This window comes from Trachypithecus francoisi, unplaced genomic scaffold (genome assembly GCF_009764315.1).
Source record: "Trachypithecus francoisi isolate TF-2019V2 unplaced genomic scaffold, Tfra_2.0 Contig01436, whole genome shotgun sequence".
In the NCBI taxonomy this organism is placed as follows: domain Eukaryota; kingdom Metazoa; phylum Chordata; class Mammalia; order Primates; family Cercopithecidae; genus Trachypithecus; species Trachypithecus francoisi.
Genome location: NW_022681430.1, coordinates 2,655,587 through 2,727,675, shown reverse-complemented (window position 1 = coordinate 2,727,675; position 72,089 = coordinate 2,655,587). Strand labels below are relative to the sequence as shown.

The 72,089-nt window shown below is 40.3% G+C and overlaps 1 protein-coding gene across 1 annotated transcript; it reads right to left on the bottom strand.

The window, feature by feature from the left end:
* Positions 1 to 25,148: 25,148 nt before the first annotated feature.
* Positions 25,149 to 64,165, bottom strand: LOC117091605 (1-phosphatidylinositol 4,5-bisphosphate phosphodiesterase epsilon-1-like). The gene is made up of 2 exons (XM_033224147.1): positions 64,072 to 64,165; positions 25,149 to 26,730 (listed from the first exon to the last, which is right to left on the bottom strand). Exon 2 carries the CDS (start codon positions 26,364 to 26,366, stop codon positions 25,149 to 25,151), a length of 1,218 nt encoding a protein of 405 aa, XP_033080038.1. The 5' UTR covers positions 26,367 to 26,730; positions 64,072 to 64,165.
* Positions 64,166 to 72,089: the final 7,924 nt, after the last annotated feature.

The following is a 72,089-nucleotide window of genomic DNA, read 5'->3' as shown; positions in this document are numbered from 1 at the left end:
TGGTTGGTTGGAAACTTAACACAGTTGAAATCACAGGAACCAAATAAATTATTGTTAAGAAGACTTCAAAATTATAAAAATTCCTTCAAAAACATAAAGCAAAGTTATATTTTAAATGGCTTATAGGGTATGGAGAAGGGCTTCAAAAGTAAGAATGCATCATGGGGTAGACAGAGGTCATGATCAAATGGCCTTCCTATACAGCGCTGGACATACAGAAGGCATCTATCTGGTCAACATTATTAAACACTGTTATGTTTGAGAATGACAGTGGGGACATCTGGAATTCCTAACTGCAATCATAGTTTGATTTCACTGAAAAGCAGAGGTTTGGGGGGAATAAAGAAATGGAAGATTCAGTAAAGATGAGCTCGGGTAAAGATAGCACTGGCCATCAGAGGGGAAGGGGAGTAGCTGCGAAGTTGGCCTGAATGTGGGTGTCTCTTTCTCCAAACCCTTCCTGGAGCCCAGGGCTTAGCAGGGAGGATCTGTCACCTCTTTGTTTACAGAACTGTATGCAGAATTTGCATTGTTTTGACTTGCTGAGGTTTAATTTCATTCTCATTGGCGGGAAGATCAGCAGCGTCTGCAGCTGAAGCTCGGGGAGTTGCCTGTTCCCATCCCTCAAGTTGTAAGACTCACTTCCTTAATTATGTCAGGAGACTCTCAGACTTGCATTTTTCCCTTGATGATTTGATAATTTCTACTGACACTCTTACTGCCTGTTTCTTCAACCTGGATTCTGGCAGTTTACAAATCTGAATCTCAAGTTCTGAACCATTTACTTTTTAATAATTTAAAATATACAATTTAAAAAAATAAAGAAAAACTAATCTGGCCACCCTGAAAAATGAAATAACTTCTGTTTTCCAAATCTGTTCTACTTTTCAACTTCATTCAGCGACTGGAAGGCTGGCTCTCACTATTGTGACTAGCATCTTGGCAGCTCCAATTCCTGGTTGAAATGCCAAATCCCAAACCCTAGTCCCGGCCCTTATTCAACTGCTGTGAGGATATTTCTGAGACAGAGACCTCATTCTGGAGGAAGCTGGATCCCAGCCCTCCACCTATAACTTCCCAGTGCATTCAATAAACCTTTCTTGAGGACCTGCTAAAGGCAAGGCATTCTGAGTCTACTGGAGCATGCAACGGCTAATCTAGAAGAACTGCTCCCTTTGGCCAGGAGGCTTACAATCTAGGAGGGGCAACGGACTATAAATGACCACATAGCAAAATAAAAATGTCATGCGTGCTAACAAATAAAGACTGTGGCAATGTGCAAAATATTTGCTCAGACATAAAGAGCACATTCCTGTACTAAAGATCTTCACAATTCATTCTTATGATTAGTAGTCATAGAGATCATAATGACAATAGCAGCAGCTAAAATCTATTGAACAATTTCTATGTGCCATGTTGCTTTTTCAGATACCCAATCCTCATGACTCTCTAGATTAGATGTTATTTTCATGATTCTCATTATACAGGTGAGAAAAACTGAGGCTTAGAGAGATTAAGTAAATTGCTGAAGGCTCCACTGCTAGTTAACGGTGGAGCCGGGACTCCTTCCAGAGCCCAGCTCTTAACTGCTCACTAGGCTGCCTGTATAACACATTCCACTCTTATGAAAACTCAAAGAAACGAAGGGCATTCCAAAAGTTTTCTCTTCAAAAAGCGTTATTTGGGACAGTACGCTCAGGTTCAGCAGGAGGATTTAAAAGCATATCCAAGGCAATTAATCAGAAACGGCAAGTGGCTTATTCCACTCCAGATTTTTTCAATTTGCAAGCACCAAATAAACATTTTGTCATGGAATCAGAGGATAATGCAATAAAAATGAAACAATGGGGAAATAATATGAAGCACACCTTAAGACTATATTTTTTTTAGTCTTCAAAAGTAATTGCTCTTTGTATGTAAAGGGAACTACTGATTAACTAGAAATGAGATATGATGCTCACTACCTTTATTCCCAAAGCAATAATTAATTTTTCTGTCCAAATAGGAAAAAAAAACTTTGGACTTTCCTCATTCCTTTTTTTTAGCTAAAAAAAAGAAAGAAAGAAAAGGAGGGGAAAAATAGTTCCTTTTTTGCTTAAGGAAATAAAATACATTATGTTTAAATTTGCAATGTGGAGTCTAGATACACTTTTACCAGCATAATTTCAACTTTGTCCAGCAACATCTGCAAAAGAAATTACCAATAAAAATGCTCCACAGCAAATTTTACAGTCAGGCAATACAGAGTAACAGATTTATCCACTGCGAGGACACCTCTCCTGTCTTCCCCAGGCTCTCTTGCCTCATGTCTCTCACTCTAAGAAGGGTACTGAAGTAGGGAGGAGGGACTCACACTTACCTTTTCTCAAAGATTTGTTTATTATCTCTTTGTGAGTTGGTATTTAGGGGGAAGGAGGAAGTAGAAAAGTAGCAACTAGAGCGCTCCTTTAAAGGTTATTAGTAATACTTCTTGTCAAATGCAACTGAATTGAACTATGAAAACATTGCTTTTTGGCTTGGTTACATGCCTCTAGGTTTCCATGTGGGCATTCTCCCCTCCAATCCTTATTCAATCAATCATTAGTCAAATAAGTTATGTACTGAGAACTTGTTTTGTGCAAAGCACTATTCTGCATAAAAATAATCACAAAATTAAATAAGAAATTCATGCCCTGAAGAAGCTGAAAACCTAGACAGAATTCATAGGAAAGTGTGAAACCAGAACCAATGAACTGTTTGTTCACCTGGTAGGAGAAATTGGAGAAGAAGAGGTTACTTTAAACGTTTTATACACCGATTTTTCTTTACAAGGAGAGTGTATTACTTTTGTAGTTTTAAGTTGAAAGCCAAGTTAGGTAATATTAAACAAATACAAATGAAGGCATCCAAGTAGTGAGTAACACGATTACAAGTAGGTATGTAGGTGTGTACTTGTCACTGTTCAATTTTAATCACGTTGATGAGAATACCGATGTTTAGCAGGTTTAGAATCTGTGGACTAGATTCAGTTCCAGCACATTTCAATTCTGAATCCAGGCCTATTTTACTAACAGCCACTTTAAGTTTCAATCTTAGCAGTAATTTTACAATGCCCACTGGCCTCCAACATTGCCAAGTGTTTGACCGCATAATCAGAAATTTCCGGCTAGTTTTGGGATGCATATACTTATCTACAAAATTATTTGCATGATGTATCCTTTGGATGGGCATGGCTTCTTTTTTAGATGGATCAGTTTCTTTTACAATGAGCTTCAATGATGAAGCAGATGTTTAATCATCTAACTAGACCGGAGCAGCTGGCAAAATCTTCATGCATGGTTCTTATACATGCAAACTGCAAATCTCTTCTGCAATTTCCATTTCTTCTAAGTAACTCTGGAAGTCTTATTTGTTTGGCTTGAATTTTGCTTTTATCTTAACATTTTCTAATTCAGTGTATTCAGATATCTTGTCCCATAGGTAAGAAAATGATGCATTTCAAACCACTACTAAGTCACATGGCTTTTTGGTACCCCAAAATCCTTAATCTGAAAACGTAGTTGAGGAGACCTTTTCAAGTTTCCATTGCCTAGTGATCTGACAGCTTCATAAACTAAATATTGATACCCTGCTTCAGCTCTTACAAGTATCCCATCCCATAAACTGGCCAGAGTTAAGAGCAGAACCATGTAAGTCAACAATCTTGATCCTTTTCTCCATCACTTCACGCTGTGAACCTAGCCTACACTTTCTTCTGAAGAAAGATGAAATGGAAGTTGGTTATGTCAATCACCTCTTTGAATTGAACAAACTCTTGGAAGCTGTTTCTTCCCTCCTTTCCTTGCATATGACTACAAGTAAACCCAATGTTTACATGTTTAGGAAAAACTTTTCTTAATTCATATGTGCTAGAAAATTATTTTTTTTTAATTTTTATTTTTTGCAAAAAAACCTTCCAAGTATTACACTTATAGTCCAACTCATAAGCTACAAGGTTAGGCACCCTGACAGAGAAGAACTTAGTAGATTAGGGTAGTCTAAGAGCTCTTCACAAAAGGGATGGGATGTACTTAGGTTTTGTAAAATGGCCAGGATCTTAAGTAGGGGAGTGATATAGTTTGGCTCTGTGTCCCCACCCAAATCTCATCTCTAACTGTAATCCCCATAGACCCCACATGTTGAGGGAGGGTTCTGGTGGGAGATGACTAGAGATTGGATCATGGGGGAAGTTTCCTCCATGCTGTTCTCATGGTAGTGAATAAGTTCTCATGAGATCTGATGGTTTTATAAGTGTTTGACAGTTCCTCCTTCGCATGCTTTCTCTCTCCCCTGCCACCTTGTGAAGAAGGTGCCTGCTTCCCCTTCCGCCATGATTGCAAGTTTCCTAAGGCCTCCCCAGCCATGTGGAACTGTGAGTCAATTAAACCTCCTTTGTTTATAAATTACCCAGTCTCCAGTAGTATCTCTATAGCAGTGTGAAAACGGACTAATATGTGTAATAAATAGAGACATGACAAGAAGAGGGAACTAGCTCAGGCAAGGACTTAAAGGCTGGTAGGAAACAGACTAGCACTATTCTTAGTAGCCCCAAATTGTGAACAAACCAAATGACTGTTAACAGGGGAATGAATAAAGAGTGGGATATTCATGAAATGAAATGGGAAATAGCAATGAGAATGTACAAACTATAACTACATGCAGCAACATGGATGAATCTTACAGATATAATGTTGGGTAAAAGAAGACATACAAAATGTACCAACTATGAATTCTTTTATATTATGTTCAAAAATAGGCCAAGTGAATGGTGTTAGAAGACAACGCTAGTTTGTTTTGTGGGAAGGAAAGAGACACTGAAAGGAGATACAACAAAGGCTTCTGGGGTGCCAATATTCCATTTGTTGGTTTGGGTGCTGGTTAAATCTGTGTTTACTTTGTGAAATACATTGACCTGTACACCTTGTGTGATTTGTGTATTTTTCTGTGGATGTGTTATACTTCAACAATAATTATGAGAGAGCGAGACAGACAGACAGACAGACAGACAGACAAATAGGGTAACTAAAGGGCCAAGAATAGTAAAGACATTTCTTTAAAAAAGTTGTTAGGACTTCCTAATGTTACTGGCACAGTGATGGATAAATTAACCAATGAACTAAATTAAACAGCTCAGAGAAGGCCCATGCATGCATGAAATTTTTGTATATGATAGAGGTGACATGTTAGATTAGAGCTGGAAAATGGATACTGACACAGAAAATGACAATGGATTCCTCCCTACCTCACACCATATACAAAATCAAAGATTTAAATGGGTTAGGGAATTAGATGTCAAAAATAAAACTTTAAAGCTTCTAGCAGAAAAATATAAGTGAATATCTTAGACTTTAGGTAGAGAGAAAACATTTAATAAACAAAAAGCAGTGATCATAAAACTTTAATAAATTTGACTATAAAATTTAAGAATTGTGCTTATTCAAAATCTTACAAAAAAGCAAAGACAATTTAAATCTAGGAGAAAGTATTAACAATATACACAAACAAAAAAAGATAATATTAAGAATATATCTGGCCAGGCACACTGCCTCATGCCTGTAATCCCAGTATTCTGGGAGGCTGAGGCAGGAGCATAGCTTGAGCTCATGAGTTCAAGACCAGCCTAGGCAACAGAGTGAGACCCCATCCCTACTAAAAATAATTTTTAAAAAAAATAGCCAGGCATGCATGCCTGTAGTACCAGCTACTTGGGAGGCTGAAGTGGGGAGGATCTTTTGAACACAAAAGTTTGAGACTGTAGTGAGCCATGATCCTGCCACTGCACTCTAGCATGGTTAACAGAGTAAGACTCTGTCTCTCTCTCTCTATATGTACACACACATTATATATATACTATATTAAATATATAAATATATTATATATATTAAATCTCTCTCTCTATATATATATAGATATATATAGAGAGATTTAATAAATCCTACAAATCAATAAAGAAGCACAAGCAACCCAACAGAAAATGGGCATTTTACACACAAGAAAACTACATGGCCAGTTAAAACACGACAATATGATAAACATCATCAGTGATCAGGAAAATGCAAAATTAAATAGATAAATATTTTTAATTCATTTGATTGGTAAATTAACAAGTTTAAACATATAAATTATTAGAGAAAATGTAGATTCAAAGACTATTTTGTACATCATGGTGGCAGGGGTTGGGGGGTGTGTAAACTGTTGCAACCACTTTAGAAAACAGTTTACTACTATCTCCTAAATTTGAACATTCACATACCCTGTGTTTCAACAGTTTGCCTTCTAGGGATATATCCAAGAGAAAATTTTGGACACATATAACAAAGAACATATACAAAAATATTCATGGGTGGATTGTTTAAAATACCAAAAACATAGAAACACTCAAAATGTCTATCAACTGGAGAATGTACCAGTAAAGTAAGATATATTTGCATACAGGAATATAATACAGCAATCAAAACAAATGAACTACAGCAACCTACAAAAGTATAAAAGAATCTTAGGAATATAATACAGTATAAAATAAATCCCAAAAGATTGTACATAGTGTACCTTTATATAAACTTCAAAACAAATAAAATTTAAAATCTGTAGTTTTTTATTGATGTGAATTCACATAGTAATCACCATTTTTAAGTGTACAATTCAGTGGCATTTATTAAAAATGTACAGTTCTTAAGAATACATGTAGATGCACTAACACTGTATAAAAAGGAAAATAAGGGAATGACAGAAACAGAATTAAGGAAGATGGTACCTGGGAAGGGAGGGACAGGCAGAGGTTTGGGGTGGCCAAGAAGGGGGAAACATACGGCTAGGCATAGGGTTTATCAAGGTTCTAGTTTTACTATTGGCTGTTAAGTTCATCGGTGCTTATCTCACTACGGAAAATGACCAACTATATAAACAAAAACTAAATAAAAATAAATACATTGGTCCCCTTTGCCTCACATCAACAGATGCTGGCAACAATTTCTGCAAAGTATAGAAGGCAATTTTTACAATAGATACTTTGAAAACAAAACAGGAAAATTTCGATTCTATTGAGAGCAATTATATTCCTTTAAATTGTATATGAAGTCATAAAAGGGGGGAGGAAAAGAACTGGCTAAAACAAAATGGCAAAAGGGCCTCAGAAATCAATATTATTTTTGGAATAAGTCCCACGGACTCCTGTGAAAGAAAATGGTGATCAATTTTCTTATGGCAGAACACTTTGCCTTCTCACTGGTAAGGAGACAAGTAATTTTGGCCCCTGGCAGAACTAATATCCCACGTCTCCCATAAAGCCTTCTAAAACTACCCAAATCCGCCTGCCACTCATATAGCACTTAACAGACAGTATCCCATGTTTTATAGCTATCTGTCGGGTCCCTAGAGAAAAATCTTTATTTACCTGGAGGTAATATAGCATTGTGGTTAAAAATCAAGACAAGAATCAGAGAAGGCTGGTCCAATGGTAGTGGGTTATCAGAACTTATTAACTGTGTCACTAAAGTTGATATACAAAATCCACTGCTAAATTTGGCTTTTTATTTTTTTAAAGGTTATTTATTTTTAAAAAGGTTATTTATAAAAAATAACAAAATTTTGAAAAAAGAATAAAAGGAAACAACAGCTACATAGTGTCAGCTACTGTTCTAAATACTGAAAAATTTGTAACATGTTTGTTAACATGTTAACATTTAACATATAAAAGTCTACTAATCTTTACAACAACTCTAAGAGGTAAGTACAACTATTTAGAAATAAATAGAGACAGAGAGAGGGTAAGTAACTTGCATTAAGCCTCCAAGTTATAAATAGTAAGTGCAGGGTCAGAATTTGAAACTAGGCATACCTCCAACCTCATACCCTTAATCATTATGGAGCCTCAAGCCCTCGATTACTTAGATGTTATAATTTGATCAGTTCAGCTCCACACCCAATGGGTCAGAAGTAGTGCTTGGCATCCTGGCACAGGGCAGGAAAGTTGATTTGAGAGCAACCTGGGCTCCAGGCCTGGCTCTGAAACTGATGCCTGACCGGACATGTGAAAGGCCATTGTCTCTTTGAGTCTCAGTTTCCTATTCAGAAAATGAAGGGTTGGACCCGATGGTCTCTAAGGCCCTTGCAGTGCTGATGTTTTATGAGCCTGGGATTCCTGGCTCAATTCCTTGCAGCCCAGACCATACTGGCTCTTCCTGGGCCAGGTCTGGCCCCTCCTGCTGGGCTCAGTGTCTTGCATTTGGCTCTGCTTCTCACAAATAAAAGAAAAAGAACAACGGGAAATATCCTCCTGAGAGACTGGGAGGGATCCCATGGCTGCTCTGTATGCTTTGAAGCACTCACACTCATTAACCAGAGAGAACTACCTGCCAAGTGAAGGATGGAAAGAAACTAGACTAAGGGGAGAAATGAACTCACAAAACCTGGCTACATCCAAATTAAAAGGGCATCTCTGAGCACTTAAAGAATTGACAATGTTATTGCAACAAGATGTGCCAGTTTCTTAAAGAAATGAAGACAGGATCATCCAAGAAAACCGGAATGGATCAGAGGAGGCAGGACAAAGCTGATAAACTATGCACCAACCAAGGTTATTTACAGCCTGGGAAGAGGATGAAATAAATGAGACAGACATGTCTGCCTCCACTATCCCACCATGAACTCTTCCAGGGCTGGTGCTGTGTTTCAGGAAACTGTGCATCCCAGGAACTGTAAAGGCATTAGGGTTCAGAATCTGCCAACATCAACAGAGAACCTACTAGGTGACACAGCTATTTGTATCAGAAATGTATTTTTATACTATTTTAGAGATGAGGAGAGAGAGTCTATAGAGACCTTGATTCCAGTTCTGAATCTTCCATCATTAGCTATGTAAACCTGTTCAAGTAACTTCACCTCTCTAGGGCCTTGGCCAGTTTATCCATAAACCGAGGGGCTGAACATGATTATAGAAGATGGGCCAGGCCAGACACCATGGCTTGTGCCTGTAATCCCAACACTTTGAGAGGTCAAGGAGGAAAGATCGCTTGAAGCCAGGAGCTTGAGACAAACCTGGGCAACAATGTGAGACCCCACCTCTACAAAAAATATATATTTTAATTAGCCAGGTGTGGTGGCACAAGCCCATATTCCCAGCTTCTCAGGAGGCTGACGCAAGAGGATTACTTGAGGCCAACCTGGGCAACAAAGCAAGATGTAGTCTCTAGAAAAATTTTTTAAAAAATTATCCGGGCATGGTGGTATGCATCTATAACCCCAGCTTCTCAGGAGGCTGAGGCAGGAGGACTGCTTGAGCCCAGGAGCTTCAGACTGCAGTGAGCTATTATTGCACCACTATACTTCAGCCTGGGTGACAGAACAAGACCCTGTCTCTAAAGAAAAAATAATAATAAAAAAAAATTTTTAAAAAGGTGAGCCAGCTCAAGAATCTATAGTTTATAAAGTTACCAAATAATTATTTTATATTCATGTAGAAAACCATTCACCTGAATTAATTTAATGTCTTCATATTTTAGGCCATTGGAACTCAACGGACTCCACTATTCTGAGCACATAATGTATGAATCCAAGAAAAAAAACAATCGAAGTTTTGGGGTTCAGAAGCTCTTCTGCATCTGTTCCATGTGCTACTAGCTAGCATGACCATACGGGGCTGGGCATGTTGTGCCCTGTAGAAGGGCATCTAGCCAAAGAAGGTGGAGGAGATAGGGCTAAATTCCAATCTGCCCTTTGGCATGAGCTTTGAAACCACGAGGCTCAGTACAAACCAAAGCTGCATTCTGAGTTTGTGAGTGCCTCTAAACTGTCCATCAACACTGAAGAGAGCCATGGCCAGGACTGTGAAGCAATGGCCAATTCTGTGTTCAAGTTTGTGTTTTGTATACAAAACATATAGTTTTACCTTTGCTTAAAATATTTCCAGACACCTCCTTTCACCTCCATTCAGTTTTTAAGATCTCCAATAAAACCAATCCTGTCCTTTATAATCACATGTCAGTATGGACCCAAACCAGCACTAGCCAGGATGCTTGAATGGATTGTTTCTAAAAATCTCAATCCAAGGGTTGAGGCATTGTGCATAATGGCAGCATAAATGGAAAGTGGGGGCAACCTTTCAAGGTGATTCCTTGGAAAGGGACAACCCTTATTTAGCTGAGCAAGATCTGGAGTTTAAAATAAATCTATTTCATTACTTTCACATTTCCAAAACATGGTAGCTGCTAAATGTACTTGGAAAAAATATAGAAAAATGAAAACTCTGAGAAAAACAAGTCACTGGATTATCTGGGCATCTAATGTGTTGTCTTTACATGTAGATAGTGGTTCCTTGCCACCACTAGCAAGTCATTCATTTTGAGGCTCCTGACTTTTCTAGCAACCAATTAGATTTGCACTGGTTCATTCACATTCTTTTTCCTTTATGCTGTGATCAATAGCTACCAAGACCATTCATTCTGGATTTCCTGGATCAGTCTCAATTTCAAATATTCTGCCCCTCTTCCCTCTGAATAAAAAGTTCCCAATTTTTTATTTGGAAAATATGGTCACCATAATAATGGCATTCTCCTCACAAAAATATTAGTCAGGCCAGAGTCATACCATCATTACACTGCCCATATTTGGTTTGTGGCCATCAAAAGGAGAACTAGCTGGTTCAACCAGGGTCTGAGGCCATTTTCTTGGTCTCATTAAAGAGACAAATAATGCATTTGCTATTAAACAATTTAGAATTCAAACTCAAATAACCTTTCCCCTTGTCCTGGAAGAGAGTTTCTCAAGGCTAAGGAGTTACTATCTGATGGAAGGGTACAAAAATCTGGAAAAAATGAAGCTATGGGGCTTTCCAACTGCCAAACTCCCACAGGCTGGCTCCCAATGCACATCACAATTGCTATTAAAGTGTCACCATTTATAATTTGGTGCTAAATCTTTCTAAAGCTAAGCTACTCAACATGGTCTACCAACAAATTGATTCTCTATTCCTTATTCTATTAAAACACAGGGATAAAATGAAGTGGGTGTTGGTGATAAAAGTTATCTAATCTCAAGTTGAAAATGAAGTTATTATTCATTCATGCCAGCACCCTGAAAGGGAAACCAAAGCGTCAGGTTTCCATAGCGGGTTCGACTCTGCGCTTGCAGCATTTATGAAAGGAAAACAGGCTGCCTCTGGTTTTGTTTTGTTGCCTCCTCTGTAGTTCTGTGTCTGTTTTTCTTCTGGGTGCCTCACTCTGAATCCTTTAGAGCATGGAGTAAGGGGAGAAAAGTTATACTTGCAAGGAGGTTTAAATAGTGTTTGCCAAGCACTTTAATATACAACACGCTTAGATGTTTTTTCCTCCCGCCTCACAACCTTGTGAAGTAGGTGAAAACTTCATTTTAATGGTGTGACTATGGAAAGAAATGCTACTGAGTCATGTCTTTCATACTTAGGTCAGTTGGTCAGAACCCTGGGAGATCACAGAAAACTAAATTAAAATGGAAAAATACTAACACATGTTCCCAGTAGTTTTGGGTATCTCAGCATGAGAGTGAATAAGCTATAGATTCTGACTCAAGATGTGTGCAGTTTGCTTTGGACTTTGTTCTTGCTTACTTACTTATAAAACTTCTTAACTGTACTTCTAAATTATAGCAATTCCATAAAACATTCAAACCTTGGGGCTTGGTTTTCTCCTCCTAGCAGGCTGAGTCATAAAAAATAAATCTCAGCCATTTCAATAGACAACACACCCCTTGCATTAAGAATTGGTATTGTTCCCTGCATCTCCCATTTCATCCAAAAGTCACACCCAGTTCGCATTTGAAGAAAAAAAAAAGAGCTCAGGGACTTATCCAGCTCAACATTTGCACATTTAATAAGAGAACCGAATTTCTGCCAAGTTATAGGGGTGAGTTGCATCAGAATCTTCCAGAGGAACTTAGGAGCAGTTATGAGCATGGACTTTAGACGTAGCCAGACCTGGGTTCAAGTGCTGACACAGTGTGACATTGGTCACACAGTGACCAATGAAATGGGGGTGTTTAACCTCATAGACAGTCGCCATGAGAATGAAAGGAAAGAGAAGATAAAAGACAAGACATCTGGGAAGCCCAGTATAAGACACAGTGAGCACCCAGCCAGTACTTACCATCTTACTTCTACAGACATTTCCAGGCTTAGCCAAATCCTCTACCCTTCTACTACACAGAGTGTCAGGGAGTGAGTCACAAGACTCATTCCAAATCAAACCTCACGGAGGCATTGTTGGGGGAGGTAGAATATTCACTCAACCTGAAACTCAGGGTCAGGATTTAAATCAGGAAGCCACAGACTGGTACAATTTTAGACTTAAGAGGAAGTATATAATTTATAATTTGTTAAATTACTATATGCAAATTATAGACACAGTGTCTGACATATAGCAGACAATGAATACATGTCTGCCCTCCTTCTTTTTTTAATACTGAAAAACACCTAACATTCTCGGCCGTAAAGTGATTTGCTCAAGTCACACAAACAGCCATTGGCAGAGCTGGAATTGGCACCTGGATCTTTTTAGAAGAGAGGGGTGCTGTTTCAGGTCTATTGTCAAGAGTATTGGTGTCAAATGGTTTGAAGGAACTAGACAAACAACTTCCAACATCCAGGAATGAAATGATCTCCCCAACTTATAACGACAGCATGCTGTCCCTATCCCTTCACCACCATGCCCATCCCCAAACTCCCACTGACAGAAGCTAGACTCCCTCCAGTCCATGGGGAAAATGCTCTCTAGGAAGCACTGGGAGTTCTAAGGAGCAGAGACAGAGCTCTGGGGTCTTGAGATCGTGGGGCGTCTTTCCTTCTTGGCCCACTGAAGCACACAGCAGTCTCAGGTGTTCCCTTGGAAGCAAAAAAAAAAAAAAACTTTCTCAAGGGTTCTAACAGTCAGTTGAGATGGGGAGCCAGGGACAAGAAGATGAAAACATGACCTTTCAGGCCAAGTCTGAGGAGATGACAAGCATGGATTTCTGGGTTTGCAGGACTGAAAAAGACCCTTTTAAATTTCAATGGAAAATCCTGATTCTGTCCTACAAGTATTGCACAAAAGAACTGGTTCCAAGCTCTGAGGGTCAAGGGAAGGACAGCTAACAAGCCTGCAATGGTTCTGAAGAAGGAAAGGAGACAGCAGAAGTGGGTGGAAACCGCCCTTCTTCATTTATAATTCAAAGATTCATTTGAGAAATACATATTGAGCACTGACTGTCAGAAACTCTGGCCTAGGGTCCAAGATGCGAGTTGGGGGCTGGCAGAGAAGACCACCAAGCGAATGTGAAACTAAGCTCAGGCCTGAAACCTGAATAGAAGTTAGCCAGGTAGTGAGGAATGTTCTAAGCCAAGGATAGGTAAAGGTTTCATGTAAAGGACAAGATAACAAATATTTTCGTTTCTGCAGGTCACACAGTGTCTGCTAGCTATTTAACTCTGCCATTAGAGGGTAAAAGCACCAACAGACAATACATAAAAGAATGAGTGTGGCTGTGTTCCATAACCCTTATTAATGAACAATAAAATTTCCATTCTGTATAATTTTCATGTCATGAAATAGTATTCTTCTTTTGATTTTTTCACCCATTTAAAAATGCATAAGCCACTCAGCTTTTATTTTGCAAATATCTGTATTGATGTACATGAGGGTTCAGTCAAGGTCATTCCTGAACTAGGAAGATGGTATTCATTTCTAAACCACAGACTCCCTTAGGTCCTTGTACCAAGGCTGGGACTAGAGTGAGACGAGAGAGTTGCCCAGCACTCACAATTTAAGGAGGCACTCACTAAGAAGTATATGGGTGGCACTTCTGAGACCCTGCGAGAAGGTGCACAAGGGTGAGACACTCACTCATCTCACCCTAGTGATGGCCCTGCTTGTACCTGTGCATAACAGAGTGCATTATTGTGATGTGGCGACCTCTTCCTTAACCATCACTGTGTTGGATGATGTCCTTGTGCCCAAGGTTGTGGACTGACAATCTCATTCCCAGCCACTGCTCTGGAGTGCAGAGTTTGGATAATAAGAAAAACAATTTAGATAATAACATTTAGGCAGAAAGGGAGGAGGGAAAAAAAAGAAAAGCTATGTGGACTGGAGTTTGGGAGAATCTGGAGAAGTTGGAAAATTTTTAAAATCATATTTGGGGCCAGGCACAGTGGCGCATGCCTGTAATCCCAGTACTTTCTGAGGCTGAGGCAGGAGGATCATTTGAGGCCAGAAGTTGGAGACTAGCCTGGGCAACATAGCAAGATCTTGCCACTACAAAAAGAAATATCTTAATCATATTTGAAAGTTGTTGTTGGTAGAATAATGTGAGAAACATTGAGAAGGAGATGAATGTCCAAGGGACATGTTTAACAATCTCCACTGTAAATAAAAGTGTAAACCTCCTTTGCCACTTTCTTTATCTTCTTTCATATATCTATACCTATACGTATATCTAAATCTATTTTGCAAATCATATATCTGATAATGAACTCATATCCAGAATATATATCAAAAATATAAAAGACACCTCAATTTAAAAATGAGCAAAGAATTTGACTAGACATTTCTATGATATACAAATGGCTAAGAGCACATGAAAAGATGTTCAGCATCATTTGCCATCAGGAAGATGCAAATCAAAACAATGAAATATCAGTTTACACCCACTAGGATGGCTATAACCAAAAGACAGACAATAAGAAACATTGTTCAAGATGTGGAGAAATCAGGCTGGGTGCAGTGGCTCACGCCTGTAATCCCACCACTTTGGGAGGCCAAGGTGGGCGGATCACCTGAGGTCAGAAGTTTGAGACCAGCCTGGCCAACATGGCGACACCCTGTCTCTACTAAAAATATAAAAATCAGCAGGGCGTGGTGGCACTCACCTGTAATCCCAAATACTCGGGAGGCTGAGGCATGAGAATTGCTTGAACCCAGGAGGCGGAGGTTGCAGTGAGTCCAGATCGTGGCACTGCACTCCAGCCTGAGCAACAGAGCAAGACTGTGTCTCCAGGAAAAAAAAAAAAAAAAAAAGATATGGAGAAACCAGAACACTTTTACATTGCTGGTGGGAACGTAAAATGTGCAGCTGTTTTGGAAAACTGTCTGGCCATTGCTGAAAAGATTAAACAGAGTTATCAAGTGACCCAGCAATTCCAATCCTGGGTATTTATCCAAAAGCAATGGAAACTATATCCACACAAAAACTTCTGCATGAATGCTCACAGCAGTATTATTCATAATAATCCAAAAGTGGAAACAAGTCAATGTCCAACAATTTATGAATAGATCAATAAAATGGGGCATAATCATACAATGAAATATTATTCAGCAGTGAAAAGTATGAAGTACTGATTCATGCTACAGTATAAATTAACCTTTAACCTTGAAAAGATTATGCTAAGTGAAAGAAGCCAGTCACAAGACCAAGCACTATAAAAGTCCATTCATATAAACATCCAGAATAGGGAAATCTATAGAGACAGAAAGTGGATTAGTGATTGCTTAGGGCTGGGAGAGAGGCACAGGATGGGGCCACGAAGGGTGATAGCTAAAAGAAACAGGGTTGCTTTTTGAGATGATGAAAATGTTCTAAAATTGACTGTAGTGATGTCTGCACATATCTGTGAACATATTTAAAACTACTGAATTGTATAATTTAACTGGGTGAATTGTATGGTATGTGAATTACATGTCAATAAAGCTGTTAAAAAAAAAATAAGAAGAAACCAAAGCATTTCTCCTCCCCTTCAAGGAAATCTGCTATTGTGTTTCAAAGGATGGCCTTCCCTATCCTTAAACGATGATAGCATGACTTTGTGTTGCTGAAGGCTGAGGGGGTTTTCTGCTGAGCTTTCTGAGGGTTTGAGAAGTGATGGCCTAAACAAGAAGGAAGGGTTTGGGGTTCTTTGTAGGGGACTGAGCCTTGGGGTTAAGGGTTCAGGGTTCTGGTGCCTGAGCTCTAGAAGACCCATATTTAATATGAGGCTCTGAATGTGTTCAGGCAAGCCACTAGAATAAAGAACCACTGAAAGGGGCACCATTTGGCTGTCATGGTGCCAGAAAATAAGCCCAGCCCTGCTGTCTGAGAACAGCTTTTGAGACAGGACCCTGTCTGAGCCACCAGTTAGTCTAGTCATGGGGGTCAGTGGGCGCACCTCCCCCCCACTGATGCTTCAAATCCTTGAATGCTGAATCATTTGGGCAACAGGGTGGAAACCTCCTCTCCAACCCCAGGACTCCATTAAGCTCAGAGGTGGCCACTTCTATGACTCATGACTTTTCAGAGGTCATTCAAAGGGTAGCTTGAGTCCCCACTCTGTAAAATACAGGTTGTAGAGCATATTAGGGTTTCACCAGATGGTTTTATCCTTGCCCACTGGATCTAATTCTTTTCAGGCCACATACTACCATGGCCCAATTTCAGGGATGGGGCCTCTCCAGCTGCCAATTCCCATTATGTAGGATATCTAGGGAAAAGAAAAATAATAATAATCCTAATGCTGATACTGTCCCAAGACTACTATGAGAATAACAGTGGCCACAGTGCATTTACCTTACACGGGAATCCAGAGTCAAGGTTTTTCACTCCCGCTCTTACCAAATCTTAGCCAAAGGGCTGGTATAACTACAGATATGCAGGGGGACATTTATCCCATAGTGCACCATGCAGCTAATAAGGGAAAGCAATCCAATCATCACAAAGCTGGACTCTGACAGTCATCATATTTTCCACTGAGGCACTAGACGTGACGAAACTGCACAGGAGCTGAGAGGAAGCTGGATTCCCTTTCACTGTGCTCGACAGGAAGGGACCAGCATCATCCTATACCCATGTCATCAACCCAGCACTACCCTTCATGATGAAAGAGGCAGCCTGGCAAATCACCAAGCACAGGCTTCCAGCTAAGCCTAAGCACCCCACGAAATTTTAATTATCTCAAGGTCCAAACTGTACCCTAGCTCCAGGGCAACCAAATTTCCAGACCAGAAAACAAGACATGTTGCTATCTCAACAGCAATCCCTGACAACAACATTGAACAGTGGGGCTCGATGGATATTTTATCATCTGTAAAAATTACCACTTAGAAGATGAATTTATTACTGGTTGGCCCCTTTACATGTAACAGACATTAGCTCTCCCCTAAGGTTCAGGTCTCTTCAATTTGAAAGAGACAAAATTTAGAATCAAGGACATGTATACCAACAAAGGTATTTTTGTGAAACACTCAAAAAATAATTGCCTCTTAGGTTTAATTTTCTGTTTTTGAGAGTAAAGTATGAAGAAGAAAGGCACATTTTAAAAGGAAGAAAGCAAAATAAGAAGCAGCAATACAGAAGCTACTTTTGACCTACCTTTTTATATTATAGCTTTTCTAGACTGATTTAAAATTTTTTATTCATCTTTACTTTTCATTTTTATTCTTTGTTTTTTACTCTTTATTTTATCTGAGTTTTTTTTTCTATTTTGTCATGCATATTCTTGTACAGTAAATCTTCTTGTGGAACAAAGAAGGGAAATAAGTGAAGTGATAATACAGGAGCCAGTGGAATTTCTGCCCTGGCACCTTCACATTCTCTGAGTGCATGTGGAGCTCGCGTTACATGAGCAATTCCAGCAAGGCAGAAGCAGAAACTTCTTGTACTTCACATTCAAGATAACTATATGTATCTAAACTCCTCAAAATTCAGGCAGATTGAGAATTGTTTTTTTAAAGGAAAAACACCCTTAACCAATCTTTAACCTGGGGACTTTAGCCACCCATCAAAATATCCTGTCTTATTTCAGAGCAGGAGAGAGGGAGTATGACTGTAACTGGATAAGGGATAGGGTTTTAATTTCTTATGAGGAGGAGAAGGAGGATACCAGTAGTTAGTATGTCAGCAAGCATTAATCTTCATTAATGTTTTCTATTCGAATCCATTCTTCTCTACACAGCTGTGCAAATATAAATTAAATGGGTCATTCTGACCAAGGCATCCTAGAAAAAAACATGTTCAATGCGAGGGCCAAGGAATTAATTGGACAAATAGCACATTCTTTAAATGTGTGGGAAGGATTGTTCAAACTACCGCACTATAGATAGAGAAGCATGAATTCAAATTCATACCACTGTAAACATCCCTGAGTGAGAAGACAAACAGCAGAAGGCGGTGGAAATGTGTTCTCGACAAAGCATATCCACAATGGCCAGAGTGAGCAGAGAAGCACTCACTCCTTGCTAGAACTGTGTGGTGAGTAGCATCTCATTTAACGCCACAATAACACCATTATTCTCAGTTTTTAAAAAGGGTAATTAGGAACAAAGAAGTCAAACCGTGTACCAAAATTCATATGCCAGTCAGTGATGGAGTGAGGGTCACAATTTAAATTCAAGTCAACTGACTCCAGAGACTGTATTTCTAAACATGACATTGCCTTTTTCTCTATATACTTGGCATTATACTTGCATTATGGAGAGTGAAAAAATGCAGAACCTATTTCTTGCCCTTAATCGACTTACAATCTGATTGAGGAACTAGAATGGACACATACGAAATAATCAAAACACAGGAAAAGGAGCATATCATTAAGATCTGCATCTTTGAAGGAAGTAATTCATAGGAGCTGGGGGAAACTAGTTATAATCCACCTGTGCAACTTTTGAGAATTTCTACCAGATTCTAAACTAAAAAACAAGATATACAGAATACCATACCTTAGAAAATATTGATTCATTCCTGATATGGTGTGGTTCGAATATTCAGAAAGGGCCCCCCTTAAGAAAGGGCAGGACAACCAGCCTATTCCCCAGCTGCATCTTAATGGTTAATAAAAATGCCAATAGCCTCCTCTAAGCCTGCTCAGACCAAGGGGATAAAAGTTCCTGGAGTCTACTCTGACAGAGGTGTGGCAACCTCTCCCAGCCTCCAGAGACTAAGAAGCAGGGAAGAGACAATTTGCATCATCCCTTTGGTCCTTTTTAATTAGCAATTAACCATCACAGGGCCTTTGATGAACAAGGGCAGGTTTGAGCTGGGGATCAGTGAACAAGCTCAGAAGAAACAGCAGCAGGGCTATAGAAAAGGAAAAACTGGAGAAGAGTATGGGCATACCAAAAATTATTCTGAAATTTACACCCAATTCACAACCCTCATAGGGAAACCATGAAAAAGGTTCTAAAGCAACCTGTTTCCATTCACTTTGCTATATTTAAATTTTGATTGTGCTCTTAATGTTCGAGTGTACATGATTTTTTAAACCACTGCATTTTTAACTAAGATGACATGTTGCTCTCAGCAGCAGTTTCATGGCAGGGAGATGCTGTGCAAGTCATCTAGTGCTGAGCAGGACAGGCATGCTGGTGACAGGCTCCTTGTCTGTGATTCAGGTTTCATGTGGAATCAGGTCAAGAGACACAGAAACACATCCTAGACACTGGACGGGGTGAGTGGTCAACAGTATAGAGAAGAACCTGTGGGCTTTCACTTTTCAGGCAGGTTCCCAGGTCAGCCCAAATGTTCCTAAGAACCCAAGCAATGTCAGGGATTTTAGGGAAGGGCAAATATTCCTGAAATGTCCCGATCAAAAAGCAAAGAACTGTTTAAACTCCTAGCCAGTGGTTCTAAACTCCATAGAATCTATAGAATCACCAAAGGAACTTTGAAAAAAATACTCATGCTGTGCCCTACCCCGGTGATTCTGATTCAAAGGGCCTGGGGAGGGGTCTGGACAGTGACTGTGACGTGTAAGCGGGGTTATAATCACCATATCTAACATGGCCAAGTCTGAGATACCATGAGCATCAATGAATGGGATCACTCAATCAACAGATGCTGAAATGAACAAAATTCTTCCGTTCTTTTAAAAGCTTCCTCTGAATTTTATTCCTGTCTGGATCTTAAGAAATTACTTAAGAGTGTCAGCTGCCTGGATTAAATCCTAGTTATTTCACTTACTAGCTAAGTGACCTTGGATGAGTTACATAATTTCCCAGGAAATCAGTTTGGTTAGCAATACAATAGGGTTAATTATCATACCAAAATCATAAGGTAGTTAAGATGACTGTACAACGTGGAATATGTAAATTATGTAGCCCAATATCTGGCATTTGTTGAATGCTCAATAAATGTTAGCTACCCTGACTGATGACTCATATGGTTGGGCTGTGTCCCCACCCAAATCTCGCCTTGAATTGTAATAATCCCCATGTGTCAAGGGCAGGGTCAGGTGGAGATAATTGAATCATGGGGGCAGTTTCCCCCATAGTTTTCTCATGGTAGTGAATAAGTCTCATAAGATATGATGGTTTCATACATGGGAGTTCCCCTGCACATGATTTCTTGCCTGCCACCATATAAGACATGTCTTTGCTCCTCCTCTGCCTTCCACCATGATCGTTTGGCTTCCCCAACCATGTGGAACTGAGTCCACTGAACCTCTGTTTCTCTGTAAATTACCCATACTTAGGTATGTCTTTATTAGCATCATGAGAACAGACTAAATACAATGATGATGATGATGAAAGTAAAAATATAGCACTTATATTTCAATAAAAAGGATGTTTCTCCAGACCAGGTGCTTATTTCTAGGGTCAGGTTTTAAAGGACTTGTGAAGAATTGGAATGTGAGAGTTCTAGAAACAGTTTCACATAGAGAATGACTGAAGGAAGCAAGAGTTTTCAGGATAAAAAAAATCCAAGATGGTATATGGCACTGTCCTCAGATGTACAGATAAGGTCTGAGGGCAGGCAGCCTGACCATATGTATTTCTAGAGCAGGATTCTTAAAGAGGGGAGACCGTGTACAGAATTCAGAGGACCTGAAAATCTGGTTGAGGAAAAAAAATGATTCATTATTTTCATTAATCTCAAAGGAAATTTAGCACTTCCTTTAATTCTGAAAATAGGCAACAAACTTCAGTAGCAGTAAGGGTAACTGTGATCTTGTTATCAATAGAAGTCACAGGTATTTCTATATCCTATTACAGTTGTGACAGATGTCCTAAACTGTTATTGATATTTAGGGTGACCAACTGCCCTGGTTTGGTCTGAACGGTTTTCCAGGACATGGAATTTACAGTGCTAAAATTGAGAAAATTTCAGGCAATCCATACTATATATACATAAGTATATATACATAATCCAATATATACAAAAGTATACAATCTATACTTATGAATATAAGGACTTATATTCATCACTACAATTATCCCTCAGTATCTGAGAGGAAATGGTTCCAGAACTGCCACCTACCCCCACGAATACCAAAGTTCAAGGATGCTCAAGTCCCTTATGTAAGATGGCTGAATCCCTGAATAGACCAATAGCAGGCTCTGAAATTGAGGCCATAATTAATAGTCTACCAACCAAAAAAAGTCCAGGACCAGACAGATTCACAGCCGAATTCCACCAGAGGTACAAGGAGGAGCTGGTACCATTCCTTCTGAAACTATTCCAATCAATAGAAAAAGAGGGAATCCTCCCTAACTCATTTTATGGGCCAACATCATCCTGATACCAAAGCCTGGCAGAGACACAACAAAAAAAGAGAATTTTAGACCAATATCCCTGATGAACATTGATGCAAAAATCCTCAACAAAACACTGGCAAACCAAATCCAGCAGTACATCAAAAAGGTTATCCACCATGATCAAGTGGGCTTCATCCCTGGGATGCAAGGCTGGTTCAACATACGCAAATCAATAAACGTAATCCAGCATATAAACAGAACCAAAGACAAAAACCACATGATTATCTCAATAGATGCAGAAAAGGCTTTTGACAAAATTCAACAGCCCTTCATGCTAAAAATGCTCCATAAATTCGGTATTGATGGAACGTATCTCAAAATAATAGGAGCTATTTATGACAAACCCACAGCCAATATCATACTGAATGGGCAAAAACTGAAAGCATTCCCTTTGATAACTGGCACAAGACAGGAATGCCTTCTCTCACCACTCCTATTCAACATAGTGTTGGAAGTTCTGGCCAAGGCAATCAGGCAAGAGAAAGAAATAAAGGGTATTCAATTAGGACAAAAGGAAGTCAAATTATCCCTGTTTGCAGATGACATGATTGTATATTCAGAAAACCCCATCGTCTCAGCCCAAAATCTCCTCAAGCTGATAAGCAACTTCAGCAAAGTCTCAGGATACAAAATCAATGTGCAAAAATCACAAGCATTCTTATACACCAATAACAGACAAACAGAGAGCCAAATCACCAATGAACTCCCACTCACAATAGCTTCAAAGAGAATAAAATACCTAGGAATCCAACGTACAAGGGATGTGAAGGACCTCTTCAAGGAGAACTACAAACCACTGCTCAGTGAAATAAAAGAGGGCAAACAAATGGAAGAACATTCCATGCTCATGGATAGGAAGAATCAATATCATGAAAATGGCCATACTGCCCAAGGTAATTTATAGATTCAATGCCATCCCCATTAAGCTACCAATGACTTTCTTCACAGAATTGGAAAAAATTACTTTAAAGTTCATATGGAACCAAAAAAGAGCCCGCATTGCCAAGACAATCCTAAGTCAAAAGAACAAAGCTGGAGGCATCATGCTACCTGACTTCAAACTATACTACAAGGCTACAGTAACCAAAACAGCATGGTACTGGTACCAAAACAGAGATATAGACCAATGGAACAGAACAGAGCCCTCCGAAATAATACCACACATCTACAACCATCTGATCTTTGACAAACCTGACAAAAACAAGAAATGGGGAAAGGATTCCCTATTTAATAAATGGTGCTGGGAAAATTGGCTAGCCATAAGTAGAAAGCTGAAACTGGATCCCTTCCTCACTCCTTATACAAAAATTAATTCAAGATGGATTAGAGACTTAAATGTTAGATCTAAAACCATAAAAACCCTAGAAGAAAACCTAGGCAATACCATTCAGGACATAAGCATGGGCAAGGACTTCATATCTAAAACACCAAAAGCAACAGCAACAAAAGCCAAAATTGACAAATGGGATCTAATTAAACTAAAGAGCTTCTGCACAGCAAAAAAAACTACCATCAGAGTGAACAGGCAACCTACAGAATGGGAGAAAATTTTTGCAATCTACTCATCTGACAAAGGGCTAATATCCAGAACCTACAAAGAACTCAAACAAATGTACAAGAAAAAAACAAATAACCCCATCAAAAAGTGGGCAAAGGAAATGAACAGACACTTCTCAAAAGAAGACATTTATACAGCCAACAGACACATGAAAAAATGCTCACCATCACTAGCCATCAAAGAAATGCAAATCAAAACCATAATGAGATACCTTCTCACATCAGTTAGAATGGCTATCATTAAAAAATCAGGAAACAACAGGTTCTGGAGAGGAGGTGGAGAAATAGGAACACTTTTACACTGTTGGTGGGACTGTAAAGTAGTTCAACCAATGTGGAAGACAGTGTGGCGATTCCTCAAGGATCTAGAACTAGAAATACCATTTGACCCAGCCATCCCATTACTGGGTATATACCCAAAGGATTATAAATCATGCTGCTATAAAGACACATGCACATGCATATTTATTGCGGCACTATTCACAATAGCAAAGACTTGGAACCAACCCAAATGTCCATCAATGACAGGCTGGATTAAGAAAATGTGGCACATATACATCATGGAATACTAAGCAGCCATAAAAAAGGATGAATTCATGTCCTTTGTAGGGACGTGGATGCAGCTGGAAACCATGATTCTCAGCAAACTATCACAAGAACAGAAAACCAAACACCGCATGTTCTCACTCATAGGTGGGAACTGAGCAATGAGATCACTTGGACACAGGAAGAGGAACATCACACACTGCGACCTATTGTGGGGTGGGGGGACGGGGGAGGGATAGCACTGGGAGAAATACCTAATGTAAATGACCAGTTGATGGGTGCAGCAAACAAACATGGCAAATGTGTACATATGTAACAAACCTGTAGGTTGTGCACATGTACCCTAGAACATAAACTTTAATAAAAAAATAAATAAATAAAAAAGATGGCCTAGTATTTGCATATAACATACATGCATCTTCCTGTATACTTTAAATCTTTTCTAGATTACTTAAAATACCTTACACTATGTAAATAGTGTTACAGTGTATTGGTTTTTAAATGTTGTGTTATTTTTTATTGTTATATTATTATTTTTTGTTTCCTACAAAAATATTTTCAATATCCAGTTGGTTGAATATGTGGATACAGAAACTAAGGATACAGAGGGCCAATTCTATTTTGAAATTATGACAGTTATCACATAACTAGATATTATTATTTAATGTATTAATAAAGAAGCACCTAAATTGCCATGTTAATTTTTTAAAAATCTTGATATACGTGTATCAACATAACTTGTCCTCTATGATTTCTATTAAAAACATTATTCTGAATCCGTAGGTTTCATTACTTTCCCAAAGTAATCCACAGCATAAAAAAGTTTGAGAGGGAAGGAAGTGGGGTCATTAATTGGAAAATGTAAAAAATCGGAATTAAGTTCCATTAGGTCTAGAAACCTAAAAACAATAATGAACTACACCATAGAAGAGGACCCAGGCATTTATATCAAAAGAACACAAACAGATAATCAACAAATGGAGCCATTTTTCCACTACCAGGAAATCTCTCTAATTCCTCCAATATTTTCTGGTTTTTTTGAGACGGAGTCTCACTCTGTCGCCCAGGCTGGAGCGCAGTGGCCGGATCTCAGTTCACTGCAAGCTCCCGGGTCCAGGCCATTCTCCTGCCTCAGCCTCCCAAGCAGCTGGGACCACAGGCGCCCACCACCTCGCCCGGCTAGCTTTTTGTATTTTTTTTGGTAGAGACGGCGTTTCACCGTGTCAGCCAGGATGGTCTCGATCTCCTGACCTCGTGATCCGCCCGTCTCGGCCTCCCAAAGTGCTGGGATTACAGGCTTGAGCCACCGCGCCTGGCTTCCTCCAATATTTTCTGACATACTTTTATGTTGTTGCAGTCTCAACTCAATCTTGATAGCTATCAATTGGAGTATATGTTTTCAATAACTACAAATGCTTACCTTAAGAATCATAATTTGACAGATCTTAAAATTTCTCATGAATTAAGACTATGGAAAGTTGGAATTTTTTTTTAAAAAGCAAGTTTAAAGAAATGGTAAAAAGAAACTCAAATGCTTACAGGATACCACTGGGCTTCTGACAGACGTCGGCTCCCACCTTGCTTTATCTCCACTGTTGACAGGGGTTCCATTACTCTCCCACAAGGCAGTAAGGGACCATTTCTCTTCTGATCTATGTAACTCCATGCAATCAGCCCAATGTGGCCAGAAGGCAGAGTCCTCACAATTGCTCTTGTTCCAGTATACACAGATTTCTTAACTTCTCTGTCATTTTTACAGAATCTCCTGACTAACAAAGTGGACCGCTCCTTTTTGCTTTTAAAACCATCTTCTTCTACATCTTCACAATTATCAGGGAAGTCCTCAAAATGGCTCAAAAAGGTCTTGGCAGTTTGACTGTCAGTAAAATCTTCCCTACAAAAGCTATGACTTGAATATACCATGTCAACCTTCTGGCAAGAGCCTTCAAAGCAAAAGTATTTATCATTCAAGGTGTCACAATGATCACACTGCAGCTGTTCATTCTTATTATCACAATTTTTGGCCAATTCCATCAGTTTACAGGTATATGCCACGTAGTTTTTCTTTTGCTTCTCCTCACCCCCAGGTAGTGGTACACAATTTCCACAATCGTCTAAAATTAAGTTTTCTGATAGGGTACAGAAAGTGTCTGACATTCTTCTGTCAACTTCATAATGAAAATGAAATACTGCCGTGCTGCTGTCAGGGTGTGCTCTGCCTGTCTCTATGACTGCCGACTGATTTCCTAAAGGATTAATGCCCATGGAAGGTCTGTCTAGTTCCAGTTGAATTCCAGGGAACACCTTTCTTTCCAGTGGAGATAGAATTCCAGTTTCTAAACACAGGTCTTCCTCAACAACAGAGTTGTACATTTCATAAAACTGTCTCTGAGGAAGGCCATGCTGATGGTTTCTCAATATGTTGTTGCGGTTAATGTTAAGGTTTTTCACAGAATCTGGCATGCTTTTCTCCCAGCATTTTTCATTACTGTTCTCATCACTCACTATTTTCTCCCTTGTTATTGAGAGAATCTTTGGCAAGTTGCTTCCAGAAGGTTCTTCCTTAAGTTTGTTCAGTCTTGAGATGGTATGAGAAGTCTCCCCACTTTGTCTGACAGTATGTGCTTTTGAAATATTGATGTCTGAGACCTTTTCACTACTTTCATCTGCAGCTGACTGGGCAGAAACCACTTTTCTCTGAGTCACAGGTATGAGAACAGAAGCTGTAATTTCTTCAGAAGTCATCTTGGACTAACACACAGGTTTTGACTATTGCTCTATTTCTCCTCCCTGGTGATCATGTCAAGGTTTTAATAAAATTATTGATTATTACAACAATCTCAGATACACAAGTCCTCCCAAGGAACAAAGGGATAATTCCTTTCATTCAGCAGCATTGAGAGGCAAATAAATTTTCTCAGTTATAACTTCCTATCATGAATATATATTTTTTCTACATCAGGGTTTTAAGGTGGTAGATCAATTTTCCTTCCTCTGTTACCTGAAGCAAAAATTTTTGAAGACTTTTACTCGGGATTGCACTCTGCAACTTCTGATCCATCACTGATTTGCAAAGATTTTAAAATTCAGTTTGAATGATTCCTGTTTCCTGTAAGAAAAGAGATAATGTCAAACACTGTGGCACTCAGTGAGTTTTTTAAAAACATGATCTCACAATCCTAAGATACAGATCAATTTTGAGAAAAAAGGTTTTTTTGCAATCAGAAGTTGGTTTTTATGTTTTTGGCATTTATTTTTTGATTTAATATTTCAGAACTTCTGCTTCCAGCCAAAATGGAGTAACAAGGGCAAGATTTATTCATCCACTTTAAATAACTAAAAAGAAAATCAGAAAAAAAAACAATGGTTTTCAGATATTGAACAACAGGCAACACAGACATTGATCTCTGAAAGAAGAAAAAAAATGGGCCAGGTGCAGCGGCTCACACCTGTAATCCCAGCACTTTGAGAGGCCAAGGCAGGCAGATCACAAGGTCAGGAGATCGAGACCATCCTGGCTAACATGGTGAAACCCTGTATCTACTAAAAATACAAAAAATTAGCTGGCGTGGTGGCGGGCACCTGTAGTCCCAGCTATGTATGGAGGCTGAGGCAGGAGAACGTCATGAACCTGGGAGGTGGAGCTTGCAGTGAGCCAATATCGCACCACTGCACTCCAACCTGAGCAACAGAGCTAGACTCCATCGCAAAAAAAAAGAAAAAGAAAAAACAATGAAGTGAGCCCTATAAATGCCCTAGTTTACTGCCTAGAAAGTTTCCAGGTGACAAGGCAGGGAAAGGAAACTCAGGTAAAATCCAACAATTTACCTGAGCAGAAGAGAAAAAGTTGAGACTTCAGGGAGGCCAAGGAAGCTACAGAAATAAGGCACATTAAGCAAAGAGGCACAAAAATAAGAACGACAGCAGGCTTTTAATCAGAAACAATGCAATCCAGAAGAGAGTGGAGTAAATTTTTAAAGTACTGAAAGAAAAACTACTGTCAACTTCAAAGTCTATACCCAGCAAAAATATCTTCTGCAAATGAAAATTAAGTAAAAACTTTTCCAGGCATATAAGGCTGAAATAATTTATCACTAACAAGCCTACACTTCTTGTAACTCTACTAGTAGGCAGAGGGAATCGAACACATTTCTATCCAATGTGGAAACACAATTATAAAGGATATACAAGGCACTATGGGACTAGAGGGTGCCCATCATAAGCATATCATTCCTTTGCAGGTAAAGTAGTTGTTCCCGAGACAACTAATCAGCAGTCACACTGCTGTCAGTACCAGCTTTGCCTTGCCTCTGCTCTTTGACAATAGAAGTCTTTCTTCCCCTTGCTTCTCCCACACCCTCTTGTCCCAAAGAGTCATCGACTATCCCTTATTCCCTTCTATATGTGTTCCCTCAAGCACAAACACAGCCTCTCAGGTGAGAGGCTCCCAGTATATGCATGTCTCTATAACTACTCTGAAAAATCACTGGAAACCCTAGAAATCATATTCTTTGCAGGGAATAAACCAGCCCACACAGAGCAGCAGTGTCCTAGCTCAACACCCTAACAAATCCTACCACACAGCAATAAATATTATCAATACTTTAAGAAACCTCCTTCCAGAACACTCCCTAAGCATCAACATACATAGAGGTATATGTATATAACTATGCAAATACCAGATAATATTGGTCATTCTGTTCTGTACCTGCTTTTAAAAATTCAAAGCATACCATGAACAACTTTTCAGTCAAGAATTATATAGACAATTTTAATGGCATATGGCATTAACTTGAATTCAAATATTTGTTCTATTTTTTAAAGAGATTTTTCAGGCCAAAGCCTTCAGATTGACAGCCAATATGTCCTTTCTTACCCATGAGGTAAGTAATTCAAAGTAGGAGAAGGGGAAAACATTTTTGGTGATGCTTAGGTCCTGTTCTAAGGATTTTGCAATTATTGTTGTTATTATAATTATAATTATCATCATCATCATCATAATTTTGAGACAGAGTCTCCTTCTGTTACCAGGCTGAAGTGCAGTGGCACAATCACTGCTCACTGCAACCTCTGTCTCCTGGATTCAGCAGTCGTATACTGTTCCTTCTATCATATTCTATATGTTAGTGGGAATTACTAAGTATAACCCACATTCAAGGGGAGGGGAATTAGGGTCCACCTTTTGAAGGAAGAAGTATCAAAGAATTTCTGGGCATATTTTAAAACCAGCCTGGGTTCAAGTGGTCCTCTCACCTCAGCCTCCCAAGTAGCTGAGACTATAGCACGGTGCTTGGCAAATTTTTTATGTTTTGTAAAGACAGGGATTCACCATCTTGCCCAGTCTGGTCTTGAACTTCTGGGCTCAAGCGATCCTCCCACCTTAGCCTCCCAAACTGCTGGAATTACAGGTGTGAGCCACTGTGCCTGGCCACTTTGCAATTATTATCTTGTATACTTCTCACTCAACACTACAAGATAGTGTGATGGTTTTAAAATACATCCACAAATTCTTTGACACTCCTCTCTTCACAAGGAGGAGCCTAATTCCCCACTCGTTGAATGTGGGTTATATTTAGTGGCTTCCCTCTAACGTATGGAATATGGTAGAAGGAACAGTACATGACTGCTGAGAATCAGTCATGAAAGTCATTGGAGCTTTCTTCTTGCTACTCCTCTCTCGCATGCTCTGAGGGTAATCTGCTGCCATATTGTAAGGAGAGATCCCCGTGGCAAGTATGGAGGACTCTTGACAACACCCATGTGAGTGAGCCATCTTGGAAGTGGATCCTCCAGCTGTAGTCAAGACTTCATATGATTGTACCTGCAACCTATATCTTGACTGCAACCACATGACAGACCCTCAGACAGATAAGCCTTGTCCCAAATTCCTGACCACAGAAACTGTGAGATGATAAATGTTTATTACTTTGACCCACTACATTTTGGGCTATAATGTTACACAGTGATGGATAACTAAAACAACTAATTTCTGCTATCCACATTCGAAAGATTAGAAACCAAAGTACAGAAAAGCTAAGTGAATTGCCAAAGATCCCTCCATTGGAAAATGATTGAGACAGGATTCAAGTACAAGAAGACTGATTATAGAATCTCTTCTCTTAACCATAGATTATGATACTTTATTTTCCATCTAGTCTGAAGCCCTATGGTTTGGGTTTCTGAAGTCATCTAGCTATGAAGACCCATGGCTGCTGGGAGAACCCTTTTTGTTTTTTTTTTTGTTTTTTTTTGAGACAGAGTCTCGCTCTGTTGCCAGGCTGGAGAGCAGTGGCGTGATCTTGGCTTACTACAACCTCCACTTCATGGGTTCAAGCGATTCTCCTGCGTCAGTCTCCCGAGTAGCTGAGACTACAGGCACGTGCCACCACACCCCGTTAATTTTTTGTGTTTTTAGTAGAGACAGGGTTTCACCATGTTAGCCAGGCTGGTTTTGATCTCCTAACCTCGTGATCCACCCACCTTGGCCTCCCAAAGTGCTGGGATTACAGGCATGAGCCACCGAGCCCAGCCGAGAAGGCTATCTCATATGTGGCTTTGTCTCTGGAAGGCTGAGGATATACACAGACATCAAAGCAATGGTCTTTGCTTTGCCTCCAGTTTACTATCATGAATCATGGATGAGCAACATTACAGGGAGCAGACTTTTTAGAGCACTAGATTTGGTTCAATTTCAGACCATTCCTTTATTCAGCAAATATTTGCTGAGTACAAAATTAAATAAGGCAGGGATCTTGTCCTGGATTTCCTTACCAGCTGATAAGTCACCAAAGTACAGTGTAAATAGAGCTATAATCTGCATTAACACAGAGGAAGAACATCTAAAGCAGATAGTGCTGATGAGGTGGGAGTGATTTCCAGAGAGGGTTTCCTTCAGAAGAAGACAACTGAGTTGAGTTTCAAAAGATAAGTAGGAAGTAGTTAAAGAGGTGGGGTGGAGTTTTCAGGGAAGAGCAAATGTGGGCAGTCATAAAAAGAAATTGTCAGCCATTGGGGTCTGGTATCTCAGGTAAAAATTTTAACCACTTTGGGGTTTGATTTCTTCTCCTGTAAAATAGAAATAAAATCACCTACTCCATCAGGTTGTGAAGGAAATACTTTGAAATCCAAAAATTTAAGGCAAATGTTTATTATTCTATGCCTTGAAATATTTTGGTAAGAAAGAACAACCAAGGTTCGGCAGCTCTGTTGTATCAGTGACATGGCATTGAATTTACTGTACCAGATGCACACACTCCCTTGACTAGGTCCACTCCAATTTTAATTTCAGTTCTATATCTGGGATCAACTAGAAATCTAAGCTGCATGATCCTGAGCTGGTTAAATTATCAATTTTGAGATATACTTTCCACATCTATAATATTGAGATGAAATACATATATGTATATTTTATATATATTATATATTATAGATATTATATATAATGTATAATCTATAATATATATTATATTACATAATGTATAATGTCTATAAGATATATTTTATATATTATATATAATATTAAGATGAAATACATGTATATATTTTTTATATATCAGCAGCAGCCGATCCATCAATAACTGTTAACTTTCTATTTACTGACTATTGGTCAGCTCTAGGTTGTTTTTAAGGGAAGCTGGCTGGGTTAGGTTAGGGTTAGAGTTACAGTGGCATTAGACTGTTGGCTAAAGAAAACCTGAAGCACTGAATGAAGATCATAGTCTAGTGGGTTTGAAGAAGAAAAAGATGGAAAAAGGGATTCTTCTTTTCTTAGTGTGAACAGGTTTGTGGGGGAAATTGGATAAGTGCTAGCCTGGGAAAGGTCAAAGGATGTGTGGGCTAAAAATATGGCAGAACAAGAGGGTACTTGTCAAGACAGTATGTCCAATCTTGAGGTATTTGGGGATAGGCTAAAGACTATAACTAAAGAAATGACTGACCAGGAAGTAGATCTATGGAGATGCAGGAATTGCCGGAAATTCTAGCCAAAGCATTAAGACAAGAAAAAGAAATGAAAGGTACAAGCAGAATCAGGAGTGACAGGGTAAGTTTTCAGCTTCAGGAGAGGGGACCATGGGCCAGGAATAATCCTGCTGATGGATGTTTTCATGGGCTAAATCAAGGGCTGGAAAACTACATCCTGAGTTCCAAATCTGGTAAGCCATCTGTTTTTGTAAATGAAATTTTATTGGAACACAGCCACATCTGTTTATTTATGTCATGTCTCTGGCTGCTTTTGCATTATAATAGTAGAGCTGAAAAGTGGTGACAAACATCATATGGTCTACAAAGCCGAAAATATTTGCCATCTGGCTCTTTACAGAAAAGTTTGTCAGCCCATGTACTAGATAAATAACGAATTAATGAAATGCATGGTTAGAGCAAGAAAACTATGTGGGAGGCTTGATAGCCATCTTTATTTATTTGAAGAATTGAGATGAGGAAATAGGCTCATCTCATATTGTTTCAAACGGTAGGATCAGGGCTAAGACATGAATTATAAGGGAGATAAGCTTTGGATCAGTCCAATAAAGAATTCCCTAACTTTTAGAGCTTTTCAACAAAGGATGAGCTATCTTGGATGATGGTCTTCTTTCAGTTACTGATAGATTTAAACAAAGGCACATTATTCAGCATCAGGGATGCTCAATATATGCCGAACAAATAAACAGAGAGAATTTAGAATGACAGAATGAAAATGGATGACTGTCTACCAAGGGTAATTATAAAAACAACGACCTAATACTGAGCATGTATTATCTATCAGGTATGTTCTAAGCACAGAATACATATTATCTCATTTAATCTTTACAACAACATTATCAGTAGGGTGGCGGAGACTCCTAATTTCCCTCCAAAATCTGTTCTTATTCCCTCAGTAGTAGAATCTCTGAATTTGACCTAAGCATATGGATATTTCTTTATCAGCCTTCTTTACAGCTAGATGTGGCCATGGGACTAAGTTACAGCTGATGAGATATACGCAAAGTGGTTTGCAATTTCTGGAAAGAATGCTTGAAGGAACAGAGTGTGACCTTTTCCTGCCCCTCTTTCTTCTGCTGCTGGTTGGAAGAAAGGCATGATGGCCAGAGCTGAAGCAGCCATCTTAGGTTGTAAGGTGAACATGAGAATGAATGTCATGCATAGAAAAAAAAAACAAGATAGAAACCTGACTGCCTGTTTTCGGGATTTAGGGGAAGGAAAAATAAAATTCTATCTTGTCTAAGCCACCATTGTCTTGGGTTTTCTGTCACTCACATCCAAATATTTTCCTAACTAAAACTAAAAAGGTGGGGATGGTACTATTATCATACCTGTTTTATGAATAAGGCTCCAAATGCTTGAATGACTTGTCCAAGAGTACAGAAGAGTGATATAACAAGAAACCTCTATAGAAAATCCCTGCATTGGTGGGAAAGTTATATTCACTAATTCCTAGAAAGTTTCCAATTTTATCCTCTTAAGCCAGATGGAATTCTAAAGAATAGTTAAGTTAGAAAAATATGAAATACAAGCATATTATAGATATTTAAAGGAGGTGTGGCTTAACAATAACAAAAACTAATTTGTCAGTCAACTGTCTATTGGTTAAGTGCCTGTTGAATTCCATACAGTTTAGAAGGTAAGATGGCTATGAACCAAGAGATCAGTAAAGTCTAATGATAGGGTATTTGAGCTGGGACTTTATAGTAAAGTAGTAATTACCTGTATCCATGGAAAGGAAAAGAGACTTTAGATAAAGGGAATGATGTAACAAAAGATAAAGTAGGAAAACACAATGCATAACCATGAATTCATCTGAAGTCCTCAGAAGAACATTTCATCCAATCAAAGACAGTAAAAGTTACTCAGTAATTTCACCATCATGGAAAAGATATACTAAAGTAACTGCCAAAGCTGGTAATAGAATTTAATATCCCTATTTGCTTCTTTAGAGTTTTATAGATTCCCTTTGAGTATCTGTATATAACAATCAACCAACCATTGGTCAGTTATTTTCTTATACATTCTCTTCTCCAAGGCCCACTCAGCAAACAGATTAAAGAAAACATTTTGCCTAAACAATCCTTTCCTCCCTTTTCCCTTATCATGTGCACATGGTGCACATGGATTTAAGTTTGTATACACCCACATGCAAACCCTACATAATATGAGTCATTCTTCACTTTTTCTTCTCCTGAATATCTGCAGCTCCACTCCCTCCTGACCGCCTTTCTCTGAACTATTATGATGAAAATTCCATAACTCACAAGGAAACAAACATCTTAAAACATTCCCTAAAGGCACTGGTGTACTCATCTAGTTCTTTTCCAAGACCACAAAGATTTAACCCTTTGGGCCTTTAACTCCCTTTATTAGAAAAGTTTCTGAATCTGGAATGTGAGGCTTCAGACCCAGAAAACCCAGATACCCTAATCTTTATACTTTATGTATATTAGATATCAGGAGTTGACTAATAAGTAGATGAGAAGCCTAAACAAATATTTTTGAACTAATACATTGACAAGGCTGCCAATACAGTAAAATGGAGGATCACAAAAATGTTTGTCCATAACAGGTTAATTCCCAATTGCAATACTCACAAGGAAAGGAAATCTTCCCTGTAAAGACAGTCTCTAATCAGCATGCAAATCATCATATCTCTCCCAGAAATATGGGTCATTGATGTTAGTAGAATGTAACTTTAAGCCAAGAGTGGAAGTGGATAGAATTGTGATGTTGTGATGCTCATAGGACTCCCTCTCCTTCGTTGTATAACAATGTCAAGATTCTGGAATTATGTGTGTGTGCAGGCATGCACAAAAACACACAGATGCACATCTTTGATGATATGAAAAGAGAGAAAAGTGGGCAACAGAAGATTTTAGATGGCACTAGACCCACCAAAAGTCAATTCTAGTCTATTTTTTCCAGCTTCATCTCTGGCCAATCCCCAAAGAAGAGTTAAGCAGTCACATTGGATTTTGTGCAATTTATTGAATCAGCCTAGCACTTAATGCCTCTGTGCATTTCCCTTCCCACTATTTTCTAACTCTGTTGACTCCATCATTCAGCTTAAATGCCATCTTTGTTCTGCAGCCCTCCCTGACACTTACCTGTCCGCATTAATTGCTATCATCTGTTTCCTGTAGCTCTTCCTACCTTCCACCACCACATCACGACATGGTACATTATTTTGTAACTATTGATTATATAGGGCCCCCTTATGGATTGAGAGCCCCTGAAGAATACACATCTTTAAACTGAAAGAGTTTTATAAATACACTACACTTCACACTTTACATTTCCAGCATAGTACCAAGTCATATAGTTAGTCTCAATAAACATTTGACCCTCTGCTTTCCTTCCATGGCTATATGAGCCCAATCCTTGTCCAGTAAGGTCTAGATTACTTAAGGCCTTCAAGTCTCTGAAACTAACTTCCTCCTGCTTGAATCCATTCCATATAATTTTCAGAAAAATCTTCTCCAAACACTATTTTCATCACATCACTTTACCTGAGAAGGAACAGAGTTCCATATTATATAGTGTGATAAATCCAAACCATTTACCTTGATCAGTAAGAAAATCAATTTCTTAAAAAGAAGGGGGACCTATACAGACTCTGATAAGATTGTCTTAAATCAGTATATCAATTTTGGGAAAAATAACATCTTAACTATATTGAGGCTTCTACTCTATAATATAGTTAGCCAGTGCTAGTACACTTTCTGCTATCTTTCTCATAGATTTACATATATATTTATATATATGCAAAGAAAAATATATATGCATATATACACATAGACATATGAATACACACACATACATATGCATATATGCATATCTTCTTTAATTTACCTAAGCAATGTTTTTTATTTATCTGTATAGAGGTCTACACATCTTTTAAGTTTGTTCCTATTCCTAAATATTTTATGTTAGTGGTGGTCTTGTAAATAAAATTATCTTAAATGTTATTTTTCAGTTGTTTGTTGCTAATGCACAGAAATACAATTGTTGTTTATAGACATCATAAGTTGTATCCTTGTTAAATTCAATTATTACTTCTAGCAAATATTTTTTAGGTGATTTAAAATTTTCTACATAGACAATCATCTCATCTTCATATAAAGTTGTACTTCTTTCTTTCCAAAGGTATTATCTTTTATTTCTTTTTCTTGCCTTACTCTAGTAGCTAGAATCTTCAATTATGATACTAAGTACTAAGAGCATACATCTTTACTTTGTTCTCATTCATATGGGGGAAATATTCAGTACATCACTATTTAATATATTAGCTGTAAGTGTCTTAATAAATGCCCTTTACTAAACTGAAGTTGCTGAAAATTTTTATCACAAATGAGGATTTCCCAATATTCTTCTGCATTTAGTGAGATAATATGATTTTTCCTCTTTTAATAGGTTAACATTGTGAACTATATCAACTAATTTTTCAAATTGAAAAATCTTGAAACAATCTAGCAAATTTGTGGAAAACATAAAGGCTTTAGAATAGTCAGAATGATTTTTAGAAGAGAGAAAAATTGGAGAAGTTAACTTACCAGCAAACAAATAAAAAACTTGTAGTATATTCATAAAACTAAATTCTACTCAGCAATAAAAGGAATGATTTCCATTATGTAACAAACATGGATGAATCTCAAAAACATCACATTGCATGAAAGAAGCCAGATACTGAATGCATCCATTTATTTGAAGTTCAGAGCTGTGCTGTCTAATGCTGTCGGCACTAATTTCAAGATACTACAAAGCTACAATAATCTTGACAATGTGATACTGGCATAAGGATAGAAATTTATATCAATGAAATAGAATATAGTCTAGAAATAGATTTACATATATATGGTCAATTGAGTTGTCAACAAAGGTGCAAATGTAATTCAATGGGGAAAGGGCAGTCAATAAATGGAGCTGGATTCAAATAGAAACAGAAATGAACATCAACCCCCATGTCATACCATGCACAAATATTAATTCATAACAGATTATAGGCCAGAATATAAAATATAAAACAACAAAAATTTCTAGAAGGAAACAGAAAAAATATTCAAGACCTTGGGATACAGAAAACTTTCTTAAGACACTAAAAGTACTGACCATTAAAAACACAATAAAATGAACTTAATCAAAATTTAAAACTTCTGGTCTTCAAAAAAAAAACATTAAGAAGGAAAAAGACACAGACTGGGAGAAAATATACACAGTACACATACCTAAAAAGGTTCTTGTATTTGTACATATAAGAAACTGTTATTGGCCAGGTGCAATGGCTCATGCCTGTAAGCCCATCACTTTGGGAGACTGAGAGGAGTGGATCACTTGAGGCCAGGAGTTCAAGACCAGCCTGGCCAACACAGCAAAACCTCATTTCTACTAAAAATACAAAAATCACAGCGAAACCTCATTTCTACTGAAAATACAAAAAATTAGTGGGGTATGGTGGTGCACACCTGTAATCCCAGCTACTCGGGAGGCTGAGGCACAAGAATCACTTGAAGCCAGGAGGTGGAACCTGCAGTGAGCCAAGATTATGCCACTGTACCCCAGTGTGGGTAACAGAGTGAGACTGTCTCAAAAACAGAAACAAAACAACAATAAAAAAACTATTACTGCTCAATAATAAGCAAACAACCCAAGTTTTTAAGAAATGTGCAGAAGACTTGAACAGACATTTCCCACAAAATAATAAATGCAAATAGCTTACAAGCATATTGTGATGGATCAACAAAACTTCTGCATGACAAAAAAAAAAAAAAATGAACCTCAATCCCTATCTCACACCACACACAATAATTAACTCAAAATAGATAATAGTCTGACACATAAAAGCTAAAATTATAAAACTTCTAAAAGAAAACATAAGAGAAAATTTTCACAGTATTGGAGTAAACGGAAACTTCTTAGGCTGAATACAAACCACAGAAGAAAAAAATGGTAAACTGAATTAATCAAAATTAAAAACATCTCCTCTTCAAAAGGCAAGCCACAGAATGATAAAAAAAAATTTGTAATACAAACATCTAACAAGGGATTTACATCCAGAATACACAAAGAATCTCTATAAATCATAAGAAGACAAATTACTGTATTTTTTAAAATGGGCAAAAGTTTGAATAAGCACTTTATTGAAGAAGAAGTACAAATGGTCTAGAAGTACTCGAAAAGATATTCAATATCACTAATCATCAGGGAAATAGCAATTAAAATCACAATGAGATAGTACTTCACACCCACTAGACTAGCTAAAATTAAAATGACCAGCCATACCAAAGTTGGTAAAAACAGGGAGCAACTGCAACATTGCTGGTCAGAATATAAAGTGGTACAGCCACTTTGGAAAACATTTTGGCAGTTTCTTATAAAGTAAGCATATACTTGAATACATTTTACAATCCAAAAACTCTACTCTTAGAAGAAAAGTAAAAGCATACATCCATAAGCAGACTTGTACAAAAATGTTTATAGCAACTTTATTCACAATAGCCTCAAACTGAAAACAATCCAAAAGTCTACCAGCAGACAAATAAAAAACTTGTAGTATATTCATAAAACTAAATTCTACTCAGCAATAAAAGGAATGATTTCCATTATGTAACAAACATGGATGAATCTCAAAAACATCACATTGCATGAAAGAAGCCAGACACTGAATGCATCCATGTATTTGAAGTTTAGACCTGTGCTGTCTAATACTGTAGGCACTAGCCACACGCAGTTATTTAAATTTAAATTAAGTAAAATTAAGTAGAATTTTAAAATTCAGTTCTTCCATTTGTGCTAGCCACATTTCAAGTGTTCCAAGAGTCACATGGCGCTAGTGGCAAACATAATGGACAGCATAGATATATAGAACATTTCCATCGTCGCATAAAGTTCTATGGGATAGTGCTGCTCTAAAACATGCAAAATCAAGCTATGGAGATACAATTGGATCAGTTATTGCTGGAAGCAGGGTGGGTGATGAGGTGGGTGGACTGGAAAGACTGTAACATATCTCAAAGCCACTTTTTGAGAAATATTGGAAATGTTCTCTCGTGATTGAGGTGGTGGCTATACAGATGTATACGTTACCGCCCATATCATACCAACTTTTCAACTGGACCACAGGCTGCATTTCAATCCCACCTGCTCCTTTAGCTGGGCACCTCTGAGCAGCAAACAACCTTCTCAACTGTACAGATCTGATCTGAAAATCTCAAATGAATACATAGCACCGGGATGGCAGAATCAATCTGTCTGGGTTCATATCCTGCCTTCACCACTTGACAGGTTTATCTTAGACAACTCAACCTTGCTGAGGTTTAGTTTTCATATCTGTAAAATGGGGGAAAATAATAGTTTCTCATGTAATTCTCATAATGATCCTATGAAATAGCAATCTCTCAAAAAGTAGTACCTTTTATTCTTATCATTATAAAAACCTCTCCAGAGTCATCAAATATTATTTCCTGATATAGGACTATGTCTATTTCTTTTAAATCACCCCTTTAGCACTATAATAATAAAGACTCAAATATCTGTACACTTACTGTTTTGTGTAGGATATTATTGTATGTTATATGTGATCATTTTCCTTATCTCATCCAGTGCAGGCAGCTAAATGATTCTTAAAATTTCTACAAATTTACTGGTTGCTTAGCACATGAGAAAGGTACCAGATGAGTTCACAAGAAGAGAAAGACAGAATCCCTCCCATAAGGAAATCATTACTTACTATAGAGTCATAAAGAAAAAAATTAGGATATGAACTAATACCACAAAATATTCAATAGTATAGTTCAGGTAGTGAAAAAGTGAGAGAATCATTCAATTATAAGCATACTAATTGTACGACAGATCAAAAGTGCAGATACAGATGGTAGAAATCAGTATGAACTCAAGTCATTAGTGAAGACTTTCCAGAGAATGTCATAGTCTGTGGAAGAGGACCTGCCCTAGGAAGTAAAGTCAGGAGAAAACAGAACAGAGAGGGAATCACAGTCATTTATTGGAGCTGGGATGGAAGGTCGTGGGTTGGCCTTGCCCTCTGTTTAGCAAGGGCAGAGTAGCCTCTATCAGCAAAAGCAGTAGAACTATCCTGGGCAAGCCCAGGAAAGTTCTCATAGCAGGTCAAAGTAGGATAGCACATTTTGGAAGCCTGGCAATGAGGGGGAAAAGAAAAGTGGGAAGGGCCCTGAGGTGCTTCCTTGAACACATTGCATGACATATCCATGCATCAAAAATACAACAAGCTTCCTCAAGCAGCCAGTTGCCTCCAATTAGCTGGGGTAACTCAAGCTTGTATTATAAGCAATTTTAAATTAATTGACAGGAAACATCAACACACCTGTTTGCTAAATGTTTTTTCAAACCAGCATTCTATAAGTCATTCCTTAATTAAAGTAATTGTCTTCAAAAGAATTAAAAACTCATAAGATGAAAACTCACTCTGGACGAGATAAACATAATAGAACCACTCTACCACCCTCACACATTCTTACGTTACAGTCTCTCAGTAAAATGATCCTGATTTAATCAAAAGAAGATATGATTCAGCTTCTGCAACTCTTTTCTTCAGGCTGTGCCTCCTGTCTGGATCCCCTGTCTGATGATCCCCTCATATCTGGATCCCCTACATCTGATGTCTAGCCTACATTTTATCACTACACCAAGCAAAACATTTTCCAGACTAAATAACTCTCCAGTCTCACAGAGATTCCCCCACAAAGCCGTAGCAGATGGGAAGCATTTTAAATCCACACACTTAATGTATAAGTATTATGTCATATAAGATGGTGATTTCTAGCCATTTTCTTTTTCATATTTGTATTATAATCAACACCAACACCAATTGAAGGCCTTCCGTGGCCCTCAAGTTAACAAGCTTAAAAACTATTCCTGCTTCTCACAGATGCCCATCAATGACATCAAATTCTGGGTGGATGCCCAAGGCAACAGCTGACTCAAACACTTGATGTCATTCTAATGGCTTGTTTTGCATAGAGTTAAAAATGCAAATAGAATACCTCGTTAAAACTCAAAGTTCATTTTAGCTGTACCTCTGATTTACCACTGAGAATTCATCATCCAAAGGAAGGACACAATATTACTCAGACATCTTACCTAATTGATAAGAAAAAATGAAGCAAACAAGTTTCAGCGTTAGTTTTTGTTTTTTAAAGTATTTAATCTGCAGGCCAATACTGTAGCACTTTTGCTATTTTTCTGGATGGTGTAACCCCAAATAAAACAGACAGAACTGTTTTCAGAGTCCACAATCTGAAGCAAGAAGGGTGGCTCTGACCTGTCCCCTACCAGCCTTCAGGCCATTTCTGAGGCTCTGAAGGGGGCTGAGGGTGGGGCTATCCAGGAAGGTGGAGGGAAATGCAGGTGTAGGGGATGAAGCAAATTCTAGGACCTGAATGGTGTGGGCTCCTCAGCAAATCAACTGCATCACAGAACACGGGTAGTATTAGACTTGACTAAGCATAGGAAGCATGTTAAGTATAGTTCATTTTTTTATATCATTATGTCATCATTTCAAATATCCGTTGTGATTTTATGGGTACCAGGGATTAAAAAAACAAAGCAAGCTTTGGCCAAAGTGCTGTACCACATTCTACACTAACTTCTTAACAAATAAAACATGCTATTATATATTTTTCTGATTATAAAAGCAATACATACTTACACATTTACTGAGGAAAATTTGAGAAAAGGGCTGATAAACAAAAGAAATGATACCATCAGTAAATTCTAATTTTGTTATAACTTCCTTCCAGCTTTTTCCCCATGAGCATAGATCTTTTACAGAATTGAAATTATACTAGATACTGTTTTTATCCTGCTTTATTAGACAAAACACAGGTTTAGCGTCCCTAACTTGCAAACCTGAAATCCAAAAATGCTTACAAATCTGAAACTTTTTGAGTGCTGACATGACACCACAAGTGGAAAATTCCATACTTGATATCATGTTACAGTCAGAGTCAAACTGCAGTCAAAACTTTGCTTTATGCACAAAATTATTCTGAATATTATATAGAATTACCTTCAGACTATACATATAAGGTACGTATGAAACAGAAATGAATTTAATGTTTTAGGTCCTATCCCCAAGATAGCTCATTATGTATAATGCAAATATTCCAAAACACAAAAAAGTTCAAAATCCGAAACACTTCTGGTCCCAAGTATTTCAGATAAGGGACACTCAACCTAGTAATATTGTCTAAATATAATAATATATAATGATATTATACTGTCTAAAGGAATAATTTTTGGACATAATAAAACCTACATAAATAGCAGCAATCTTTTTCCCAAAGTTCTAAATGTTATGTTTCAAAAGGAGGCGATCATGGAAAATCATACTGCCTTGCCCCTTGAAACCACACATATTCTCACCTGTTTTATGTATTTGTAAACACATCCTTGGACATATAGCGGCTTCCAGAGTGCTCAATGTTTCCTCTAACGGCTGATCAACCAACGGGTATGATTCATTCACTCATTCAACAAATAAATTTTAACACCTACTATGTGGTAGGCACCAAGTAAAAATGGCCCATAAAACTACTCTAATTGGCCTAATTGATATTTATCAAAGGGAAATTTACTAGAGTTAGGTGATAGTTTATATTTTATTCAGCCAAATAGAGCTGGGTTTGAGGCTGCTCTGATCAACACTAGCCTCTCCAACCCACTAGTCTGACACTCATTTCAGTCAGGGTGCACTAGCCCCCTATTCCCTGAACCTGGCCTATTCATTCCCTTTTCTGAGTCCTGTTTATCATTGCCAAGGTCCCATTACCTTCCTTTCTGCTGAGCCACGTTCTATTCAGGAAGCTTTTCTGACCAGTGTCTATAAGCCTCACTCTCAAACGACTGGGGCACCAATTATCCAGAATATTCTTTAAACAACCCTGACTGCCCTGTTCCCAGTGAGTCTGTGCTAAGGATCTGGTTCAGGCACCAATCCTTCGTTTTCTTTATTATTTCCCACAGCTAAACAATAGATGCAATGCATACTACTAGTCCCTTAATCATTCATCTCAGGAACTTCTCTATCTGCATCCAACTCTGAAAAGATTTTTCAAGAAAAGCATTCTACCCTTTCAGTTGCTACTGCCATTTTTTTTTCTATCCTAATAACCTTGGTTGCTTTCCTGCACTGGATGACAGCTAAGATAAAGCAGCTTTGAGGTAGTAAAATTTGATTCACTTTACCCATAACTCCTCAGGAAAACATAACTACCTTGCACACAGCAGCCCCTATACTATATTAAGACCTCTGTTTGACTCCATGCCCTGTTTTGAGCACCTCGTGTGTATAATTTTATTCAATCTTCACTGGAACTGCGGTGAGGTATGTACCAAGATGACAATTTCCAATTTAGAGATAAGAAAACTGAGGTTTTGAGAGATTAAGTCATACAGTGAGCCACTGGTGAAGTGAAGATTCAAATCCAGGCAGCTGCCTCCCCATACAAGCCTTTTCTGTGAGTTAACCCATCCACCCTGGCTAATAGTCTTCCTCACTTTTTCTTCCCATGAGGTTGAGGCTAGTGATTCTCGCATTTATATCAGCATCAGAATCATGGCAGGGACTTGGTAAAACTATCCTTACTAGGGTGGAACCCAAGAGATTTTGATTCAGGAAGGGGACGAGAGATCTGCATTTTTAGCAGGCACCTCTCCTATCACCACATTGCTAGGTGATTCTTGTCTTCAGCGTATACTTAAAGATATTGCATTGAGCATAAGAGGATCCTACACATCAGAGCAGAGGCTTTTATAAAATTTCCTAACTATCCATGATCCATCGGGGCTTTAAAAATGGCAGGAAGTTATTGTTTAATGGGTATGGAGCTTCAGCTTAGGATGATGAGAAAGCTTGGGAGAGAGGCAATGGTGACAATTGCAAAACAATGTGAATGTACTTAATGCCACGGAACTGTACACTTTATTTTTTATTTTTTAGAAACATGATCTCATTCAGCTGGGACTACAGACATGCACCACCACACCCAGCTAATTTTTTTTATTTTTTTTATTTTTTTTAGAGACAGGATTTCTCTATGTTGCTCAGGTTGGTCTTAAACTCTTGGCCTCAAGCAATCCTCCTGCCTCAGCCTCCCAAAGTGCTGAGATTACAGGCTTGAGCCACTCCACCTGACCTGTACACTTTAAAATGGTTAAGATGATCAATTTTGTTACGTATATTTTACCACAATTTCTAAGATGGCAGGATCCTAACTTCTCAGCTGCCTTAGGGAAGGTGTCTCTGACACCCCCTCCTGTTGACCCAGAGAGAAGTGAAGTTTAATCCTAAGGGACCACTTGAGAAAGGGACTACTAAAAGGCAAAAGGTGAAGCACAGTTGGCCCTGTGTGGTCCTTCTTCAGTTTTGAGCTGGCTGTGTACACTCAGGTTGAGGGGACAGGGCTGTGCTTGAACGAGTTGCCAAGATACTGCATCACGCCTCATCCCCTGCCTGCCCATCATGAAACAAACCAATGTCCAGTCCCTAACATAACCCATAGATGTCCACGGATACGGGACAGAGGGAATAGAGGAGCCCAAAGGATGGTAGGGAAAGAGCCCTCTTCAGGTTTCCAGTGTCAGTTCCCCCAGGGATCATTTACTAGTACTTCAGGCCATTCTGATTTCGGCTCAAATATCATCTCCTTAGAAAGGCTTTGCCTGCTTGAAAGCAGCCTCTCCTCCACACCCATTACTTTCTATAATATTACTCTGCCTGGTTGTCATTTGAGCATGCACCACCACTGGAAATACTTATGACTTATTTCCACACCAGTAACTTGTTTCCCTCCCCGGACTAGAACCAGAGCTTCCTGAGAGCTGAGAATGTGCTACTTGCGTTTACTGCCCATTCTCAAGGCCTCACTTGAGACATAGTGGGAACCCAATAAGTATTTGTAGAATAAATAAATGAATCAGTCTCATTTGTTTCCTTTTGTATAAAGGGTTCTTTCTACCTCACAAGGTGATTTCTAGGAAGGGTCAAATGAGATCAGATACGCCAAAGTGTTGCAAAAGGAAAGGTGTCACATACATGGTAGGGTTATTATTGTGCTTGGCACAGAGTAGGGTGGTTCACAAAACCCTGAGTGCCTTACAAGGCCTCCTTCTGTGACCTTGGCATAGTGATGTGCTCCCTCCTCCCTTCTCCACTCCTCTTAGGTGGAGATTTGTCTGGAATCTGAAAATGACAGTGCTCCACTCTGCAGACCATCCAAACAGAATGCAACCAAATTATTACAAGGTGAGGCCTCTCAGAGAGTTTTCTCACTAAGGGGCTCAAATAATAAGATGATACTTACGAAGTCAGGGATCTGCCAGGAGGGCAAACTTACGGGAAGAACACAAAGATGCTTCCTGCCTTGGGTTAGTTGGGCTACACAAGTATGAATTGAGTTGCTAGTATATTCCAGGTCCTGGGCTCAGTCCCAAGGATAGTGAGAGAGGTGACTGAGATTGTCACAGTGCAGTGGGGGAGACAGTTACTAAACAGAAAACTCAAAATCACTGTGGTAAATATGGCCTACACTAGTCAACGAAGGCTTTCTAGAGTGATTGATGCCTAAATGAATTTAAAGTATAAAGGATAGGGGAAAGAGGGGTTGGGGAAGAGTGAGTGGCCAAGGTAAGACACAGAATAGAAAGACTACACAGAGTTTAGGGAGTTCCAAGTAGTGAAGGCTTTGGGTATTTATTGCTGGAGTATCTAGTGTGTTGTGAAAAGGCTGGGGTGCAGGGGAGGGAAGGGGACCAGAAGATGTACCTGGAGAGGTGGGCAGCAGCCACTCTCCCACTTTGGGCTAACTGCAGCACCTTTGTCAGCACTGATGCAGCTGCTGCGCTGCCCTGCCCTGCCAGGTGATGAGGAAGCTGCACTGTCCAGGGTGAGACTGCCTGATGCACAACTTCTCAGGCAATCACGAATTAGTGACGTGGCCGATGTTTTCTGGCATGTGAGGTTGGGAATTCCTTCCCTTGATACCTCTCTCCAGTTTCCCTAAGCCTCACCCCTCCAAACTCAAGTCCTCCCTGTTTGAGCACAAGGAAGTCTAGTTTATCTTTTGAGTGTCACCTGTTTCTACTCCCAGCCAAGCCTGACTTGCCCTATTGGCTACTGGACCAATGAACGGGCTCATCCTGGGCAGAATTCTATAGGCATATGACTGAAACTAGAGGCATCAAAAGATAAACCAGAGTTCCCTGTGCTGCAAACGGGAGGACTTGAGTCTGGAGGGGTGAGACCTGCGGAACTGGAGAAAGGTATCAAGGGAAGAAATTCCCAGGCTCACATGCTGGAAAACATTGGCCATGTCACTGATTCACAATTGCCTAGGAAGTTGTGCACCAGGCAGTCTCACCCTGGGACGGTGCAGCTTCCTCAACACCTGGCAGGGCAGGGCAGCTGATACATCAGTGCTGACAGAGAGGTGCTGCAGTTAGCCCAACATGGAAACTCTTCTGAGCCCTGAGTGAAGGCAGCAGAAATGAACAGAAGGAGTAGATCCCTGGGGTTTTAGTAAAATGCTTATGCCCAAAATTAGCTCACCTGGTATGATATGATTCAGAGCATGAAAGGCAGGAAAACCAGAGGGAGAGAGGGAGAGAAGAGAGAGAAGAGGGTCCTTCCATTTCTTTTCCCTGCTGTCATTAACACTGGAGCTGCCTCAATCCTATGCACTTAAAAAAAAGAAATGAAGAGGCTAACAGTTGCTCACCTGGGGTTATATTTTCAGGGGCTGCCAAATAAGAATTTTAAACTTTGTATATTCATTTGGATAATATTTGTAAAAAGAAAAATGTTTTCAAATCCAACCCACCCCTCCCCAAATCAATCACTCCAGCTTTGGTCAGGACCTGGGGACAGAGGTGAAAATCCTTATCTCATTAGCACACTCACTTTTCCCATTCCTCCCTATAGCCTCCAGCTCTTCCACCTTAATGGCACTGAGAGGGTCCCGTTGTGGTTAAGCACAGCAAGTGGCTTCCCTGTCATAAGAGGTGATATGGTTTGGATGTTCCAAATCTCATGTTGAAATATGACCTCCAATGTTGGAGGTGGGGCGGTCTAGTGGGAGATATTGAATTATGGGGTGTATTCGCTAATGAACGGTTTAGTGCCTTCCCCTTGGTGATGGTGATGAGTTCTCGCTCAGTTCACACAAGATCTGGTTGTTTAAAAGAGTCTGGAACTGCTGGGCACGGTGGCTCACAACTGTAATCCCAGCACTTTGGGAGGCCGAGGCAGGCGGATCACGAGGCCAGGAGATCGAGACTGTCCTAACACGGTGAAACCCTGTCTCTACTAAAAATACAAAAAATTAGCTGGGCGTGATGGCGGGCGCCTGTAGTCCCAGCTACTCGGGAAGCTGAGGCAGAAGAATGGAGTGAACCCGGGAGGTTGCAGTGAGCCGCAATCACGCCACTGCACTCCAGCCTGGGCGACAGAGCAAGACTCCGTCTTGAAAAAAAAAATAAAAAATAAAAAAAGAAGAGTCTGGAACCTCCTCCCTTCTCTGTCTTTTGCTTGCTCTTTGGTAAAGTGACATGCCTGCTTCCACTTCACCTTTCACCATAAGTAAAAGCTCCAAAGCCTCAGTAAAAGCCAAGCAGATGCCAGTGCCATACTCATATAGCCTGCAGAACTGTGAGCCAATTAAACTTCTTTTCTTTATAAGTAACCCAGCCTCAGGCATTTCTTTATAGCAATGCAAGAATGACTAACACAGAAAATCAGTACTGAGGACTGGGGCATTGCTATAAAAATACCTGAAAATGTGGAAGTGGCTTTGGAAATGGGGAATGGGCAGAGGTTGGAAGAGTTGGAGGGCTCAGAAAAAGATAGAAAGATGGGGGAAAGTTTGCTACTTCTTAGACAGACTGGTTAAATGGTCATGACCAAAATGCTGATAGAAATATGGGCAGCAAAGTCAAGGTTGATGAGGTCTCATATGGAAATTAGGAAGTTATTGGAACTGCAGTGAAGGCCACTTTGTTATACCCTAGCAAAGAACTTGGCTCCATTGTGTCCAAGTCCTTGGGATCTGTGAAAGTTTGAACTTAAGAATGATGACTTGGGACATCTGGCAGAAGAAATTTCTAAGCCGCAAAGCATTTAAGAAGGAGCCTGACTGCTTCTAATAGCCTACAATCAGGTGTGATCAGTCTAAGGAACGACTTAAAGTTGGAACTTATATTTAAAAGGGAAGCAGAGTATAAAAGTTGGGAAAACTCACAGCCTGGCTATGTGGTACAGAAGAAAAGCCTGTTTTCAGGGGAGCAATTAAAAAGGGCTGCAGAGCAACCACTTGCTAAAGACAATGGCATGACCAAAAGAGAGCCAAGTGCTAATATCCTAGACAACAGGAAAAAGGCCTTGAAGCATTTCAGATCTTCCAAGCTGCCCCTCCCATCACAGGCTCAGAGGCTAACGAGGTAAGAATGGTTTCAGAGGCCAGACTCTGGACACTCCTGCCATGTTTAGCCTCACGACACGGCTGCCCTAGCTCCAGCTGTGGCTGAAAAGATTCCATGTACAGCTCAGGCTGCCTTTTCTGAGAGTACAAATTGCCATATGCCCTGGTGGCTTCCATGCAGTGTTAAGTGTGCAGGTGCACAGGATGCAAGTGTGACACAGGCTGGCAGCTTCCCCCTAGATTTCACAGGATGTATCAGAAAGTCTGGGTGCCCAGGCAGAAGCCTGCCACAGAGGCAGAGCCCCCACATAAAGACACTCTACTAGGGCAGTGCTAAAGGAAATGCAGAGTGGGAGCCCCCACAAAGAGTTTCGTACCTAGTGGAGCAGTGGAAAGCTGGCTGCCACCCTCCAGACCCCAGAATGGTACAGCCACCAGCAACTTAAACTCTTCAAGCCTGGAAAAGCTACAGACACCAGACTCCAACCTGTGACAGCAGCCACAGGTACTGCACCCTGCAAAGCCATAAAGCACCAGTGTGCTCTGAATGTGGGACATGGAGTCAAGGATTATATTGGAGCTTTAAGGTTTAATGCCTGCCCTGTTTGGTTTCAGACTTGCTTGGGGCCTCTTGCCCCTTTCTTTGTGCCAATTTCTCCCTTTTGGAATGGGAATGCTTACCAAATGCCATACCACCATTGTATCTTGGAAGTAAATAACTTGTTTTGATCTTATAGACTCATAGGCAGAAGGAGATGAGTCTTAGATAAAGCTTAGGAATTTGTACTTGATGGTGGAATGAGTTAAAACTTTAAGGACTATTGGGAAGGGATGATTATATTTTGCAATATAAGAAGAACATGAGATTTGGGGGGCCAAGGGCAGAATGACATAGTTTGGATGTTTGTGCCCTCCAAATCCCATGTTGAATTGTGACCTCCAATATTACAGGTGGGACCCAGTGGAAGGTGTTTAGATCATGAGGGTGGATCCCTCATGAACGGCTTAGTGCCATCCCCTTGGTGATGAGTGAGTTCTTACTCCATTAGTTCACATGAGATCTGGTTGTTTAAAAGAGTCTGAGACCTCCCCTTTCTCTGTCTCTTGCCCCCACTCTTGCCATGTGACATGCTGGCTCCTGTTGCCTTCCACACTGATTGTAAGCTTCCTGAGGCCCTCACCAGAAGCACATGCCAGCACCATGCTTCCTGTGCAGTCTGCAGAATGGTGAGCCAATTAAAATTTCTTTTTAAATTTTTAATAAATTACCCAGCCTCAGTTATTTCTTTATAGCAACTCACAAGTAGACTAACACAGGAGGTCAAAGGTGTGTTACTAGATGACCCCTGGGAGGTGATAGGACCAGGGCGGTAAGGAGCAGTGCTGAGAGTTCACCTCTAGCATCCACCCATGTTTCCGCCCTGCAAAATGCATGCACATGACTCAGCCTCTCTCATCTACTTCCGAGTCCCCAAAAAGAATAGGTCTCCTTCCTCTAAGCCATGGCAGCTGCATTAAGAAGCAGCATTTTCTACTTCCTTTCTTCTTATGTGCCTCTCGTTGCCCCAGATAGCTTGCTACCTCCTGGCTTACTATTTACCAAAGTATTCCAGCCTCTGGGGTACTTCAGCAGTCTCCTAGAAGTAAATTCCTGTAGGATGGAGAGATGTAAGGTATATTCTAACAATAGTGGAATGATTAAATAGAACATCATACATTCACCAGGTGTGATGGCTCATGCCTGTAATCCCAGCACTTTGGGAGGCCGAGGCGGGCAGAGCACTTGAGGTCAGTTCAAGATCAGTCTGGCCAATGTAGTGAAACCCTGTCTTTATTAAAAATGCAAAACTTAGCCAGGTGTGGTGGCACGCACCTGTAATCCCAGTTACTCAGCAGGCTAAGGCAGAAGAATTGCTTGAACCAGGGAGGCAGAGTGCAGAGATCATGCCACTGCACTTCAGCCTGGGCAAAAGAGCGAAACTCCATCTCAAAAACAAACAAAACAAAATATGGTACATTTGTACCCAGAAAACAGATTTTATTGTTTTTGTGACTTAGATCCAGATAAAATTACCTGGAAAGATTTTCAGAGTATATTGTTACTTTTTTTTTTGAGACAGGGTCTCACTCTGTTGTCTAGTCTGGAGTGCAGTGGCACAATCACAGCTCACTGCAGCCTCAAACTACCAGGCTCAAGCAATCCTCCTACCTCAGCCTCTCATGTAGTTAGGACTATAGGTGTGTGCCACCATGTCCAGATAATTTTTCTTTCTTTGTGTGTGTGTGTGTGTAGAGATGGGGGTTTCACTATGTTGCCCAGGCTAGCCTTGAACTCCTGGCCTCAAGCAATCCTCCCACTTTGGCCTGCCAAAGTGCTGAGATTACAGCATAAGCCACTATGACTGGCCGTATTATTAAAAATAAAAATAAACTGAACAAAACAGAGTATGAGCTCATTTATAGAAAACAAAAGAAAACCACATACAAAAACAAAAATATATCTTTATGTGCATGTGCATGTGTGTAACTATGTAAATACATAGAAAAAAGTCTATAAGAATACACACCAGACCAAATAACTTCAAAAAAAAGAAAGGCTTTGATGGGGACTAACGGGGCTTTTATCCTATATGTAGTTTACATTATTTAGAAACAAGAATGCATTCACTCTTCTGGAAACACCAGTAGCAAAAAAAAAAAAAAAAAAAGAGAGAGAGAGAGAATGTATTTGCATATCACTTCTGTAATTAAAAATATAATTTTTTAAACTTGAAATTGTTATCAGATTCTTTTTATCCTGTAGAATTTTGCTTTAATGACTTACATACTAGCACCAGAAAGGCAGTGGAACTAGTTCCCACTTGGGCAAGGGTTTGTTTACCCTGCTTATCTAAAGTTAGAGCCAACAACGCTAATGATTCTGAATAGCACCAGCCACTCCTTGGCCATCCCCTCCCCTCCCACCCACAGATTCAACTATCACCTCTATGTGGATGACTTCCAAATGCCTCTTTCCAGACACAGCCTTTCCTTGGAGCTACAGTCCTGACTTTCCAACTTCCTCTTCAGTAGAGCCAACACATGATGTACAAAACCAGACTCCTGTCATCCCCCTCTCCCTAATTCAGCTCTTCTGCCTAACTTTCTCCTTCCTATGAACCGGCACGTCTTTTTTCCCCTAGAAACCCAGGAAGGAAACTTCCTAATCATCTGTAGTCCTCCATAGTCCTCTTTATCAACACACCCACCCCCAAGTATCCAATTAGCTGTCACATTCTAATGAGTTTTTGAAAAGGTTCTTTCCTACTAATAACTCCCTGTGTTGCCACTGATACCACCTCAATTCAGATCCTTTCCATACATCATCAGGACTAGGAGAATCACCCTAAGTGGTCTCCCTGCTCTTAACTGCTTTGACCCACTAACTAGATGTCTCATTTGGTAAAGGATCAACATTCCAGCCTGCCACAGTCATTTTGAGCCTTCATTCCATCACCTATTGTATTAGCTATTTTCCCAGCTTTGAGTCATTTGCCAATTTGGGAAATATGGCTTTATGCCTTCTCCAAGTATCTGATAAAAAATGTTAAAGTGAGCTGAGACAAGAACAAGGTTCTGACTACAGATCTGTTTCCAAGGAAACCTAGAGCTTAGTACTAAAGAAAGTAAATTAAATAAAAAAAAAGTAGCGTTGGATGTTTTTGACACCATCTCATTTATACCTTACAACAATCCCTTGTAGGAGGTATCGTTACCCCAAATTTTAGAGTCTTTGAAACTGAGGCTGAGAATGGCTAGGTAAACACGTGAAAAAGTCTCACAGTTATTAAATGGTAGACTTGTCATTTGAACTTGTCTGTTAATTCCATAGCTCATGGTTTTTCCACCACACAGTAGAAACCTTTACTGGATCCTTACCTTCTAAAAGATAAAGTACATGTCTCTTAATCTGCATTGAACATCTTTCACATTCTAGCTCCAAATTTGTCTTCGTAATAATAGATTACGCTACATGTCAAACACAGTAATAAGTTTTACACGCTCTATTTCATTTAATCCTCACCACAACCCCATGAAGTAAGCGTTGTGATTACGTCCATTTTACAGATTCATAAACTGAGGCATAGCGAGATTTAAAATAGCTTAATCTGTAAATCAGAAATTATCTAAAAATAATTTCTTAAGAATAGTTTCATCAAGGTCCACCCAGTTAGAAAACAGCAAAGCTGGATCAAACCTGGGTATGCCTGATTCCAGAGATATTTAGGAGTCAGAATGGACAGGAATTCCCATTTGTACAATCTATCAGCATGTACTTCTTGAGACCTTTATCACATGTTCAATATTGTGTGAGGGCTGGAGATAATAGAAATGAACAACCAACAAAAGTCCCTGGCCTTGGCTTCATAGGGCACACACTCTATTGGGAAAGAAACATTAGAAGGGAAGGCAGCAGCATGTCACGACTGAGAAGGTGAGGTCTTCAGTGCTAAGAAACCGCAGACTCAATCAGGTGAGGGTTTTGGTCTCAGCAAGTGGCTGATTAAGGTTCTATTCACGATGGGAGATCACAGGAGAAATGGGTTTAGGAAAAGACGCATTCAGTTTGGGACATGAGTTTTGGGGAGATGCTACCCAGCCAACCCGATATGCAGCTTTGGAGCTCAGAAGTGAGAAGTAGGCTGTGGAGAGGCGTGGAATCATTGGTGTAGAGGTGCAACTCACTCACAGAGGTGGATGTCCTTACCAGACATTTCTTGGTAAAGATGCTGAGAAGTTCAGGTATTTGTGCCATGTCTCTCTAACTAACTGAAACATCTTTGATGGCAAATCCTGGATATAGAACAAGGAATGCAGTAAACATTCCATTTACAGAATGAACCAAAGTCCTTCATTTCAAAACGAGTAACAAAGCCATAAATCAATAATAGAGCATTTATGTGAACTAGTTACTCCAGATTAACCTGAATGGCTTCCTCAAAACAAGAGTAACCAATGTCCTGGGCATCCTCCCAAGTTTTTGCTGAGTCTTCCCACTGAATAGAACTGGTCACAAGGTGAGCATTTGCTGCCTCTCCTTGTACATTCTAGTCTGATTGCTTGCAATGTGCTAATTCTTCAAATTAAAAATAAATTTCTTCAAAAAGGAAGGAACGAAGATGGAAATGTTTAGCAAAAGAAAACACCAGGTAACAGCAACAGAAGCCTCTTTCCCATGAGTGAAGTTACAGTTTTAACTAAGCCCCTTTAACAAAACATTGTCAAAAAATGATTCCTCACTTATAATGCTTTGTTCTATCCTTCCATAAATAAATAAATGTCTGAAACCCTGAGAAACAGAGTGTGAGCAATATCTTCTTTCACAAATGACAGAAAGTGTCAGGTCCTCACCTGCATGGTCATCTGGCTCAGGTAAACTCAGGTGGGCAGTTGCTATGGAGACCTTGCTCACTATTGCCCCCACCAGCCAGCATAGTGCCTCACACAGGAGAGTGACTCCAAATAACTGCTGAATGGATCAGTGATGAATGGATGAGAAAAGATGGTTGAAAAAAAGTCCAAAATTGTGGGCAAAAAGGAGACAAGGATGAGGGGTAACACATAAGTAACAAGAATGTGAAGAAGGCAACCAACCACCTTCTTACATCTTGGGCTCAGATTCTCCTCACCTTCTCCATAAAGACAACCACACAGTAGCTAAATCTTTGGGTCAGTTTCTGAGTCCCATAGGTGCTGTCAAATGCAAACTTAAAGTATTTGACATTTACGTTTTAAGTTTTATACCTGCTTTCTCTTTTCCTTTCTATTTGCCTTAGAAACACTTTTTCCCCGCTTAGCTTTCACCTAAACTAAAACTTGATATTGAATTAGACTATTACTAGATTCTAAGGTCATGGTTTGGACCAAGCTTCATCTTGCAGGTTTGCTGCTCTGCTATTTAATGTTTTGCTCCAGAAAAAGAAGTCTACACTGCGTGTCCAGAATCCTTAAGGATGGTGTCTATCCATCTGATGGTAGAGTTCCAATTCTGCCTACCTTGAGAGGAACACAAAGAAATGAGAGCATCCTTGCTTACAATTTTTTTTTTTTTTTTTTTTTTTTTTTTTGAGATGGAGTCTCACTCTGTCGCCCAGGCTGGAGTACAGTAATGCAGTCTTGGCTCACTGCAACCTCCGCCTCCTGGCTTCAAGCAATTTCCTGCCTCAGCCTCCCAAGTAGCTGGGATTACAGGTGCCCACCACCATGCCCGGCTAACTTTTGTATTGTTAGTAGAGACAGGGTTTCACCATCTTGGTCAGGCTGGTCTTGAACTCCTGACCTTGTGATCCACCTGCCTCAGACTCCCAAAGTGCTGGGATTACAGGCGTGGGTCACTGTGCCCAGCTTATAATTTTTTTAAAAAGGCATTTCATTTTCATCTCACAGAAAGGCCATTTTAGAGGCTACCCTTGATTTAACACCAAAACTTCTTAGAAGAGCACAAGCCCCAATTACCCAATCCATGGTGCGCACTTCATTTTCCTTATACTCGCCCACATAAACAGTGTCCCTAGTTCCTTACCACATCTGAAGCTGCACCTGTCACTCTCAGGAAAGCACACAGGGTCTCCAGGAATTCAATCTATGCACACTCAGGAGCAGCAAGCTAGTTTTAATTCTTGCCTTTGATGACCATGGCTAAAGTAGAGCTAATTTTTTAAGTTCAAAGTAAAATCTAAGTGGCTTCTAGATTAATATCTCTATTTTAGAGATACAACTGATTAACAAACAGACAATGAACTGCCACAGCTGGATTGCAAACATGGTTTAATGATGGGAAATTTGTGAACCTGATAGAACACATCAGTAGGTCAAATGTGAAAAAGCATAAAATCACCTCAAAGATTACCTTTTTGGCATTTGATAAAGTTCAACTCCCTTTCATCTTTTGCTTAAATCCAGGAATACAAAACTACTTCTTCAAAGTAATTTAAACTATTTTAAATCAAAAGCCAACATTATGCCTTCTAGAAAGTATGAAAAGCATTTCCATTAAAATCAGGAATAAAATAAAACAGTCTATTATCCTCACTCAGTTACTAATGTTCTGGAATTTCTGATTTAAAAGAGAATTAATCATTATTTGTGGGTAATATAATTCCTTACCTAAAGAGTGCAGGAGAATCTACTAAAAAGTTAAGTTGATTAAATAAAAAAATATAAAACCTTTAGAAAACAATGAGTAAGACATAGAACTTCTCCACTATGGACCACTGACCCCATTCATTTCAGAACTGGTATTCCTCGAGTGGTCATCTGCAAGATTTGTGCTCAGATAAACTCTATACTTAATCATATTTTCTGAATCTCATTACTTAAAGTTGACAATCTTCATGATAGAATGTGAAGCAAGGAATCTAGGATCCAAAATTGGGTATGATGTATTTACGATGTGATCCCAATTTTATTCAAAAAAACAAAAGTCCCTATTCTACTGCTCCCTAGCTAGGTAGCTTAGGACAAATCCATCAGTCTTTTAGGAGATGGGTTCCTTCAACTCCTCCAAAAGCAAGAGGGCCAAGCTTGGACCCTTCTCCTTTCTTCCCCTCAATTTTAAGTATTGGATAACAGCATATAACCAAAAATTAATAAACAAATATAAACAGAAGTATGTCCGTATTAATAATTTAAGATAAAATATAGAATTTTAGTTGTTAAAGCAAACTTATGTTTTGGATTAAAGATTTTTTAAAGAATGAGTATCTCCTAAATAGGTGATATATTTTATATCTGACCGTTTAGATAGTGATAGTTCATTAGAAATACATAGCACGGCCAGAAATGAGCACACTCTCCTAACTTCTATGACTAATTTGATCTGGGCTTGCCTGCCTGCAACAGGAACACCCTCCACCTGTTGTCAGCCATCCCATGACTTGGCATTAGAGACGCCCGGGCCATTCTCAGCCAGCAAAAGGCAGTCAAAAGCCTAGATCCAAGGGTGTCATAGGAGAGCATGCAAGGTTGTCTGATGTCTGTGTTGCACTGACAGTCCAGGAGATTGATTTTTGGAGTTCTTTTTGCAAACTTATATAGCTTCTACACATAGCTCAATAGTTCCTGCCTTCTTCTCTTAGATTCAAATAATAATTGAGCATGTTTTTTTCACAACTACCTCTAGAATTACCAATCCCTACCACTGTAAATTTTAAAACAGTGCCCAAGCCATGATGAAAGAAAAACCTCAAGCACAGTAAGCCAAACTGGGTTAGAAGCAAATTAGCCTGCTGAGTAGTGGAGAAGTGAATCCACTCAGACCCAGGCAGTTACCCAAACTGCTCAAGCTCTGCTCTGTCATCCAAATTCATTCTGCCTTTGTGGAGGGAAAAGGAATACAATTTCATGCCCTGAGTATTTAGCTTTTGTGAATGTCATCCACCTTTCTGAGATTGACAAAACAGGCTACTAGAGAGGGTTTCAATTCTTCCAGGGAAACATTTCATATGTGAAAAACATGCTCAATCAATGAAATCTGAGTTTCTGTTATTAATAACAACAAATGAATCGGAACTTTCTTTAGAAATGACAGTAACTTGAAACAATTCCTGTGATATCCAAATTAAGCCATGTTATGTGATATTTTAATCCCAGATTTGTATAGCATGTACTTCGTCACATGTTTTTTTCCCAAATGATTTTTTTCCATTCTCCAGATTTTCCATAGTCAGTAATATTATATAGTTTAAACCTAAAGTGAAGTCATCAAATCAGAGTCTCTCCTTATATGTGCCTCTTCCATAATTCTGAATATAGCAGCCTTACTGTTTTATTATTATTATGTGGCTAGTCCTATAAAGCAATGAAAATACACAAATGCTAGCTGAGTTTTGTTATAGCTCTGAACTTGTGTGCACCCATCATCAGCCCCTCTAAAGGACACCTTTCATTATTTTTACAAATGGAGCATACTTTCTGGAGGTTACCATACAACCACACAGCCAGCAGTGATGCCACTACTAAGAAGAGATAAGAGGTTTTGGGCAAACATCACTGATGACACTGGCCAGTACTGTTTGACTAACAGCCCTGTCAAGATTAGGCACCCTATCTATGTTTTGTTTTATTTTCCCCAGATAACTTCTTCCTCCCCCATTCAAGCAAGTAGCCCTGTACTCACTGCTTCAGAGGAGGGATATGGGGGGCTGGGAGCAGATCTGTGATCCTTTTTGGCTTTTGTTTTAAAAACTTAAACCCTAAGAGCACAGAGGAAAGGGTTAAAGGGCATTAAATCTGTATCATAGACCCAATATCCAGCAGAAATAGGGAGGAGACTGGAGCTTTACTCTGACCCTTGCCCCTATTCCAACTCCTACTGGCTGGTAGTCAGGGGAGAAAAGACAAAATGTCTTGTAAGTCCCGAAAGCAGAAGGAACCTCGCTTCCTGGCAGAAGGCAATGAGACCTCAGAGACTTCAGGGCACTGTGGCTGCTGCACCCATGAGAGGCAGCTCAGTGGCACTGTATATGAAATCACCCATAGACAAGGACAGTGGCTATTTCAGTGGCAGCCAGGGAGACAGGAAGTAAGACCTGCAGCTGCAACACCACTCAGAGAGCAGTAGAAGGGAACCCCATGAAGATATGAGGCTAAATTCTTTTCCTGCCATTCAACTGGGAGACTCAGTAGCAACAATAAAAATTATCAAAGAAGCTAATATTTGTTAGAATTCTTATTCTAGACCATGTACAGTTCTAAGCCTCCGACATGAGTTATTTCATTTAATTCTTACAAAACCTATTTGGTAGGTACTACTGTAACCCCTCTATAATGTAAATGAGGATGCTTAAGTCCAAATAGGCCAAGTATCTTGCACAAGGTCATGAAGATTATGAGTAGTAGAGGCAGGATATAAATGAATCTAAGCAACCTGACTCCAGATCCCAGACTTATAAAATGAAATGAGGGAAAATAGAGAGTTATATTTCTTGTACATCCAAGTCTATGGCAAGTCTATTTAGTTCTTCTCAAACTTGTCTCTTTATTTAACAATAGAGCCCCTGTTTCACGCAAAATCTAAAACAGAGCACCAGTATATAAGACAAATAAGAGCAGGACTACTCGGTAGAAGCCGAAGTAAACGACTAAGATCTTCATTCCCCAGCATCTCCCTCACCCTGCAGAGGCCCCAAACACTCCTGGAACACAGTTTGAAAACCCCTGCTCCAAACCAATATCACTCTGAATTATGTGCTTGAGAGACAAAAGCAGCCCAGCTAGAACACCAACAACAGCCAGCATAATCAAAGGAAAAAGGCAAAATAATCCCTCACTGGCAGTCACAGAGGGCCATTCCAATCTGGGCCCTGACACTAACCAGCTCAAGTTTGAGCACTGGAGGGCTCAGAGGTGGTGGAATTCCGGGCTGGAGCAGAGAGTCAGGAATGAGGCAAATCCAATAAACAGACAGAGGCAGGAAGCAGAGCCAACAGGGCGCCGGGGCCAGCAGTCTGTGGTGAGCAAGGCGGCTGTAGGAACAGAGGTGGGAGCGAGAGGGAGGCCAGCCCAGGAACCGCTCCCACGGCTTCAGGCTGTCCAGATGCAGTCTAGGAGATGGCAACAGTGAAAACTTACGAGTATTTCAATAACCAGTGTTCTGGGGAAGAAAAAAACAACTACATTGCCCTCTTTCTCTCCAATTCCAACATTGCATTTTCCCCACGAACAGTCACGTACCATTCAGTGGCTGACAGCGTCAGACTCAACAGCCAGAAATGCCTGCCTTTGGGAGTAGTTTGGGTGACAGTTAAGAGTGCCAGAATGCTTGGACTCACATCCCGGATCTGCTACATACTAGCTGTGTGACGTTGGGCAAGTTACTTAACCTCTCAGTGCCTCAGTTTCCTCATCTGTGATATGCAGATAATAAAAGTACCTACCTCAGAAAGTGATTGTGGGGATTAAACAAGTTAGTACCTATAAAGTGCTTAGAACAACACCTACTACAAAGCTCTCACTAAATGCTAGCTATTATCATTCTCTGATTTTTATAGCTTTCTTCTCACTCCGACTGCTTCCTCTTTATTCTTCTATGCTGTATTAGTTTCCTACAGCTGCTATGACAAATGACCACAAACTTAGTAGTTTAAATAATAGCAATGTGCTACCCTACAGTTCTGGAGGTCAGAAGTCTAAAATGGGTTAGTAGGGCTATATTCCTTCCAGAGGCTCTAGGAAAGAACTCATTTTCTCTCCTTTTCCAGCTTCTAGAGGCTTGGCTCATGACCCCTTCCTCACATCACTCCTGTCTCCCTCTTCTAAGTATACTCGAGATTAGTCAGAGCCCACCCAGATCATCCAGGATCATCTCAAGAGCTTTAATTTAATCACATCTGTAAAAGTCCCTTTTGTGATGTAAAGTAACATATTCACAGGTTCCAGGCATTCAGACTTGGACATCTTTGGGAGATCATGATCTAGCCTACCATCTACACCTCCCCAAAGCCTAACATTGCACACTGGAAAGACTTGAGGAGCCCTGGGGGAAGAAACATTAGTTTCTTAATGTTAGTTAGCTAATATTAGTAGCTAACTTTGAGCACTCAGGAGGTGTCTGTCTCTATGCAAAGTGTTTTAGGCGAACTATCTCACTGTGGCCTCAAAGCAACCCTGTACAATTACTATTGCTATTTTACGCAAAGGTCAGTTGCTCATCCAAGGTTGTACTATGTAAACCCCAGGGAAATTTGATTCTAGAGAATCTTGAATTTGACAAATAGAGTGTCCAGGCTCCATACCTTAAGCCATGATAACTGGATTTGGGGAGTTGTGTGGGGAAAGATCATTAAGGGCCTCAGAGATTGTGCCACAAGAGGTATACATGCCCCCTGGCTGCAAAGAGACAGGGGGTCCTGCAGAGGCCATGCTAAACTACACACAAAAGGTCAAATGTCTAGAACATCTCCTCCTACTCAAAGGAGAAACCTTGGGGTTACTCAATAATTTCTTCAAAGGCAGGTTTGGACCAGAAATCTAAGAAGAGATCACTGGGGCTTCCCACTACTTGGGGAGGGGAAATGAAAAGTCCATTCTTGCCCTCAGACCAGCCTTGCAGTTCCATTCAAACTCCCACAAGAAAAGAGGAATTCACAGTTTCCCTAGAAAGACTTCCAACTGAGTCAGATTGATGCAGACCCTCTGAAAACATGCCAGGAAGGCTTACAATCCTGGTAGTCCACCAAATGGCCCCCGCCTGTAACAGTTGATCTACCCTAGGACCAAACTGCTGGCCACCCTCCACCCCACAACAGTTATGAATATGTAAGTCCCCACATGCCAAAGATTTCAACAGGAGCCCAATGGTTTCACCAGCACCCACCTCTTTTCCTACCAGTTCTTACACAGTGAATGCTCAAAAGCAAGTGTGGCTGACACAGGGTGGAAAGGGGCAAGCTAAACAATTGCTAAGCACATCTATTATGGTGGTTGAACCATCCACAGCATTTCAAAACCTCAACTGCTAAACAATTTAGCCAGATCACTATGTGAAACTTTCTAACGAGCTGAGTTAAAGCTATTAGGTTTCACCTAGCCAAAAAACAAAAAACAAACAAACAAACAAAGACGGTTATTTGTTTTGGGTCATGAACCCAGAGGTTAATGTAGGCTAGCACAGTGGTCAAGAGAACAGACTCTGGAGACAGCCCACTTTGAGTGGCTCCTGACACTGGCACTTCCTTGCTGTGACTTTACACAAGTCACTTGACCTTTTGTTGCTTCAGTTTTCCCATCTTCAAAATGAGCATAATCATGGAAGTCCATACTCCCTAATCCAAATTCTGAGCAACCAGCCAACTGTGATTCAGAAGTTTTATGGATTTGGTAACGGTAAAAGTGCATATGCCATATATTACATAACACCTCCAATGGTATCTGCAGCAAATAAAACATGCCCATAATTTCTGAAGTAAAAATGTACATGTAGTTCTCACCAAGTGAGAAAAATAAAGACTGTCATAACCTCACATCAGTTCAGACCAAGTTCTGTAGCCAAATTTATGAAAACCACAGTTTTCAGAGCTTTTTTGATTTTGGAAATACAGGTAAGGGATAAGATCTCTCACACTGACTTTCTAATATATAAAAATTAAATGAGTTAATTGATAAAAGTGCTTGGAGTGGTGCCTGGCATGTAGTAGGCACCACAGTGTTACCAACAACCACTTCTATTACTTTCATGTAAAATTTGGAAGCTTTAAAGTTATGACTAAATTTCATTTGGAAACCAGTACACTTTGGAGATTAATAGGTATTACCCCTTTGAAACAATTCTCTAGGGAAGGATTTTCTGAGATGGTAAAAATGTTCTATATCTGCACTGTCCAATACAGTAGCCACTAGCTGCATGTAGCTTTCAAGCACTTGAAATATGGCTGGTTAATTTCATTTAACTAATTTCAATTCAAATGTAAATAGCCATATGTGGCTAGTGACTACCATATTGGACAATGCAGCCTCCGAGGGCTTGGTTCCCAATCTGACCCATAAAAATCTATTCAAGCCATAACACAGATGAATTATAGCCTCCGTAAAAACCCTGCATTCTGCATCCAGGGAGCAGAGAGGAACACAAGACGCTAGAAAGAGTTCTGCCCTTCTTTGTAGGTCACATGGTCGGCCTATAACAAAATGCATCATTGATATCTTCTTCCTCTCTTTCTTCACTCCCTAATCCTTCATCTCCAACTCTCCTCTTTGGGCCTTACATAACTAAATCACATGCTTCCCTGAAACCCTATCAGAACCTTCCAGCCCTCCTCCAGAAGCACCATACTTCCCAGTCACCTGTCTTCCCTCCCCTCAACCAAACCCCTACTTGCTCAATGCCACACATCTCAACTGAACGTTGGGAGGAAAGCAACTTCAGCAAACAAATTCACACTCTAAGCTGCTTCTACTGTTTTTGGCTTTTTCTCTGCTTCTGAATCCAGAAGCTCTGTTTTGTTGTTCTTCCACCGCAGAAGTAGTTCCGGCAGAGAGAGAAGGCATTAGGACCATAGCAACTGTCCTGTATAGACGCCTGTCAGCCAGGTGTGTGGAACACACACGCACGCGCACACACGTGCAGCAGAGCCTCACTCTGTGCAAATCCTTCCTCTTGCCCAGGCATGGGAAACATCCTCTGCTGCCTACTTTAGAAAACTCTTCCACCATACACAGTAGTTTTTCAATCTTCTTTTATTCATTTAGAAAGTTACAGGTAACAAATTGCCCATCAGACGATTTCTTTTTTTTTTTTTTTTTTTTTTGAGTATACAACAAAAGCCCAGCGAAGAATGTGACTAAGAACAGTTGTAAATAGAAAAAGAAAACCAACTGCCTTCATTGGAATCTAGCTTCTAACCCACTGGAGTATGGAATTTTTAATGACAGGTCAAACTTGGAGCACATCCCAGGAGTTTATGTTATTAAGAGGACTGGAAGAACGTCCCTCCAGTTGAATCTCACCTCTTACCTGGTCCCAAGGCATGAACCAAAGATGATTATTAGACAAGGCTCCTGGGTATAAAAGGAATTTCCCCCATGGGGCTGTAAATAAAGGATAGTGTTAATGGTAAACATTATACATTCCTCTAGCTCCTTTCAATTATATTGTCTCCTTCTCCAAAGTAGATATTTATGTTGTAAAGCCAAAATCTTAAGATTTAATACTGGCCCACAATTATCTCTAAAGAGTCTTCTAGGTGCAAGCATTTTACCATGAAAGCCACAGCAAATACCTTTAGTAGGGAAAATGAGACATCTACATAAATAACTCTCAGAAGGTAGAGAGCAGAAAGGGCCCTGGAGAAAAAATCCTGCAGGAATCAGAGCAGGTGGAGTTTGGCTGTTTCAGGAAAAGCTGCATAACACCAGCAAAACACAGTTTGAAGGATAGTTAGACTTTAGAGTGGTGGATGTGGGGGAAGATGTGCCATCATATGGTTTAGAAGACTACACCATGAGACTTTCTTCAGAAAAGTATCCATGAAGACATAGATGCATGCAGTAACCTAGAGATAGTCCACTTCTCTCCTCAATGACAACTGGGCACCTGTACAAGCATCGATGGGGTCACCTGCTTCCACCTCCCAAGTCAGGCTCTCAAAAATTCTCCCTAGGGTGGTCAAGCATTCTTGGCCACAGTAGTGCCCATTCTGTGGCAGTGGCCCTGCCTTACCTCTACGGGGGTATAAGAAATATGAAAACACACCAATGCTGCAGAGATCTAAAAGACCTACAGGCAAATTTTGCATAATGCAACTGAAATTATGACCTTCGTGCAAATAACTTTTGGAAGAGTGAAAAGTTTTAAGTGAATCCTACTTAACATGTATTCAGGGAACTCACTATTTAAAATGACACTGATTAATCACTAAATGAGTCTTACACTGAATAATTGGTTAAGTCGGCTGAACTAAGTGTCTCATGGCTTCAATACAGAGCAAGGGGGTGAAAGCTCCCACAAATTTAGGCTGTGCACCTAACATTCGTCACGACAGAAGACTTCTTGCTCTAGTGTTATTTATTACTGTGGCATTAAAGGACTTGAAGGAAAAGCTAGCTATTCTTCTAGTTACCAGTTAGAGCGGGACCAGGTCCAATATTATATTTTCTAGGACTTGATGTACACAAATCTCTCCAGGAACAATCTCTTGGGCACTTTCCTTGAAATACTGCTGCTAAGCACTGCCACAAAAAGAGCTTATGATTTTCTTTGCACTGGCCACCTCCACACCTCACTCACAACACGAAGGGGTGACCTGAGCAGACGTCTGGAGTGAAGGTACTGGCAGGGTGTCTTTTAGCCCCTGAGAGGGTGGCCTGCATGCCCTGGGGTACCACCCGCCTCGGGTCCCCCGGGAGGGCGAGGACACTCTTCCGCCAGGTACGCGGGATCGGGCTGCTCCCTTCGGCGGGTCGACTGCCTTGGGAGAGAACGAACCCATCCTTCCCCTTCTCCAGTCCTCAGGAACCAAGTTACAGAGCCGCTTCCTCACCTCTTCGCTCCTGGCGACTTTCGCCGGCGTCCCCAAGCGCAAAGTTCCTCTGGGACCCGCCGTCCGCACGCCTGTCGCTAGCGGCGCCGGGTGTCCCCGCTACTGTGTGTCAGCTGCAAAGCCGATGCCCAGGAACGCGCAGGAGCCAGGCAAGTGCCCGAGAGGCAGAGCCCGGGAGGCAGAGCCCGGGCGCGCCGCCGCCGCCCCTCCCGCTGCCCGCCGCGTTGCCCACGTTGCCCAGCGTTACCGTGTGGACCTGCGCAGTTCCCAGTCCGCGCCCGCCGAGCTGTGCGCGCTGCCCGGACGGCGGCGGCTGCGCGGGCGGCAGCGGGGCCCCCGCCCTGGGCCGGGCTTTCCCAGAACTCGCCCGCCCCGGGTGAGAGGCCGCTAGCGCCGCCGCGGGCGGCCGAGCGACCGGGGGAGCGGCCTGTGCCGGGCCCGCCCCCGGCTCCCGCCGTGCGGGGAAGGCGGGCGCGGAGCGAGGACCCGGCCACCTCCCCCGAGCTGGCTGCTGGCGGCGCGACCCCTTCCCAGACCCCTGACCCTGGCCCCCAGGAGCCATCCTTTCTGGCGGGAGCCAGAGAGAGCGCTCTTGGGGCGCCGGACTCCGGGAAGGGCGGGAACTCTGCACACCTCAGGCGGCGGGAATGTACTCTCACACTACCCCAGGGAACCATCCCCGGTTGACAGATATGGAAACTGAGGCTCACGGCAGATAAATGACACGATCAAGGTCTCTGTAGTAGATGGCAGCACCAAGTCTCGAATCTGTTCTGTCACTCGTTCATTTAATACATATTGAGCCCCATCAATGTGCCCAGCGTTGTGCCAGGCTCCGGAAATACTCCTTTTGCTGGTAATGCGGGGCCATCCAGGCCTGCGGACTCCTAATCCAGTACTCTTTCATTGCTCAAGCAAGCCTGAAGATCTTAACAGCTAGAAACCATAGGCTCTGCACAGAACCTCCTTAGCCGCTGGAGCGGCTTTTATGAGTCTTACGAGAGCCAAGGACCTGGAAAAAAATCAAATCATCATCCTCCTCCCTTTCCCCTAAACCTGTGCCTCCTCCCTCTACCTGTTCTAATGGAAGACCCTTCCCTAGGCCTGACCTCTTCTCCTACATCCGATCAGGACCCATTCCTGTGGCCCATATCGCCTTCGACTGTCCTCTCCCTTGGACCATATCAATCCTTCAAACCACTCTGTATTATTCTTCCTCTTTTACAACTTTAATCTATGCAGAAACATTCATTGGCTCCCTATTTCCCTCCAAACTAACTCCCCATGGCTGTAGTAACCCAGCATGCCCTGGCTAATAAGGATCACCCAACAGAATGTCTCTCCCACTCCAGCACTGTACCTGAACTTAAGCTGAGCCTTCTACCTGGAGCATCACCGCCTCCTCCCACACACTTTCCTCCTGCTCATGTTTGACCCTTTCTTTCGGGTCCCTCTTAAAAGTGATCTCCCCTTCTTGGATGTTCCAGAATACGGGAGAGGTTGGAGCAAGAATGCACAGGAGGCCCAAAGAATCCTGCTGTTAAGAAAAATCTGCCTGTCTGGTCCTTAAACTGTCTTGCTGTTTTCTCACCACTAGGACTTTAATGAAAACTAACATCACTGCCTCCCTGGAGAGCTGATTTCAGAAAGGTCTCTGCAGAGAGCTCTGAAGAAATTCTTTGTTCCTTAAGATCTTGGGATTTTAGCACTAGTACAATGAGAAGTGGTAATTCACTCAGTCCCTGAGGCTATGTTATCCTGAACAAGTAAATAAAGGGCTGATGAAAGAGGTAGAATCACTGACAATAAACAAGGTCGGCTATTTATTTAATATACAGTATTATATTATGGCTTTATAATTCATTTAATGATTGAATAACATCAAACTTCATCCATCACCTGGCACCCCCAAAGACTTTTTTTTTTTTTAATTTAGCATGTGGGAATAGATAGCTACAAACTGGTAGATGCACAAGCGGTTAACATTGAATCCTTCACATGAGTCATTGCATGATTAGTAAGCAAGGCAAATCTAGGTCTGTTGAGCAGGAAAGTTATCCAAGTGTGATCATCACTGTGGCCCCATCCCTAGAAAGGGGCGCCTTCCTCAAATCTTTGCAAAGAGAGCAGGTCCAGATCAGTGTCCTTTGCTCACCCCATGGCTCCTTCTCTAAATGAGACCGGAGGGAAGTCGTGTCCCCGAGGCTGCCTCACCGCATTGGAATGTCTGAGCTAACAGTACTTCCAGAGTGTTCGCTGCTCCTCTGAACAGCACTGCCCAGACTTTCTGGAGATTTTAATTCACTCCCCAACCTCACCAACAGTTGCACACAAGGTGCCTTTTTTACACCCTGCTCTCTGTTCAGTGAAACACACAGACCATCTCAGGGGAACAATGGCTCCATTCAAGACTTTTTCAGAAGTGCACCATCTAACCTCCACTCTGTGGGCTGCTGCCAGCCATTATCTAGAGGAAGAAAGACTGTCAGATAAAGCGCCTGAGAATTGGGAAAGCACTGGATAATTTCCATGGAAAATTCAGCTTTAGTAAACTAAGTTATGCATCTCTTTATACAAGACCATTCTGCATAGACAACAACAACAGCCCCAAGAAACAATGCTGTGGAGACTTTATTTCAGTAAAGTGCATCTATGTTTGAAATTTCAGAAGAAAGCACACATGTCTTTTGAGCTTATTATATTACATAACGGTCTCCAGTCAATGGAAATTGATTTAAATACATGATAAACATAGAGATGAGGGAATTTAAGTAGTAAAGTTATTTTAAGAAACGGAACCATCTTCCCTCTTTCTTTCTGCCTCCCCTATCCTGTAATTTTCAGAAAGGAGGTGGGGGCAGTGGTCTCTGACTTCATGGTGGTGGCTGCCAACAGGAGGCCCCACACCCTCTACTGCATATATTACAGAAGAAGGATTGGCGCTTTGCCACACTCAACAAGCCAGCGATCAGTTAACCCATTCATAAACAAACCATTACGTTGGGAACTGAGTAGTCAGTGTGGGCACCATTGACTAATGCATTGATCTTTGTTAAACAGCTGCTGATCGTCAAACAGAGGAATTTGCCAACAGACATCTGGGTAGCACAAAGGCCAAGAAAGGACTGAAGGAATAAGCCAGACCTCAGCTTTTCCAGTTGCCGTTTCCTCCCTTTCGAAGTCACTGCATCAAACTGTACTGGACTTACTAGCTGTCTGCAAATAGACTAGTGTGTTCAGATGGTGAGCAGAGAGTCAAAAACACGTTTCCTAGAGTTGTCTTGTATGTGAGGTTAGATGTACTAAGGCAGTTGAGGTTGATGAAAAACAACCGGCTTGTTAAAGCAGTAGGTACCTCTACCCATGTGGCATGGTTAGAAGTGAGGGTCCCCAGGGAATAGTAAGCAAAGCAGGGAAAGATGATCCTAAACATCCTCTCACAGTGCAGCCAGTGTTAGGGGAACAGAATTTGGTGTGGGACCACTTGAGTTGGACGCTCAGATCCACCCCCAAGCTGTAAACCCTCGGACAGGTTACTTACTTCACTGTGCCTCATTTTCCTCTAGGTAAATTGTACCTACCTGATATGGTTTGGCTGTGTCCCTACCCAAATCTCAAATTGTAGCTCCCATAATTCCCGCATGTCGTGGGAGGGACCTGGTGGGAGGTAATTAAATCATGTGGATGGGCCTTTCCCGTGCTGTTCTCGTGATAGTGAGTAAGTCTCACAAGATCTGATGGTTTTATAAAGTGGAGTTTTCCTGCACATGTTGTATCTCTCTTATCTGCTGCCATGTAAGCTGTAACTTTGTTCCTCCTTGCCTTCTGCCATGATTGTGAGGCCTCCCCAGCCACGTGGAACTGTGATTCCATTAAATCTCTTTTTCTTCATAAATTACCCAGTCTTGGGTATGCCTTTATTAGCAGTGTGAGAACAGATTAATACAATACTCCTCAGTGTCATTGTGAGGATTAAATGAGCCAGTGTATATGAAACACTTAGAACATATAAAGATTTATTACTTAAACAAATAAAACTCAGATCTTTATTTTCATTTAGAGTTACGGTATTTAAAGGCCATAAACGCCTTTGAATATTCCAAAAATCTTGTCAATTTTTTGACAGAACATTTTTTTTCTTCTTGAAACATTCAGGAATCTCATTGTAATACCTGGTTCAGAGTTGCTGTCAGCAAAAGTTGGGACTAGCTCAAATTGTTTCAAGGAGCCATAATGAAATATTATAAAAGCACAATTTTAAAAAAATGTTTTAGCTACACTGGAATTCCAAAGCATACACATTAGAAACTTCTTGTTTTTCTTTTCGAGATAGGGTCTTGCTCTGGCAGCCAGGCTAGAGTGCAGTAGTGTGATCATAGCTCACTGTAACCTAGAACTCTTGGGCTCAAGCGATCCTCCCTCCTCAGCCTCCCGAGTAGCTAGGACCACAGGCAAGCACAACCATGCCCAGCTAATTAAAAAAAAATTTTAGTAGAGATGATGTCTTGCTATGTTACCCAGGCTGGTCTTAAACTCCTGGCCTCAGGTGTGGAGACTTCTCTAGATGTAGTTTTTAAGGTTTTGTGTTGTACTTAGTGGCCAAAATGCAGTTTATTTAAAGAAACAGGAGAGAATACAGAAAGTATTTTTCAAAAGTAGATGCAGCTATATTTCCAGTCCCACATCCTCTTCTAGAACCTCACCACTGATATTAGGTGAAGTCTAATTCCCCTTTTCTTGAATATGGGCAGCCCCTCTGACAATTCTATTGTCAGAGACAGTAGAATGACATAGAAGTGATGTTTTGTGACTAGAGTACCTACGTAATGGAAGTTGAGACAGCTTTTGTTTGCCTATCTTGCTCCAAAACTCTCACCCAAGAACTCAGATGCCATGTTGTAAGGAAGCCCAGACCTGGGGAGGCATGTATGATCCCAGCTGACAACCAACATCAACCTTGAACATGTGGGTGAATGTGACTTCAAGGGATTCTAGTCACTAACCTTCAAGCCATCACAGCAATAGTAAGTAGAGCAGGTCAAAGCTATCCCTGCCATGCCCTGCCCAAATTGCTGGGTTTTGGGCCAAATAAATGGCCAGTCTTTTAGGTCATAAGTTTTGGGATAGTTCCTTACATAGCTTTCATAACTGGAACGACAGGAATGAATGTTGGGAGGTAGGTAGAGTTAGTTGAAGTTCGTGAAAGTATTCTTCTGCTTGCCTGTATTTTCACAATGAAATGGTAAACGAAGTCATCAGGTGAGAGTGAGAATGGGGGAGGACATGCAGAAAGTTTAAGAGAAAAGGTATGAAGTAATCACCTAGGAAAGTGAGAGAGCAAATGGTATAGGGAAATGCAATGCCAGGTATTAAATGCTCCCCAGCGTACAGTGAGCCCAGTCACAATGATTGTACATTTTTCTTCTGCCAGGTTTAGCTGCATAGGTACAGGAAAAGAAAAAATGGAGAGTTGGATTTAAGTAGGGTTGTTAACAAGGCAAGAAAGGGTCAAGGGCTTAGGATACATGCAAGGGACTGTTTATAATGATTGATGATAACATTAAACCAGGAAAGGAAGAAAGTGAAAACATGAGGATGGTTAGAATCCTCATAGCTAAAGGTGAGGTTTACAACACACTGTGCTAAAAGTTTTGTACAACAATTTGTTGTATGTATCTTCACAAAAACCTATGAGTAGACACTGTTATCATTTCTGTTTTAAAGATAAGGAAATCAGAAGCTCAGAAAGGTTAAATAACTTGCCCAAGTTTACACAGATACCTAGATTTGAACTTAATCTGGTCCTAGAGCCATCTACTTACCCCAGCCTTCCCTGGACATCTGAAATAGCTTCTTCCACACTGAGTTCACCTTGCTGACCCCAACACCACATCGTTCCTTGAGTCTTCTACAGGGAAAGCTAGTTACGAAGGTAGAAAGAGGAAGGACTGCCTAGCTCCTGCTGCCCCACCGCCACTTTTCCCGTGGCCTTCCCAAGAGAGTCTTTCTGCTTTCAAAACGTAGGACGCTTGCATATTCCACTTTCTTCCTGTCTTCACTGAAGACTTACCAACATCCTACCTCTTAGCTTCCTCTCCAGGCTGTTTCTGGCTTTATCCTAAAGGAGTTCTACCTCCCTGCCCCCTACCATATTGAGAACATGTAGTGTCTTCCATGAGAGCAAGGACTTGTGCACAGTGTATCTTAGCCTGGAAAACCGTACCTGCAAAATGATAGGTTCTCAGTCAATCCGGGAACCTCTTGCCTCAGTGCTCCTATTTCTATTCAAACTCAGCGGAGAGTTTGCAAGTGAGGTCATACCTGAGCCCTCTAGGGTCTCCCTTCTGAAATTCCCTTCACTGGCCACAATATTCCCTTCCCTTCTGCTTCCATTGTTAGTCTGACATGTCTTTTTTTTTTTTTTAGCCTTATTTTCCAGAAGCAGCTTCTAACCCTATGCTGTATCTCTCTCACTCTGACAAAGATGATGCATGCAGTGTATAAAAGAATGACTCCATCAGCCAGAGCCCTGTGTTTGTGAAATGGGTCCCAAACCTGTGCTCCTGAGCATCTATAATCTGCATTTCTATTCTGATTCCTTTCTCCCTTCTGCTTATCTTTTCCTCCTACCCTCCCGCCCTTCTGATGTCCTTCGGATCTCTCTTTTTACCTTGAAATAGCTACCTCTCCTGCTAATGGGTCTTGTTCATGCCACATGTTTTTATAACTAACTTTTTGGCCTGAATTTGTTCATGATTTTAGCGTAGATTTTTACTAATATAACAAAAAAGTGGGCTGGGCACAGCAGCTTACGCCTGTAATCCCAGCACTTTGGGAGGCCAAGGCTGGCGGTTCACTTGAGGTCAGAAGTTGGAGACTAGCCTGGCCAACATGGTGAAACCCCACCTCTACTAAAAACACAAAAATTAGCTGAGCTTGGTAGCACACACCTGCAGTCCCAGCTATTCGGGAGGCTAAGGCAGGAGAATCACTTGAACCTGGGAGGCGGAGTTTGCAGCGAGAGGATATGACACCATATATTCAAAAATATATTAACTGAAAATTTAAATTAAAAACACCAAAACAATTCTAAGAAAAAAATAAAACAAAAATAGAACAGATGAAAGCCTTAACCAACTAGAAGACAAATCCAAGAGCTGGTTCTTCGAAAAAACATAAAATGCTTCTTTTTTATTTTTTGGCAGGGGCAAGGAGGAGGATGGGGAGTGGCGTGAGCATTAGAAAAGAATAACACTTCTAGAATATATAACCAAAAATAAGAACACTAGCAAAATTATAAAAGAAAAAGAGAATTCTGCATAGATATGTAACACTTCAATTATAAAAGTATACTAAAATAAAGTCTAAGCTAATGAAGTTTTAAAATCTGGATGAATGTATACTATTCTGAGAATTTTTATCACAATTGATCCAAGAAATAGAAAAATATGTATTTTTTTAACGTTATTGCTGGGTTTGGAGAATTTTTTATAATTTTGTTTTCTCAAGTTATTAGCCATGAACTACATTTGCCCAGCCTCCTCTGCAGCTAAGATAGTGACAGATTACCCAGCACCATCAGCCAAGCATACCCGTGCAAAATTTAAATTCAGAACTGAAGTATTTGGACTTGTAACTGCTGCTAATCGAAGTGTATATTCAGGGCAATTTGAGTTTATGCTCCCCAGTAGCTCAAACTTTTAGCCCAAATAAATTCTCTCTCTCTCTCTCTATATATATATGCATATATATGTAGATAGATAGATAGTTATAGATATTGATATATATAGATATATAGATATAGATATGGAGAAAAGAATTTTTTTTATTATTATTATTTTGAGATGGAGTCTTGTTCTGTTGCCTAGGCTGGAGTGCAGTGGCATGATCTCGGCTCACCACAACCTCTGCCTCTCAGGTTCAAGCAATTTTCCTGCCTTAGCCTCCTGAGTAGCTGGGATTACAGGTGCCCACCATCAGCCTGGCTAATTTTTTGTATTTCTTTTTAGTAGAGATGG

What these genes read in the sequence shown, in the direction of transcription:
- LOC117091605 (XM_033224147.1), bottom strand. Translation starts at nt 26,366, where the DNA reads ATGACTTCTGAAGAAATTACAGCTTCTGTTCTCATACCTGTGACTCAG.